This window comes from Sus scrofa, chromosome 11, assembly GCF_054392235.1.
Source record: "Sus scrofa isolate SSC_HxYL_T2T_F1_AM1 chromosome 11, Sscrofa_HxYL_maternal_Yorkshire_Landrace_v2.0, whole genome shotgun sequence".
NCBI lineage: Eukaryota > Metazoa > Chordata > Mammalia > Artiodactyla > Suidae > Sus > Sus scrofa.
Window position 1 is genome coordinate 22,877,357 of NC_139393.1, and position 72,089 is coordinate 22,949,445.

General features: G+C 43.9%; 1 long non-coding RNA gene across 1 annotated transcript; it reads right to left on the bottom strand.

The window, feature by feature from the left end:
• Nucleotides 1-5,057: 5,057 nt before the first annotated feature.
• Nucleotides 5,058-47,555, bottom strand: LOC106505296 (uncharacterized). The gene is made up of 4 exons (XR_001299574.3): nt 47,286-47,555; nt 24,179-24,329; nt 10,424-10,827; nt 5,058-7,098 (listed from the first exon to the last, which is right to left on the bottom strand). It is a non-coding gene; the product is annotated as an uncharacterized LOC106505296 (long non-coding RNA).
• Nucleotides 47,556-72,089: the final 24,534 nt, after the last annotated feature.

The following is a 72,089-nucleotide window of genomic DNA, read 5'->3' on the forward strand; positions in this document are numbered from 1 at the left end:
TAGAGAAGAGTTCCCATCGTGGCTCATCGGAAACAAATCCGACTAGTATCCATGAGGACGCAAGTTCAACCCCTGGCCTCGCTCAGTGGGTTAAGGATCTGGCATCTCCATGAGCTGTCCTGTAGGTCAAAGACATGGCTCAGATCTTGCTGTGGCTGTGGCATAGGCTGGCAGCTATGGCTCCAATTTGACCCCTAGCCTGGGAACTTCTATATGCCACAGGGGTGGCCCTAAAAAGACAAAAAAAAAAAAAATACATATATATATATATATATATATGTGTGTATATATATGTGTGTGTGTGTGTGTATATATATATGTGTGTGTGTATACATATATGTGTGTATATATATATATATATATATATATATGGCCTTATACACATAGGAGATGAATTCTTAAAATGCCACATTTATTTATTTACATATTTTTGTCTTTTTAGGGCCGCACCCGCGGCCTATGGAGGTTCCTAGACTAGGGATTGAATCTGAGCTGTAGCCGCCAGCCTACGCCACACACACAGCAATGGCCAGATCCGAGCCACGTCTGCAACAGACAGCACAGCTCATGGCAATGCCAGATCCTTAACCCACTGAGCAAGGCCAGGGATCAAACGGTGTCCTCATGGATACCAGTCAGATTTGTTTCCACTGAGCCACTATGGGAGCTCCAATCGCCGCATTTAAATTCAGTTTTTGCAAATAATTCCTCCTTGAAATTTAGCAAGGCAACATCTCTTAATGTATCTATGTGTTTTCTTTAATTAAATAATGGAACAGATGCAGCCCAACTTCTTTTTTTTCCTCTTCTATGTTATCGTCAGGAAGCTCAAAGCTAATCTTCATGCTTAATTTCATTACTTCCTTAGCTTAAATCTCCTACTATAACTGTTTTCTTTTTTCAACCCATTTTATTACTTGACTTCTGTGTATAGGCCCGTGATGTAATAATTTTATGGATATTTATCGAATGCAATTTTTGATGATTTTAAAAGTGAATAATGAGTAAGAAATAGATAAATAAGTTGAATTTTCTAGACTCTGAAAAGTATGTACCAATGAAAACACAACCATGCAAAATATATGGGATAAGAAAAATGTACCAGGGATTTTTGTCAACGGATGCATCACTGAGTTCTAGAAAGTGGGGTTCTGGTGTAATGAACAATTTCCTGTGATGGAAGCCACCTGGGTAGTTTGGAGGGCAGGCGTCCCAATCTGTGGTTGAGTGTGAAGTACGCATACAACCGCGTTGGAAGGATTAACCAGAAGTCCTTGGGTCAGGAGGAGTTCCTGTCTTGGCTCAGCAGTTAATGAACCGGACTAGTATCCATGAGGATGTGGGTTCGATCACTGGCCCTGTTCAGTGGGTTAAGGATCCAGCATTACCTCGAGTTATGGTGTAGGTCACAGACGCAGCTTGGATCCTGCGTTGCTATTGCTGTGGTGTAGGCTGGCAGCTGTAACTCTGATTCACCCTCTAGCCTGGGAACCTCCATATGCCGTGGGTGCAGCCTCAAAAAGACCAAAAAAAAAAAGGAAGTCCTTGGGGCAGGAGCGAACTCCTGGGCTCCGGATAGGGAGTGCCCTCCCCCAGCCACATTTGCAGACATACCTAGGAATGTTGGCCACATCCTCCTCGGGCCGTTCGGATAATACTTTTGCAGACCGGATCTGACCCACTTGGTCAACACGGCGCCTTGACTCAAAGATAACAGGGAAGAGAAAGGCCTGCAGTGTCAGGGTGTCCATTCCTCAGGGTGGGGCAGGAGTGGGAAGCAACCCGATCTGCCCCCTCCCCCTCTGGGGAGAGGCCTGCGGTGAAACCTCCTCTTCTACCCAGAAGGAGCCCTGGGCACTGGCGGTCTCCAAAGTAACCAATTCACTGTCTCACTCTGGCATCTCCCCCTTACCTCTCTGCATCCTCACCGCCTTCTGGGGATAATTTGCTGAGGCAGGAATGTGTGTGCAGAAGGCTTCCACAAGGAGTTCGCGTCTGGCTCAGAGGAAACAAATCTGACTAGGAACCATGAGGATGCAGGTTCGATCCCTGGCCTTGCTCAGCGAGTTAAGGATCCAGTGTTGTCATGAGCTGTGGTGTAGGTTGCAGACTCAGTTCAGATCTGGCCTTGCTGTGGCTGTGGCATAGGCCGGCGGCTATAGCTCCAATTCAACCCCTAGCCTGGGGACCTCCATAGGCTGCAGGTGTGGCCCTAAATAGACAAAAAAAAAGGAGAAATTTTCTGCGCTTTCAAGAGGCCAGTGGCTAATGGGCCCCCTGCGTTGTTAGCTCTGGTGGAGGGTGCAGGCTGAAGCTATACTTGGCTCTGGGGTGGGGGTGGGCATCTGGGAGTTTCTGCTGACCTTCTGTGCTATGTATGGGGTGAGTGGGGTGGACAGTATTGCCCCCAGGACGCTGTGAAGATGAGCCACCCCCTCTAGCAGCTCTCCAGGTGGGGGCCCTTGGTGTGGCGTCCAGGTCGGTAAGACCCTCCCTGCCCTCGGGGCAGAGAAAGGATGGGCCAAGGTGTATCCTTCTGAATCAGCTCCTCCAGCCCTGAGTGTTTGTTCTCAGGACCTCATCTCATGGGTCAGAGAGGGGAGTCCTGGAGACACCCTGGATTTGTCTTAAAATAACAGTTAGAGGACCAAACGGGCAGAGGGATTCGATTTATTCTGTGTAATTTTGAGGGGCAGAGCTAGGACCTGTGAACACCAGTTAGAAGAAAGAAGATTTGGATTAAAAATAAGGAAGACTTTTATTTTTCTTTTTATGGCCACACCTGTGGCTTACGAAGGTCCCAGCTAAGGGTTGAATTGGAGCTGCAGCCACTGGCCTACGTCACAGCCATAGCAACATGGGGTCCTAGCCACATCTTTGACCTATGCCACAGCTTGCGGCAATGCTGGATCCTTAACCCACTGAGCAAGGCCAGGAATCAAACCCACATCCTCACAGATACTACTTCGGTTCTTAACCTGCTGAGCCACAACAGGGACTCCCAGGAAGGCTTTTCTATCCCTAAGAGTTGGTCAAAAGGGGGTTGGATCCACCTTCCAATGAAAGGATAAAGAGCATGTGGTATATACATAAAACGGAATAGTATTCAGCCTTAGAAAGGAAGGGGGTTCTAACACAAGCTGCAATGTGGATGAATCTTGCAATGTCATATTAAGTGAAGTGTGTGATTCCACTCATATAAGGTGTCTCAAGTAATCACATTTCATAGAGACAGAAAGTAGGATGGTGGTTTTCAGGGACTAGGGGGTTTGGGGATGGGCAGTTACTGTTTAAGGGTACAGTGAAATATCAGTTTGGGAAGCTGAAAAGGGTCCTGTGGATGGATGGTGGCAATGGTTGCACCACGAGGTCAGTATACTCAATACCCTTGGAAATGGTTAAAAGGAAAATTTAATGTTATAATTTATCACAGTACAAAAAATTAAGTAAACAGCCTTGGAGATTAAAGGGCCCTGTGACACTGAAAGAAAAGTGCCTGTTAGCCAGCTTATCACATTAGCATGAATGTGCCTCTTTGGTAGTTGCTATTGATTTAGTTTTGGTGAAACAGTGCCAGATACCACCCTCCAAGGTGGAAAGGAAGAAGCCCATTGTCAGAGTTTTAAAGATGATCAGAAAATAGAGGCAGAAGGCCAAGTTCCCAGAGGAAAGGATTCTCATTTGCTTTCCTCAATGTTGCATGTGTGGGTGGCAGGGGTCAGGGCGTTCCCTGAGTGCTGTGGGAAGGTAGCATGGTGTAGCCGGAGGCCCTATGACGTTGGAGATTCTTCCTAGACATTCTAGGTTCTAGTTTTGTGATTATTCAACCTCTTAGAGCCTTACTCTCTGTATCTGTAAAATGGGAATGATGCTTTTTTTTTTTTTTTTTTGCAGAAACAGAGAAGTAGTCTCTGAAAATATGTAACACATAGTGATTTGCCAAAAAAAAAAAAAAATGTTATCGGTCTCCCTCCTGCAATATTCATTTTTTTTTAAAGTTTTACATTTTAAATGGTTTATCATGGCATTCCCATTGTGGCTCAGTGGGTTAAGAACTAGTATCCATGAGGATATAGTTTCGATCCCTGGCCTTGCTCAGTGGGTTAAGTTCCATTGTGGCTGCAAGCTTCGGCATAGGTCGAAGATGTAGCTCAGATCCCATGTTGCTGTGGCTGTGGCACAGGCCAAAATGGTAACTCTGATTTGATCCCTAGCCCAGGAACTTCCATATGCTGCAGGTACAGCCATTAAAAAAAAAAAAAGAAAAGAAAAAAAATTATTGTGATTTTTTTTCCATCAGTGATGTGATTCTTGCCAAATTCATCAGCCAGGAAATAAAGTGGAGACTGCAATATGTATTATCCTTAGTTCCCACTGTGGTGCAGTGTAAATGAAACTAACTAGTATCCATGAGGATGTGGGTTCCATCCCCGGCCCACTCAGTGGGTCAGGGGTCCAGCATTGCCATGAGCTGTGGTGTAGGTCACAGATGCTGCTCTGATCCCATGCTGCTGTTGCTGTGGCATAGGCCAGCTGTAGCTCTGATTCAGCTCCTAGCCTGGGAACTTCCATATGCTGCAGGTGCTGCCCTAAAAAGTATTTATGTTTATAATCCTTATGCTGTATTGACATGTCACTGTCACCACACATTATTTTGTACACACCCTGGTGTGTTTTACAAAAGGAAGAGTGATTTCTTCTTATTTTAGTTTCTTGGAGACTCCTCTCAGGGGTCCATCAGCAGCAGTGCTGAGATGTGGTTTCTTGACCCAAAAGATCCTTGGCACCACTGCACGTCCTTTGGCTTTCACCTAATTGCCTTAATTAGAGACTTTTCCAGCAGGGGTCCAAGGGATACTTCATCAGCCTTCAGCATCTCTACCAAAGGACAAGTGGGAAAGGGAGGCCAAAACCAACCAGGGGAAATGAAGGGGCAATGATTTTCCTAATTTACCCATCAGCCCCTTGATGCTATGGGGTGTTTCCCCCTCCTAATCAATTCCTGTACATACTTGCCTGTAGTTACCCAGGGCTTGAACTGATATCTGAAGAGATAATGAATAAAAATGTTTTAATTTTGATGAAAACTCTAAGTTGACAAGATCAAGGAGTTAAACGAATACCAAGGAGAATAAACATTAAGAAAACCTGCTAAGACACATCATAATGAAATTGTGGAAAATCAATGGCAGCCAGAGGAAGAGGGAAACATTACATACCAAGGAATTAAAATGACAATGATAGCAGATTTCATGTCGGAAACTATGTAATCCAGAAGAAAATGGAGCACCATCTTTAAAATGAAGAAAGAAAAACTGTCAATCTTGAATTTAGTACCCAGTGAATATGTTTCAAAATTAAAGTGAAACAAAACTTTTCAAACAAAAGTGAAACAATTTATCACTAGAAGATCTTCACTACAAAAAATATTAATGGAAGTTTTTCAGGAAGGATACCATACAGGAAAAGGATCTACATAAATGATCAAAGAGTCCAAAAATGGTAAATATATGTGCAGTTTCTTTTGAAGATATTTGGATATTTAGAGAAAAAAATAATCACAGTGCATTAAGGCATTCATAGCAGAGGTTGAAGCAAAATGTATGCAAATAGCAAAAAGACAAGAAAGAAGAAATAGAAACATACTGTTGTAAGATTCTTATGCTATACTTAAAGTGGAATGGTATTATTTGAAGTTATACAATTAGAAGTTAAAAAGTATAATAGATACCCTGTAGGAAACCAGACTATATTACACATGTCAAGTCCTGTTAAAATAAAATCCAGCATGCTATTTCAGGGATTTTCAAATTTCTCAAATTTGTGTCTTTCATTTGGCCTTAATTCCTTATAATAACTTCTGTGATTTCAAAATTTAACCTGTCTCAGTAGTTCAACATCTGCTCCTCTTTTATTAAACATTGCCAAGTAACAGCAGAGGAAGTATTTTCAGCATCGTGCTGGTCTCACCAAGCTAAATTTGGTGCTGTGGAATTTGTTGGTGATGATAAACTATGTGAGAATTCCGATGCTGGAAGTAATCCTGGCTTTGGGCCATTTCTATTTTAATGATGGACTTGGAAAAAAATGTATTTTCAAACAGATTCTGCCATTTACAAACTGAACTACCTTCTGTTGGGGAAAATACGTAAGTTCTCTGGGATGTGGAGGTCCTATGTACCACACACAGCAAAGAAAAGAACATACACTCTGCCGGTGCCCTGCCTTATTCATTGTGAAATGAGTAAGACTTTGGGAACCCACAATGGAAAACTTGCTTACTTAATAAGTAACCATTCTTGTCAGATGCATAGAAATTAATACTGACCTCATTGATTTTTCCACCAATCTGACTCCTTATTCTAAACTACAGGTGGCTCCCATTTGGAACAATGAGCTTTCAACAAGGTCTATGACTTAGTGTCTGAATGATTTGATACTAGTATACCATGTTAAGTGGTAGTGAATAGCTTAGAGAAGTAAGGCAAATAGTTAGTAAATACATCTAGATAGAGGCCCAAACAGACTGGCTTGGAGTCAAGAACAAATAAGGGATTCAGGTGATTCAAAGACTGTCTTATTTCTGCCATTTGTTAGACCTAAAGCATGTAAACTTCCTGGATCTTGATTTTGTTTTTGTTTTTGCTTTTTTGGGGGCCGCACCCGAGGCCTATGGAAGTTCCCAGGCTAGGGGTCAAATTGTCGCTGCAGCCTCTAGCCTGCACTGTAGCCATGGCAATGTGGGATCTGAGCTGCGTCTGCGACCTACACCACAGCTCACGGTAACGACAGATCCTTTAACCGCTGATCGAGGCCAGGGATCGAACCTGTGGATTGAACCCCCATCCTCATGGATACTGGCCAGGTTCATTACCCTGAAACACAGTGGGAACTCCTGGACCTTAGTTTCTACTTAAGACCAGAGTAGTGTCTCCACAGGTGGAGTAGATACCAGACTGTTTTTTCTCATTAATAGAGTTTCTAAAACAGATTTCCGGAGTTCCCGTCGTGGCTCAGTGGTTAACAAATCTGACTAGAATCCATGAGGGTGCAGGTTCAATTCCTGGCCTCACTCAGTGGGTTGAAGATCCGGCATTGCTGTGAGCTGTGATGTGGTCAAAGATGTGGCTCGGATCTGGCATTGGTGTGGCTGTGGTGTAGGCTGGCGGCTACAGCTCTGATTAGACCCCTAGCCTGGGAACCTCCATATGCCATGGGTGCAGCCCTAGAAAAGGCAAAAAATTAAAAAAATAAATAAATGAAACAGATTTCCTAAAATATATACATATATATTAATTTAGAAAATCTAACATTAGTCAATCATAATTTTATGAATATTATTAAGTAGGGTGAGTTAAAATACAAAAATCAAGTCGGTATAAAGAAAAATGCTATGTAAACAATAGTTCAAACAATTTTCATAAGGAAATAACTGAAAACATTTTTTAGCTTAAAAGTTTGTGTTTAGAAGGATTTAGGGTTTTTTAAAATTTATTTTATTGAAGTATAGTTGATTTAGAATATTGTGTTAGTTTTTGCTGTATAGCAAAGTGATTCAGTTATTATATATATACATATACATATATATATATATATACACATTCTTTTTCACATTCTTTTCCATTATAATTTATCACAGGATATTGAATATAGTTCTCTGTGCTATACAGTAGTACCTTGCTGTTTATCCACTTTATATATAATCATTTGCATCTGCTAATCCCAAATTCCCAATCCATCCCTCCCCCACACTTCCCCCTTGGCAACCACAAGTCTGTTCTCATATCTGTGAGTCTGTTTCTGTTTTGTAGATAAGTTCATCTGTGTTACAGTTTAGATTCCATACATAAGTGATATCATATGGTATTAGAAGGATTTGTTTCACAGCATACACAATAGCACATAATTTAGGAGTTGCCGTTGTGGCTCAGCAGTAAGGAACCTGATTAGCATGCATGAGGACGAGGGTTCAATCCCTGGCCTCACTCTGTGGGTTAAGGATCTAGTGCTGCCGTGAGCTGCGGTGTAGGTTGCAGACTTGGCTGGGATCCAGCATTGCTGTGGCTGTGGTGTAGGCCAGCAGCCGCAGTTCCGATTCCACCCCTAGCCTGGAAACTTCCGTATGTGGTGGGTGCGGCCCTAAAAAAGGCAAAAAAAAAAAGAAAGAAAAAAATACATAATTTGCATCTAATAGTACAAATAAAATGAGAAAAAAAATATTATGGCAACAAAATCTTAGAAACCAGAGGTCAGATGGCCATGGAATAATTGATGACAGATCCAAAAAAGAAAGAAAAAAAAAGAAAGCAAGAAAGAAAGAAAGCGAAAGCAAGAAAGCAAGCAAGAAAGAAAGAATGAAAGAAAGAAAGAAAAAGGAAAGAAAGAACCCTAAGCTAGGAAGTGGGTGAAGTTAAGAGGCATCCTGATTTGCATCTCAGAACATCTGAAAGGCCTAGGGATTTGCAGCGTCAATGACCTCTGGGGGCAGAGGTTAGGAAGTAAAATGGAAAACAGAACAACTGTGGTTAAACGTCTGCTTAGGGAGTTCCCCTTGTGGCTCGGCGTAAACGACTCCGACTAGCATCCACGAGGCTGTGGATTCAATCCCTGGTCTCCCTCAGGGTGTTAAGGATCTGGCATTGCCTTGAGCCGTGGCTTAGGCCAGCAGCTGTAGCTCCGATATGACCCCTAGCCTGGGAATTTAGATGTGCTGCAGGTGCGGCCCCGGGGGAAAAAAAAAGTCTGCTTAGGAAAAAGTTGGACTCCAAACAGCCAGAAATCTGTGCCTCCTCACCCAGCTGGTCAGAAGATTCCAGAAGAGCATACGAAAAGCATGAATGCAGAGAGAAGACTGATGCCCCTAAAGGAAAGACTGGAGGTGTATTAATGAAAAGGTGTATGAAAAAGTTTTATCTGACCACAGTACTGTCACTAACTCCGCAAAAAGTTCCCCAAGGAAAACAAAAGTTGTGCCAAAAAGAAAAAAAAAAAAAAAAAAAATCACACTTTACTACATAGCTCAGAGGTCAAGAGTGTTTTCACCGTTAAAATAATGTCAACTGAATATGGATTTTATTCAAATGTTTCTGTTGAAAGAATGGGAAAGGAGGGGGAGTGGGGTGGGAGTTGGGTAAGGAATATTAAAAGGAAGCTAAGTCTGAATCGTCCATAGATGTAAATAGATAGATAATGCTAAAATAAAAAATCAAGCAAAAACATCGGGACTTGTTTTTAAAAGAATTGGAGGCAAATAGGAACATAAACATTTGGAAGCGATAGAAGTTAAAACTTCAAGGGGCGAAAGTCTTTGCTTTTTATAACATTTACAGAACTCTGACCTTTACCTGTTGGCAATCTACATTTTGCTACTATTTTCCAAATTCTGTTTCTAAAGATATGGTAGGCAAATAACGGAACTTTGGAAAATTCTAGCCAGGAAGACTTTTTTTTTTTTTTTTTCCCTAAACGATTCCCATTGATGTTTTGCAGACATGCACAAAAATTGCAAATAATGGTACAGAGAGTTCCTCTGTGCCTTCACTGAGATTCACCAATTATTTACATCTTATACCATGAAAACTTTATCATTCTTTTTTTAATTTTATTTATTTGTTTATTTTTTGTCTTTTTGCTATTTCTTGGGCTGCTCCCGAGGCATATGGAGGTTCCCAGGCTAGGCGTCGAATCGGAGCTGTAGCCACCAGCCTACGCCAGAGCCACAGCAACGCGGGAACCGAGCCGCGTCTGCAACCTACACCACAGCTCACGGCAATGCCGGATCCTTAACCCACTGAGCAAGGGCAGGGACCGAACCCGCAACCTCATGGTTCCTAGTCGGATTCGTTAACCACTGCACCACGACGGGAACTCCTCTTTTTTTTTTTAATTGGCGTATAGCCAGTAAGACTTATAAGCTCTGTCTGTGAATTGATCTAATAAAATAGGGAATTATCGCTCTCCACTGCCATTTGCTTGTTGTCATAATACTCAGTTTAAGTGATACACATTTGTTATTTAAATAACTGTGAGTTGTTCGGGGGCTAGTGGTATAGAGGATGATAGGCTGGAGACATGACAGAGTTTCATAAACCAGGGCTGGAAAATACCTGGGACACTTGGAAAATCTTACGTGCTCATTTGTAAGGATATAGTTCTATATTTTTGCCTAGTAAATAGTATTTCTCTCCATCCCCGCCCCACCTTTTCCAGTTAATGATGATTTCTGGAATGCTTGGGGCCAGGATGCATACAGCTCGGCTGCAAGTCCTAATGAGTTCCACTTTATTTCATTCATTAAATTAAAATACAAGAGAGGGGTGAGGAGTTCCCCTCGTGGCTCAGTGGTTAACGAATCCAACTAGGAAGCATGAGGTTGTGGGTTCGATCTCTGGCCTTGCTCAGTGGGTTAAGGATGCAGCATTGCTGTGACCTGTGGTGTAGGTCACACATGCAGCTTGGATTCCATGTTGCTGTGGCTCTGGCATAGACCGGCGGCTATAGCTCCGATTAGACCCCTAGCCTGGGAACCTCCGTATGCCGTGGGTGGGGCCCTAGAAAAAAAGACAAAAAAAAACAAACAAACAAAAAAAAAAAAAACAAGAGAAGGGTGAGCATCTATTATGAAATGAGATAAAGCATATAAAATAGGAGGTCCTGAATGAGCCTTTGCTATCTCCTCTCTGGCTCAGTCCCCTGGGAAGGGAGATTAACGGGCAATCACTTTCATTAAGACCGATCATTCCTTGGGCTCGTGGCTTCAGGGACCTGAGTCATGGTTGGGATGTGAGCAGCTTCTTTCATAGAGCAGAGTCTGCTGGCTGGAAGAATCTAGAATTGTAACAAAAGAAAGGAAACATGAATGAGAAATGACTAGACTTTACACCCGATGCTTTGGAACATTCCAGAGCCAAGAAAAGCCCTTCTTGTCACACATGATTTCTTAATAATTAGGGCCAGCTGTGCTTGGGCAATTCCGGTCAAGCCAGATGCCAAAACCCATTGCAGACACAGGAAGAGCCTCATCGTCAAGTCTCCAAACAAGCAGTCGAAAATCAAAAGAGAAGGTAAGTTATATTCTCTCTCCCCATTCTACCAAAATATTTTTCTCCTGAGCATCGATGAGCTTTCTGGTTTTTCCTTTGTGCTTCATAGCAGAGGAAGATGCCATTGATGTTATACTGTGCATACGTGAAATAATTTTTTACTTTTTTTTTTCTTTTTGTTTTTGTTCTTTTTTTTTTCTTTTTTCTTTTTTTTTAGGGCCACATTCCTGGCATATGGAGGTTCCCAGGTTAGGGGTCAAATTGGAACGCCAGCCACTAGCCTACACCACAGCCGCAGCCTCGCAGGATCCAAGCTGCGTCTGTGACCTACACCAGAGCTCATGGCAACGCTAGATCCTTAACCCACTGAGTGAGAGCAGGGATTGAACCTGCATCCTCATGGATACTAGTTGGGTTCATTACCACTGAGCCATGATGGGAACACCTGTTTTTGTTTTTAAATTTTTGTTTATAACTTTTCCTTTCTACTGAGATTTATTCTTGGGTTCCTGCCTGTACCCATAAGCCAGACCCATAAGTCACAAATTTGTTGGCCAATAAAGATAAACTGTCCCAGCATCTCTCTAAATTGGAGAGGAACTGAGTGGCTGGGAGGATGGGTTGTCAGGAGGGAGATTTTCTTATGCTCTGTTGTAAGTTTTAGTTTTGAATTTAAATGAGAAGATGTACCTGGAGGAGGCGTAGAGCGGGAGTTTGGGGTTGGGAGATGCAAACTAGTATATAGAGGATGGACAAACAACAAGGCCCTACTGTCTATCGCAGGGAACTATATCCATATCCTGGGATAAACCATCATGGAAAAGAATATATTAAAAAGAATGTATAGGGAGTTCGCATACAGGCTCAGCAGAAAAGAATCTGACCAGCATCCGTGAGGACACAGGTTCAATTCCTGGCCTCGCTCAGGGTTAAGGATCTGGCATTGCCCTGAGCTGTGGTGTAGGTCACAGATGCCGCTCAGATCCCATGTTGCTGTGGCTGTGGCATAGACTGGCAGCTGCAGCTCTGATTCGACCCCTAGCCTGGGAACTTCCCTATGCCACCAGTGCGGCCCTAAAATAAAAAATAAATTAATTAATTAAAAAAGTCAAAAATTAAAAAAAAAAGAATGTATATATATGTATGACTGAATCCCTTTGCTATACAGCAGAAATTAACACAGCATTGTCAATCAAGTATACATCAATAAAAAAAAACACATAAAAAAAATGAAGAGAGTCCCCTGGTAGCTTGGTGGGTTAAGGATCTGGTGTTGTCACTGCTGTGGCTCTGGTGGTTGCTATGGCACAGCTGTAACCCCTGGCCTGGAAACTTGTGCATGCCGCCAGTAACAGCCAAGAAAGAAAGAAAGAAAGAAAGAAAGAAAGAAAGAAAGAAAGAGAGAGAGAGAGAGAGATAGAGAGAGAAAGAAAGAAAGAGAGAGAAAGAGAGAGAGAAAGAAAGAAAAGAAAGAAAGGGAATTTCCCATTCCAAATAGAAAGTACTATTTAAAAACTTTTTGTCTTTTGGTGGAATATATGTATTTGTTTGCTGACTGACTCTCGCCTTAGCTATAGAAGTTCTGGCGGACATGAACTCTGCTTTCCAGACTGGAAACTTCTTTTCCTCCAGGTCATTCAAATTATATTCTCTCCGTTGACTTGTGGATTTCTTGGAGTATTTCAAATTGCAGGTCCTTTCATCATAGGTTTCTTTTACATCTTCTACTGCAAGACTATTTTTTTTTACCTTTTTAAAGATACAGCCGAGAGAGAATTCTATGAAGCCAAAAAGCATTTCGTTTTAGCAGAACAGAAGTGGGTTAGGCCTTAAGGCGGAGTTGGGGTTTGCCTGGCCCCAGGGCTCCCCACTTAACTCAAGCTGGCCGGCTCCTTCTCTAGATCCCTGTTCCCTCTGGTCAGTTTATTGCCACCGAAAAGGAAGCCGAACTAAAGCCAGGGCTCTACTGCTGTTCGATGCGATGACTAACTTGGGGCTAATTCACTGCATTCCTGAAGTTGACTCACTCCCATCCAAAACCCTTGGGCTGGGGCTGGAACTCAGCTCAGGCTCTCCAAGGAGCTGCTTCTGTGAGCCCGCCTTAGATGACCTCATCTGGACCAGCCTGGGGTTGGTCTTTACCTCGGGAACCTGAGTATAGCTTGTTCTAGAGCAAGTTGATGTTTAAAAAGGCTTAGACTGGAGTTTCCATTGTGGCTCAGTGGGTTAAGGACCCAATGTTGTCTCTTTGAGGATGTGGGTCCAATCCCTGGCCTCACTCAGTGGGTCAAGGATCTGGCATTGCCTCAAACGGCTTCACAGATCACAGATGTGGCTCAGATCTGGTGTCGCCATGGCTGTGGCATAGGCTGCAGATGCAGCTCTGATTCAACCTCCAGGCTGGAAACCTCCACATGCCACAGGTGTGTCTGTGAAAAAAAAAAAAAGAAGAATGTGTTCCCGTCACGGCTCAGTGGTTAACGAATCCGACTAGGAACCATGAGGTTGAGGGTTTGATCCCTGGCCTTGCTCAGTGGGTTGAGGATCCGGCGTTGCCGTGAGCTGTGATATAGGTCGCAGATGAGGGTCAGATCCTGAGTTGCTGTGTCTCTGGCGTAGGCCGGTGGCTACAGCTCGGATTCGACCCCTAGCCTGGGAACCTCCATATGCTGTGGGAGCGGCCCTCAAAAGGCAAAAAGACAGGGGAAAAAAAAAAAGAAGAAGAAGAAGAAGCTTAGATATTCTGAGACTGGAAATAGAATTCTGAAAAGAAGATTCTGGGTTACTTGATCAGGACAAGCTTCAAAAAGGAGCCTCCTCCATCTGTCTTAGGCCTGCCCAGAGTGTCAAAGGCACAGCAGGGAATAGGCTATCTTCAGAAGTGCAGTTTTGGGAGTTCCCGTTGTGGCACAGTGGAAACAAATGCGACTAATAACCATGAGTTTCTGGGTTCGATCCCTGGCCTTGCTCAGTGGGTTAAGGATCTGGCATTGCTGTGAGCTCCGGTGTAGGTTGCAGATGCAGCTTGGATATGGTGTGGCTGTGGCTGATGGCTGTAGCTCTCATTTGACCCCTAGCCTGGGAATTTCCATATACCACTGGTGTGGCCCCTAAAAATCAAACAAAACAAAACAAAAACAAAAACAAAAAAACCCCTGCAGTTTGGGTTACCATCAGTCACCCTCCTAAGACTTCCTAAATTCCTGCAGTAACATTAGTTTAGAGATGTGATAATATTTTTCTTAAAGACCTTTTAGGCTTCTATTGAATAATTCAACAATCTAATGGAACTCATACCATTGAATCCTAGATTTCCTCTATTTAGAGGAAACACAGACTCATTGATAGATGAGTGGTCTCTAAAGTGAAGTATTTGTACCTGGTGGACATACAAGACAACCTTTTGGAGAAGAGTAAGAAAATATTTCAATTAAGATTTATTTATATATTTAGCCACCTCTGCGGCTTGTGGAAGTTCCCCGGGCCAGGAATCAAACCTGTGCCATAGTAGCAACTAGAGCCACAGCAATAACAATGTCAGATCCTTAACCGGCTGAACCACCAGGGAACTCCTGACATTTATTTATTTATTTATTTATTATCACTGCACCCACAGCATATGGAAGTTCCCAGCAGGCTAGGTGTTGACTCGGAGCTGCAGCTGCAGGCCTACACCACAGCCACAGCAACACCAATCCTGCTGCTTGCAGTAGCATGGAACCCTTAACCCAGAAATAAGTTTTGTTTTCAAGTTCCAATCACAGCAGGCTCCCGCCTCTCAGGGTCTCTGTGATTCTCTAAACTGCCAACTTCTTACAATATTATTTCTAATTTGGAGTTCCCTTCATGGCTCAAAGGGAGCGAATCTGACCAGTAACCCTGAGGATACAGGTTCGATACCTGGCCTCGCTCAGTGGATTAAGGATCTGGCATTGCCAAGTGAACTGTGGTGTAGGTTGCAGATGAAGCTCAGAACCCGCATTGCTGTGGCTGTGGTGTAGGCTGGCAGCTGTGGCTCTGATTTGACCCCTAGCCTGGGAACCTCCATATGCTGCAAGTGCAGCCCTAAAAAGACAAAAAAAAAAAAAAAAAAAAAAAAAGAAGACTCATAAAAAATTTTGCAGGTGACCCTTAAGTTATTCTTTGGTGTTCTGTTTTTTAGGTAAAGTTGTCTCAGTTCATCTTTCCTCCTAATACGTGATCTATTGACTCTCCAATTGTTTCTGCTCAAAGCAAGATCTCATTGGTTGTTTTTGTGCAAAGTTGATGCAGTAGATAGAGCCCTAGAGGCAGACTATGCCCGCAGCCTTCTGGACAACCTTGAACAGGACTCTTTTCTTCTCTGGGCTTTGGTGTCCTCATCTGTTAAATGAAAGAGTTATGCTAGGTGATCTCCAGAGTCTCTGAAAGCACAAACTTTTTTTTTTTTTTTTAAGTGCTACACCCACGGCATATGGATGTTCCTAGGCTAGGGGTCTAATCACAGCAATGCCAGATCCGAGCCACATTTACCACGTACACCACAGCTCACGGCAACGCCGGATCCTCAACCCACTGAGCAAGGCCAGGGATCGAACCCACAACCTCATGGTTCCTAGTTGGATACGTTAACCACTGCGCCACAACGGGAACTCCCAACTTTAATTTTTTAAATTAAAATAGAGTTGATTTACGCCATGTTTCATAAACTTCAGCCAACTTTAATTGTTTAAATTAAAATATAATTGATTTACAATGCTGTGTTTCAAGTGTACAACAAAGTATATTCTTTTCCAGATTCTTTTCCATTATAGATTATTATAAGATATTGAATACAATTCCCTGTGCTATGCAGTAAGTAAACCTTGGGTGTTTATCTATCTGAGATACAGTGGTGTGTATATGCTAGTCTCATACTCTCAATATATATATACATGTAATACCTGGTAGCACAGCCAGGGGTTGGAAAAAAAACTTGACCGACGACCACTAGCCCACATCTGTGGTTCACCTTTCCCCGTTTCCATTTCCCATGGGCAAAAAGAGGCTATTGCAGCCCCTTGGTCTCTGTGTTTTCACTTCTGATTGTGCTGTGAAAGGCAGCATTTGGAGTTACTTGGTATGATTTAGGAGCCATTTTAGGTCAATTAGAAAGGGAGCATGTAAATCTTGAGAAATACCAGTACCGGGGTGCCCAGGAGACTCATTATATCACCTCTCTTCCTGGAGAGATTAGGAAGTTGTGGTTGAAAACCAAAATGCCCTAAGTTGCAATCCTGAACTCATCGGTTTCCAAAAAAAAAAAAAAAAAAAAAAAGCTAAGTAGGTATTTTGGTTAAGAAGAGAATAAGCAGCATGTTTTGAAATGAAAGAAAACGTAAATGAAAAAATGTTTATTAAACTTAAAAAATGTTCAGTCCCCTGATTGTTCCAGAACACAAAAGCCCTGTCTGTTTTTGTGACTAAGTGGCCTGTGATTTAAAGCTGCTGACAACACCAGCCTCTCACAATGCCCTGGTCCCCCGTTTTTCTCCGGGCGGTCCTAGCAGACACTCATTTGTATGTATGGTTTCAGCCTGTCTGCGGTGTCTGGCCAAAGGGACAGATACTAATGGCATATGTTAATTACTATCCAACAACTTCCTTTCATTAGAGTTTATTAACATTCTCACTTCTGCCCATTGAACCAGCTGGCACGAGGCTACGCTGGCAGCCTGGGGTCCACAGCCTGGTTTCACTCGGGGCTCATAAGGTAGAAGAGCTTTTCCCTTGTAGACAATGAAACATTTTCTGTTTCTTTCTCAGCTGAGAGCTTTCTGAGATGACACCAAAATAGCAGCTTGGGAAAAAAATGTCTTACTGTTGGGGCCCATCTTCAGAGTTATTCTAGATCTATTGTGCTGCTATGACTTGATAGGTATCCATTCATCCATTTAGACATTGCTTCTTTTTTAAAAATTTTTTTTATTAAAGTATAGTTGATTTACAGTATTGTGCCAATGTCTGCTGTACAGCAAAGTGACCCAGTCATATATAGAAATATATATGTGTAGCCATTGAATGATATACATATGACTGGCCATTGAGCCATATATATAGATACTCTCATGCCTCTTCTTATATTATCTTCCATCATGTTCTATCCCAAGAGATTGGACATAGTTCCCTGTGCTGTACAGTAGGACCTCACTGTCTATCCATTTGAAATGGAATAGTTTGCATCTACTAACCCCAAACTCCCCGTCCATCCCACTCCCTCCCCACCCCTTGGCAACCTCAGGTCTGTTCTCTATAGCCCATCTATAGACATTTCTTTATCATTACTAAGCATCGAATACCCCTCATTCGAACCATGTACTCAGAAGCTATGAAATAACTGGTGTAATGGTGAGAGTATAAATTACTTTAGGAGGAATACTAAACTTTTCTATATGTCTCTAGACTAGATTTCACTAAAATGTGAAATGGGCTTGGGGGCAAAGTAAGATAGCTACGGAAGGGATCTGAAAACCAAAATGGTGGCCAGCTTGATGAACTAGGAATGGATGTATTTTTGTATTTAATGAGAACACAATTAACTGTAAAGAATTATCTTTCTATTTCATCGGTTGCCCATGTCCCTTTAAGATGCCCTAAGGTGGGGAATGGACAAGTCACCACCAGAATAACAAAGCAGGAATGACGTGGTGAACAAGCATTTTCCAGCCTTCTCACCCAGTGACATCCCCCAGCAATTGCTGGTGGCAGAACAGCAAATGTAGGAAAACAGAGTTAGAGCCGAATGCTCAAGAGGCGGTTCTTAGTCGCTTTGTCGAGAAATCATAGTAGATCTTGCTTTCGAGGGGATCAGAAGTTCTGTTCACATCTGATCAGGTCACAGATATTAGATGAATAGGTTTGTTGCTTTTGCATTAGAGAGAGCTTTTGAATACCCTGCAAGGAACAGCAATTTTGCCCAGGGAATTTTACGGCTGCCAAAGACACAGGGTGTCTGTATCTTCTTTTTCTTTTTCTTTTTCTTCTTATTATTTCGTTTTTTAGACTCGAACCTGTGACATATGGAGGTTCCCGGGCTAGGGATCTAATCAGAGCTACAGTTGCTGGCCTACGTCACAGCCAAAGCAATGCCAGATCCGAGCCGCCTCTGTGACCTGCACCACAGCTCACGGCAACGCTGGATCCTTAACCCACTAATCAGGCCAGGGATCGAACCCACAACCTCATGGTTCCTAGTTGGATTCTTTTCTGCTGCTCCACGACAGGAACTCCTGTATCTTCTTTTTAAACTGAGAACAAATCTGTGCTTTGTGCTGTGAATCCTTTGAAAAGGCCACACTCCCTCCTCTTCTGACCCCTCAGGTCCCAGCCACCCAACACAACCAGCTCCTGAGGTGATGTGACCGAAGGCTTAGACCAACCATCCTTTGTCACAGAGGTCAAGGAACTCTGGGAGGAACTTTGGCATTTGCTGGGGGCAGGCAGAAAATGGAGTACCAGCAGCCATGAGAGGGACGCTTTAGTGAGTTTCATCAGCAAACATTTGTTATCTACAAACAAAGCTGATGTTTAGCTGTTTTGCACCAGTATGAATGTATCTATCAGTTTTCAAAACATCGAAATACTTCCATCCTGACTGGTAAAATGTTACTACCCTGAGCCTTCCCAGTATCTCCCTCTGCCCCAGACATACCAAGCCCCCTGTACCTCTTGAATTCCCTAAGACCAAGTACCCCGGAATTCTGTAAGACCATGTACCCTACAAGATTCCCACCTGGCCCCATGGGGGTCTCCAGGACTCTGTTCCAGCACGAAGGCTCACACTGTGTGGAACAGGCAGTGCCACTGACACAGGTGTAAATATTTAGACTATCGCCCTTGTCTACAATGTCCCAGCACTGAACTGGGTATCAGGGACACACAGAAGACTAAAACACTGACCCCAACCCCAGCATCTCCAGAACCTCCCAACCTAGTGGAGCTCTACCATGACAATGGCATTGCACTAAGCCCTAGAAATTTTGGGATGGCACCACTTTGGTGAAATTGATTTGCGGACCCAGCCATGCACGAGAATGGATCAGGTTCTCAGGGACAGATTCACACCAGTCAAGCTCTCGAGAGACGGCTAGATAAACCCAAATCCCGATTCATTCATTTGCAATGAGAAAGAAGAACTTCTAAGCAGAACAAACACCTGTGTCACCTCGAACCCATAGGAAACTAAACAGGAAGGCGAATGGTCATGAGGACGCAGCTTGAGTAGGCAGTCTGAGCAGAGGATATGAGAGGGATGTTTTTCATGTCAAAGGATGTCAAGTTTTCTTGAGCTCATGCTTTCATCCTCCTCTTTTGGAGGTGCACCTGCCACACCGATAGAACTGGATGTCCTAGTCAGCTCACCGGTGCCCTCTCTCCTTGGCGAGTCCTTCCCCTCTGACTCCCACTTTCTCTCTGCATGCAAACAGCCCCCTTTGGTTGATACATTCTATCTTTAGATTTGTTAATACCACCAAGAAAGCTCCAGCCAAACTGCTGGTTTCCTGTTTCTGGCTTGGAAGACGTTCTACCTTTCTGGTGGCCCCCATAGGTCCTTGGTGTTTGAGTTGCATCGTCATCATTTCACTCATTGGTTCTCAGATTTGCTGACACTTTGGAAGCATCTAGGAAATCTGAAAAAATACTGATGCCTGGTTGTCACTCTCAGAAATTCTGATTGAATGGATACGGGGTGCAATCTGGACACTGGGCTTTGATAAACCTCCCTAAAATATACAAGCGGAATCTGGGTTCCTGAAGAGTTGAAATTCAAGGAAGAGAGCTTTGCGTTTGAACAAAGTTTGAGAATTACTGGTTTCACTCAGAGCTGGAAGATACTTGACCGGTACCAGATTTGAAAGCATGCCAGTGCTCGGCTTCTGGCCCGAGATGATGATGTATTCGGTCTGGAATGGGAGTGAGGCATGAGCGCTTTTACAAAACTCCCCAGATGACTCCATTGCGCAGCCAGAGTTGAGATGCAATGGTCCAAACATTCAAAGTTTTCAGTGTCACATTCTCCTTGGACATGACCTTGTATAGAGAGGAGCATGGAAGATACATTGAGGGAAAGGTCTGCGGACATTTTCCAAAGGAACAATAGGGGCCTGTGCCTGCGAGTAAGCCTGTGGGCAGGATGGATGGAGATATGCAGTCTGAGGGTCATCTCCCCTATCTTAGAGTAACTTTAGCAGAAGCCAATGAAGTCCATGGATGTGCTTGAAGAAAGTTCAGTCTGCTACATACTTTTTTTTTTCTTTTAGGGTCACACCCACAGCGTAGGGAAGTTCCCAGACTAGGGCTTGAATTGGAGCTGCAGCTGCCAGCCTACACCACAGCCACAGCAACACAGGATCCGAGCCACACCTGCGACCTACACCACAAGGTGGAGCAACGCTGGATCCTTAACCCACTGAGTGAGGCCAGGGATGGAACCCACATCCTCATGGATACTAGTCGGGTTCTTAACCCACTGAGTCACAATGGGAACTCCAGCTCCACACTTTTCTAGGAGGAGTCTGACTCCTTGTCTTCTTGGAATGCTCTTTTGGCCCGCTCCTCCGCCCCCTTCCACCTGAGCTCCCTGCTTTCTGAAGGCTGCCATCCTGAAAGAAGCTGAGCTATATTCTGGTCCATATTCTCTTAAACAGCAACTATGTTTAACAAAGAAATAGGAGACCATAGAATCCCAGCCTGTCATCTGCCTCTTATTGCTAAGGATTTTCCATTTTCCTCACAATTCCTTAATTCTCTGTTATCATTTCTAACCTTTCGATGTGCATTAAAATTCACCCAGGAGTTCCCATTGTGGCTCATCAGGTTAAGGACCCAATATTGTCTCTGTGAGAATGTGGGTTCAATCCCTGGCCTTGCCCAGCAGGTTAAGGATCCAATGTTGCCACAAGCTGCTGAGTAGGTCGAAGATGTGGCTCGGATCCGGTGTTGCCATGCTGTGGTGTAGGCCGGCAGCTGCGGCTCCGATTCACCCCCTAGCCTGGGAACAGCTGGGAAAAAAAATCATTTGAAGGAGTTCCTTTGTGGTGCAGTGGTAAAGGATCTGGCACTGGCACTGCTGTGTTTGGATCACTGCTGTGGCCCAGGTTCAATCTCTGGCCTAGGAATTTCACACGCTGCGGGCACAGCCAAAGAAATAAAAAGAGGAATACAAAATTCATGTGCGCTTTCTGAGTGTTTGCAGCCTTGTGTGATTGCAAGGCATCTGGGAAAGGCATCAATTCTACTTTGTTAGCAACTGAAAAAAAAAATGCATTCCTAGGAGAGGAAAAGGCAGTGGGAAGGGCAGAGGTCCTCCGCCCTTCCTTCTCCTGGGACTGCTAGACAAGGGTTTGGAACTAAATGATCCTGGGTAGGAGGAGGGAGATGGAGCAGGGCCACCGTGTATCGTTGGGCAGGTGACCCGCAGCGCAATTCCAGGCAAGCCCCTGACACTCATTCTTTGGTCATGGTGACTACAGCCACCTTCTCCCATCGCCCCATCCAGCATCCCTGGCAGAAGCAGGGCTGTTCCTTGAATTTCAGCTCCTTGGCAGCACCCCCCCCCCCCCCCCGATTCCAGTTGCTTTTGTGCTTCTGAAACATGCAGCACCAGAGAAGTCCCTTGTTTTCTCTGGGCTTCATTTTGTTCACCTAGAAATTGATAGATGCTTTCCAGGTCTCAGCATAGTCCCCCAAAGTCACTTTCTCCAGGCATGTGGGAGCCAGCTATTTGCACACCTGAAACAATCTGTATGTAATCTCGCTGATAGAATAAAGACATGAGTTTGAAGACTTCCATAGCCAGATCTGAGGCTGAATCCTTCCCTCTGGCCTTCTGTTTTACCTTCTTCAGATGCCATGGTCCCCTGGAGCCATTTCCCAGCCTATTCAAATGAAGATCCAGGGAGTTTCCATTTTGGCTCATCAGAAACAAATCTGAAGCATCCATGAGGATGCAGGCTTGATCCCCTGCTCAGTAGATTAAGGATTCAGCATTGCCATGAGCTGTGGTATAGGTTGCAGATGTGGCTCTGATCTGGCATTGCTGTGGCTGTGGCTGTGGCTGTGGCTGTGGCTGTGGCCAGCAGTCACAGCTCTGATTAGACCCCTAGCCTGGGAACCTCCATGTGCCATGGGCGTGATCCTAAAAAGGTAAAAAAAAAAAAAAAAAAATCCAGTATCTTTCAAAAAGCAGCTGTGGAAAAGCATCCCATTATAAGGCATCCCTACATCTTTCAAAGAGCAGCCACGCTCAGCTTTTATGATTGTATAACTATCCATAGTCAAATATAATCAAATATTTAAAATATCCCTTTCTCTCACCAGATCTCATAAACTACAAATCAGGATTGCCTTTGTCTTCAGAATCAGTGATGTCTGTACTCACGGGTTAGTTCTACTCCATTTTCAGGGGCATCTCTGTATCATTGCCCCCGAAATGTAGAACTCATCTTTGACCACAGTGAGATGCTTCCCCAAACTTCCAGATGCTGCAATGAATGGTAAGGCCAGATGAAAGAGAATCAGATTTGTATTCTGTTGATAGATACCCAGTGCAGGGCATGGGGTGGGGGCCAGGCCTGTGAAAAAGAATTCAGCTTCCTCATTTCGTGGCATTTATTTGCTCATTATTGAAACTAACGAAACTGCCCAGGAGCCTTTTGGTTTTGCCTTTCTTTAGTGTGCCTTCTTTTCTAAAAACTGTCTCTTATAATCGCTTCATGTTACGCTGGAAGGTCCATACCGATTTTCGCTGAGAATCACAGAAATTTTCTTTTCATATTAAAAAAAATTAAATGAAAGGTTTATACTTTTATAGTTCTTTATACTTTTCAAAAGCTTCACACACATGATTTCATATACTCTCCTGTATGATTTCATATACCCCCATATTGCCCTCCCCCCCACCCCGACCCCCTGCTGGTAACCTCTAGTTTGTTCTTTGTGAGTCTGTTTCTTTTTTGTTTTAGTCACCAGTTTCTTGTATTTTTGAGATTCCACATAGAAGTGATATCATACAGAATTTATCTCTCTCTGTCTGACTTATTTCACTTAGCACAGGGTAGAACCATAGGCTTTTACAGTTAGCAGACACCTGCCTGGAGTTTCTGGAAGTTTCCATGTACACCTGGGCAGACTTATTCGGCTGGCTCTAGGTGCTGCGGTCTCAGGCCACAGCCATGGGAAGTGGAAGTGGTCTCCAGATGTTAAGGTCCCCCTGGCCTGGCTCACCTCCCCTCCCTTAGAGAGGGCGTCCTTCACTCTCCAGTGATACGGAGGCCTTAGGGAAGCTGCTTCCTCAGGGTTCAGATCGTCTCTGGAAAGGACTCACACCTGAGTCTTGTGTTGCTCATGAGTCAAAAGCCAGTGACCAACACTCTGCTATACTCAGCACTTTAATGACAAGGACTAACTATGGAGTCAGGTGGCCCCTCTGAGGCACCTGCTCCCCTTAGAATGAGTTCTTTCCCAAGAGGTTCCTTTGTTCTTCAAGCAAATCCACATCCTCTAGGCCGCCTTCCCACAACCCCCCGCTGCCCCCACCCCGTGTACGATTTATGTCTATAATTGAATCCAAGATGCACCCCAGATCTGTACTCTTTGCCATGTAGAAATATCATCAATTTGGAGTTCCTGTTGTGGCACAGCGAAAACGAATCTGACTAGGAACCATGAGGTTTCAGGTTCCATCCCTGGCCTCAATCACTAGTGGGTTAAGGATCCAGCATTGCCATGAGCTGTGGTGTAGGTTGCAGACATGACTCGGATCCTGCGTTGTGTGGCTGTTGTGTAGGCTGGCAGTTGTAGCTCCAATTTGACCCCTAGCCCGGGAAACTAAAAGGCAACCTGTGGCCCTAAAAACCAAAAAAGAAAAAAAAAAAAAAAAAAAAAGAAGAAAAAAAAGAAATATCATCAATTTATTTGCTGTTGATTATTAATCAAAACCCTTGCACAAATGCAATTAAATAATTTTCCTTGTTCTATGTTTCACTACCTCATGTTCGTTTAATATGTATGTCAGATCCAGGGTGGATCCCTAGTATACTAGGAATTTTCTTAAGTACAGAATAATAGTGGAGCCTTAAAGGATCCCCTTGGCTTGAAGGGAGGGTGTGTGAGCTCACCTTTGTGATGAATGTGGTCTGAAATAAGACTCTTGTTCTCTGTCCCTCGATTTTTCCCATCCATAGTAGCTTTCCCCCATCTGCTCTGCTGGTAGACAGGGGCGGATCCATGCTTTGTGGGGCCTAAAGCTAGTATAATCTTTAGCATCACCTTCAATAAAAAGAACACAAGATACAAACAGTGAATTAAGCATACAAAAAGGAACAGTTGTTTAGAATGAGAAAAGAAATTACAACAAATTTTAAAGTTTAAAAATCTGATGGGGGATGGGTGGGGGGGTGGGATGGATTGGGAGTTTGGGGTTGGTGCATGCAGACTGGTGCATTTGGAGTGGATGGACGGTGAGATCCTGCTGTGTAGCACGGGGAACTGTGTCCCATTACTTGTGATGGAACGTGGTGGGAGATGGTGTGAGAAAGAATATATACATATGTGTGAGACTGGGTCACTTTGCTGTACAGTAGGAATCAACTGTAAGGAACACTAAGTCAACTACAGTGTAAAAAATTAAAATCATAAAACAAAAAAATTATTTATTTAGTTAGTTAGTTTTTTTAGGGCTGCACCTGTGGCATATGGAGGTTCCCAGGCTAGGGGTCTGAGTGAAGCTATAGCTGCCGGCCTACACCACAGCCACAGCCACAGCCACACCAGATCTGAGTCACGCCTGTGACCTACACCACAGCTCACGGCAAGGCGGATCCTTAACCCACTGATGGAGGCCAGGGATCGAACCCTCAACCTCATGGTTCCTAGTGAGATTTGTTTCTGCTGCTCCATGACGGGAACTCCAAAAAAATTTATTTTAATTAAAAAAATCCGACCAATAACAAAATACTACAAAACCTAGAAAAATATCAGAATATTTTTATCCCCTAACTTCCCAGTACAACTCTCTGATGTCTTTTTCATGACCCCCCCCCTGCTTTTTTGACTCATGCCTATTGTTTCTTTATATGACCATGATTTTTTAGCATCGTTTTCCAACTTTCCTTTAGTATGATTGATGGAAAACTGTTTTTGATTATTGATAGTTAGAAAAGTTTATTTTGGCTTCACAGCATGTTATTGGTCACGTCCTGTAATCTTTTAGGATTGAGCAAAGCTCTCAAATTTCTTTCACGTGTGAACTGTAATGTTTCAGGACCAGTTTAAGTTTGCACAGTGATCTCCAATTTCTTTGCCCTTTGGCTTGGTGACACTCCTTAGGTGGGGTCATGGGAGGGTTCCATTCAAGGAAAGGGTTGTGATGCTTAAGGCTCCTTTCCCTCCTACCCTGGCTACTCTGGAAAATACCCAACAAATCCTTCTCTCCGCCCCACCTTCTCTCCCCGCTGTGTTCTTGGATCCTGCAACCACAGCTCAGATAAGTGGCGCTTAAGAGGGTGTGCGTGTATGGCAGTTGGGCAGAGATTTAAAAAACTGGCATCGCAGTCCCAAACTGACTTTTTTGGGGATACTTAGAGCATTTCCAGTTAAGAAGTGGATACGTTTCTGTTGGATGGGGTCACTAAGCAAACGTTAGGGATGAATGAAAGTGCTTGTGACGTCATGCTCTCCACGTCTCTCTCTTTGAATGGAGCCATTTGCAAACCCTGCTGCACAGACCCCCTTGGTTTCTACAAAGTTCCTTGGGGGCTGCCTAGAGGGAGGGCGGGGGAGGTGGCAGAGTGCCCAAGGTGGGTGGGGAGGCCGCCCGGACCAGATTCCATCTGATTCAGCTGCTTTATATCTTGAGGCTCTGTGAAAGATATCCATTCAATAAAAGCGTTTTGCTCAGAAGTTTGGAAAAAAATTCCAATCAGTTTATTTTCATCAGGAACAAGTATTATGCACCCCAGATTTTTACTCTTTGCTATTTAGAAATAGCAGTTTATTGGCCAATGATAACTAGTCAAAACTCTCGCATAAATGCAATTAAATTGTTTTTCCTGCCTGTCTTTCACTAGTACATGTTCATATATGTGTCAGTTTTTTAAGGATTGCATTATTTTTGCTTTCCTTAACTTTCAATTTTCTGTTCAAAATGCAATTGCTTGAATAAAAAAACATTTTGTTTCTATTACTTAAGGATTGCATTATTTTTGCTTTCCTTAACTTTCAATTTTCTGTTCAAAATGCAATTGCTTGAATAAAAAAAACATTTTGTTTCTATTACTTAACACAGATACTCTGGGAACACCAGCAATTTCTTGGTACAGCAGTAACACATCCACTGGCTGGCATTTAATAAGTTTTTTTTTTTTTTTTAAACTTGCCTTTTTAGCTCTCACAGTTATTCCTGTATTCACTTGAGGTTTGCCCTAGTATTTTCCTCTGGATTTCTTTATCAAGCTCTACATTTTGCCAACTCTTCCATTTAGGTGTTTGCTTTTGTAAGATAATTTGCCAAGGAGAAAGGATTAGCATTTTTCAGATCTTGTTTGTTACTTTTGTGCCTATCTTATTCTCTTCTCTCTCCCGCTCTCTCTTTTTTATAAGGGTCATAGGACGTGTATTATCATTCCCTCTTTCTTCCTTATCTTCAAGTGGTGGTCAGGAATTACAGACCTTAGGCAATTAGTAAGTCAGTTTATTCTTGCATGAGTAGAGGCTTGAACAGCTTGGTTTTTCTGATTCCAAGTTTTCCTTCCCATATTTGTCCTCTTCCATGGACTCCTTGGGAGCTAATCTGGGTTCCTTCTCTTATGCTACTCTTTCTGCCTGGGAAATCCCACCCTCAACCTTTTTTTTTTTTTTTTTTTGCCCCCAGCATCACAGGTGCAAGAATGACAGCCACTGATGTCTGAAGCTGTGGCTATTTTCTTGAGTTCAAGACCCAACTTTTTAATGGTTAGTGATTATCACTAGGGAGTCCTCCTGTGCTTCAAACATGTGTCAATATTAAACCCCTTTTTGTGATAAAGGATTCATTTGCCTCCCCCTAATGTGAGAAACCATTGTGTTTGCCCTGTACTGTTACTTTCCTTGGGGTGAAGCATCATACCAGTTCGATGAAATTCCCTTTTCAAGGTCAGCCAAATTCAACATGGTAAGAGCAAGCTTAAAAGAAAATAGCTATTATTAGAAGCAATCGTTATACTCGAATTGATATAGTTAAACCAAGTAATTCCTCACTGTGATAAAGTGAGTAATTTGCCAACCTTCTGGTAGTCTAACAGTCAATGCTTTAGTTAGGGAGCCAGGCACATGCCCAAGCTGGGTCTTGAACCATATTTATAGGACTATAAAGTATGGAAAATCATTTTCTCTGTTAGAAATCTGATTTTTGGAGTTCCCGTCGTGGCTCAGCAGTAATGAACCTGACTAGTATCCATGAGGACTTGAGTTCAATCCCTGGCCTCGCTCAGTGGGTTAAGGATCTATGAGCTATGGTATAGGTCACAGTCGTGGGTCAGAGCTGGCGTTGCTGTGGCTGTGGTGAAGGCCGGCAGCGGCCACTCTGATTTGACCCCTAGCCTGGAAACCTCCATATGCTGCAAATGCAACCCTAAAAAGACAAAAAAAAAAAAAAAAAAAAAAAAAAAAAAAAAAAAGGAAAAAATTAGAAATGTGTCCTTTTTGATTGGAATTTAGAACAAAACTTCTCTTCCTGCGAGACATACTTTTATGTGTCTAAACGTCTAGATCGCGTTCATCCCTTTATAGCCATTTACTCATCCCACAGATATTTGCTAAGTGTACTCTGGTACCAGGCCCCATTCTAGATGCTAGAGACCTTGCGGAACAAACCACATATAACCTTCAGGAAGCCAGTGAACAAGCGAACAAACACACCAGCAACAGGACCTCAAAGAGGGGTAGGTAACATGAGGCGGTGCAGCAAAAGAATGGGAAGGAGTATGACAGGTGGATTGGAGGTGCCTTTCCTAGTGGGGTGAGGGCGGGACGCTGAGAAAGCCACCTTTGGACAGAAGCTTGGGTGGGGTAAGTGTGAGCTATACAGAGATCTGGGGGATGAGCATTTCAGGTGAAGGAATGAATAGCAAGAGTCCCAGAGGCAGGAAGGAGCTGGGGGTATCAAGCAGGTGTTCTTCCATGGGGTGGGGGGAGGGACATGGATTGAGCCGGGGTCCCTAAGTTCGAATGGGGGAAAAAAATTACATCTGTCTTTTTGCTAACTTCTCACTGAAACGTAGCATTTCCTCCATGAATGAATCCAAGCAAACAACTGCAATAGAATTAGCAGTATCTGTCTGTCACCAACGGAGATCGCAGACGCTTTGATATCCTATTACAGTGGAAACAGATATCTGCAGACATCATTCGTGTCCATTGCGACTTCAAAATGATGATAGTTATCAGAGCTGCTGCTCGATCGGGTTATTTACCATGTCCAGGAAGAAGTACAGATTTGATCTTTAATATTCTGCATCCCAAATCTCATCTTTAATATTCTGATAACTGTATTTCCATGACATAGTTTCTTTCATGCCTTGAAAAACTTTCTTCTGAGAGGTGACCTGTAGGCTTTGCCAGATTGCCTAAGGAATCCATGGCTTGGGCAAGGTTAAGACCCTAAGTAAAAGGAAAGCAGGGAGGCTCTTTGACCTTGACTGTTGCCATTTAGTAGTGAAGCCAGACAGGGTGGGTGGGGACTGGGTCCCAAGGGCTGGATGGGCCACCGTAGAGAGCTCAGGTTTTATGTTAAGGGCAATGGGACGTCATCAGAGGCTTCTGGAAAGAGAGGCTACTGGATCCGATTTAAGTCTTGGGCCACTCTGGCTGCTGAGGGGGGGACAAGATTTGTTGAGGTGCAGAGTGGTGTCCCAGAGACCGTGAAAGGCCAGCTCAGTTGGATGGTGGTGGTAGGGATGAAGGTGGGGAAACGGGTCATGATTACGAATGTGGGTGAAAGGTGTAGAAGCAATAGGATTTGGCAGGATGTGGGTGTGTGAAGAGAAAGACTTTTAGGTCTAGAGCCAATGTGTGAGTAGCGGCGACACTTTTCAGAATGGAAAAGGTTAAGAGGAGTAGGTTTGGGAATGGGGAGCAAAGTGGCTGTGAAGCCAAGTTCTCTTTGAACATGTTGCCCTTGGAATGCCTACCAGCCATCCTCATGGGGCTGCTGAATGGAGAGCTGCCTATGAGCATGGGACTTGCAAAGGGTAAGGAGTGGAGAACTCACTATTGGATCCATAAAGTTGTGGATCCAAGGAGAAGATTGATCCAGTGTTCTGGGGGCTGGGACGGGGGGGGGGCAACGTTACCTTGCATGCCCTGAAGGATTTTGTCTTCCCTTGTTCCAAAGGGTTTACTTCAGTGTTGACTGTATATAAACATGGAGGCCCATGGAAGTGTATTTATGACATCAGGTAGTTCACCCTTTAGTAGTCCCTCAACCCATCTTTTCCACGTAATATCCATGGACAGTCCTGGAGGTGAGGACCAGTTATCTAAATGCAAGGGATTGGGGCATAGGGCAGTGAAAACCATCTAATCAAGTTGCATTATGCGTCAGGCCCATCTCATTCCAGAGGGGATCATTTGATGGAAAAGTGAAAGACTGCAGTTAACTGATTGGGAACCCCCTCCCCTTGCTCCACTGGCCTAAGTATGGCCACCCAAGCTTCCTCTCTCACGGACAAGGATGGAGTCAAGATAATAGGAAATTAGGGAGTTCCCACTGTGGCTCAGAGGGTTACGAATCCAAGTAATATCCGTAAGGATGTGGGTTCAACCCCTGGCCTCACTGAGTGGGTTAAGGACCCAACATTGCCATGAGCTGTGGTATAGGTGACAGACACGGCTCAGATCTGGCATTGCTGTGGCTGTGGTGTAGGCTGGCAGCTGTAGCTCTAATTTGACCCCTAGCCTGGGACCTTCCATATGCCGTGAGTGCAGCCTTAAAAAGAAGAAGAAAAAAAAAAGACAATAAGAAAGTCACCACCAGACATCACACCTGGGTTCTAGCTCCCAGAGGTTGGAAAGGATCCTTGCGTCTCTGCTAAGTCCAGAGCGATTATCCTAGCTCTTCAGAGACCACCTGCCTATGTATCACAATGGTGAAAAGTAAACCTATCAAAAGCAAGGACTTGTAAGTTCCACCATTACCCTTCCCCCTGCATCTCTGGAATCATCTTGGCTCAGGTTGACTCTTGGGGACTTTTTAAGGCTGGATTGTGGGGTGCCATTTCCAGACATGCAAATGGTGTAGAGAGGAGCCCCACTGAGGACAATGGGGAGGAAAACGGCACCCCCCTCCCGCTCTTCAAGGCCTGGGAGAGGACTAGCCGATGCAGTTGCAGAGCACCAAGCAGTGCCCTTGGGGAGAAACAAGACATCCACCATCTGACTGGCTTTGGACTTTGTGGGCAGAGTCCAAGATCAGACAAAGGGTGCCTGAGAAATAAGCTAGAACACTTGACTCTTCAATCCTCCAAAATGTCTACAGTTTAATTAAAAGAGAGGTTGAGCTTGGCGCTCTTTAGGAGCTCTTTTTAATTAAACTTTGCATTTCTTCTCTCTGCTCTGCAGAGGCATTCCAGGGCAGCTCTTGGCTTTGAATGCGCAGTCGTTTTGGCCACACGCAGATGGTCTGGAAGAGCCCCGCTGCTGAGTTCATGGAATTCTTAAATGGGAATATCATTGACTTTTCCTTTTCACCCATATTTGGAAACTGGCATGAGTGTTAATGAAACTTGTATGTTCTGAGATCTTTGGTGGGCTGTTTGCAAAATATCGGACTCCATGTAGGACTCAGATGTTGACAGAGTTTCAGGTCAAATTTCAGTCCTTTCATCTCTAAAATGGTGTCACAGTTCTCCCTCTTAACACAAAAGTATTTCACACTTTGGGTGAGGACAAAAAAAGTTCATGACAATGTGTGTGTCGTGACATCTAAAGCATGGTAGGTAGCCAGAATGCATGAGAGCTGGGACACTAGTCGCCCTGCCACCCTGCATGAAGGTGAGGACGCCACCACTGCAGACATTGTTTGAGTCTAAAAGGATCCATTTTGGGTTTTTTTTTTTTTTTTTAATTTTAGTTGATTTACAATGTTGTGCCAATTTCTGCTGTACAGTAAAGTATCGAGTTTAAAGATCAGAGTGGAGAGAATCCCATCTGGAGTAAAAAAGGACATCAAATTATGATGGAGACATTATTCTCATAAATTGCTCATGGTCTAACTGGGGGAGGGATTTGTACACCTTGCAGAAAACTGATTGACAGGTAAGAAAGAGCAAACAGATTGACGGGTAAGAAAAGAGGATGAGATTAGGAAAGATGGGTGAATGGAGCTGGATGGTGTGGTAATTGCCTTCCTATAATACTGGCAGTACTAATTTGAAACTGTGGGACCATTTTCTGCTCTGTAGAAACGTACTTCACAACCCACCCCCACCCCCTGAACGGTTCAGCTGAATTCTCTGCATGTGTATCCATAATCCAGATGTCTCTATCTAAACTCTTAGGGGAGACAAATGAGTCAGAACAACATAGATTTCAGATTGGAAACAAAATACATGTAATTCAGATTGTTAAAATCCACGATCAGCCACGATGGGGCTAAAAATATTACCATGATCTTCCCAACAAATTTTGTTATAGAATGTTCTTTTAGAGAGTGGCAAAACAAACTCCTAAAATTGATACTAGAATTTTTAAAAAATCATTTGCAGAAGTTCTCTTGTGGCGCAGTGGGTTAAGGATCTGGCATTGTCACTGCAGTGACTTGGGTTACTTCTGTGGCACGGGTTCAATCACTGGCCCTAGGACTTCCGCATGCCCCAAGTATAGACCAAAAAAAAAAAAAAAAAAAAAAAAATTGCAACACGGCAAGTCTGGCAAAATTCTTTTTTGCTCACCTATAAGCAGCAATATGTTGTGTTTTGAGAAACTTTTTTTTTACAGCAAATGCTAAGTCAGAAGTAATTTGCATTATAATGTGTATTTAAGAAAGAGGAAATTTTAAGTTGGGAAGGAATCAAGAGGGTTTTCAAAGCTTGAACTTTTCTTCTGTTTGAATATATATATATATATATATACATATATATATACATATATATATGTATATATATATATACATTTGTCATTTTTCTTCTCCTTATGAAAGCAGAGTCATCCTGGTTGCTCTGTGTTGCTGTCTTTGAGGGTTTGCTTCTAATAAGTAGTCATACGCAATTAAAAAAAATTTTTTTTATTCCTATGGGAAAACAATGTCCTCTCTAGGGCATGCTTTGCTTCAAAACTAATGTCCAGATCATCTATATTGCTAATGAACACAAGTGGTTTGAAATGTTATGCAGGGAAATCTGTTCCCCTTAAGAGCTGGATCAGGAACACAGCAACGGAGCCGATAAACCCATTCCTAATAACAAATGAACAACCAGGGGAGAAAAGAACTGAGATCTCGTGCTAGCCCCAAACAAGGAACTAAACTCTTAAAAGAACTATTATTAGGAGTTCCCATCATGGCGCAGTGGTTAACGAATCCGACTAGGAACCATGAGGTTGCGGGTTCGATCCCTGGCCTTGCTCAGCGGGTTAAGGATCCCGCGTTGCCGTGAGCTGTGGTATAGGTTGCAGATGCGGCTCGGATCCTGCATTGCTGTGGTTGTGGTGTAGGCTGGTGGCTATGGCTCTGATTAGACCCCTAGCCTGGGAATCTCCATGTGCCGCAGAAGCAGTCCTAGAAAAGGCAAAAAGACCAAAAAAAAAAAAAAAAAAAAGAACTATTATTAGCCCTATACTCCAAAATATAAACTAGACCCCAAGCTTCACGTTCACTGTAATTTTCTAAACTTTTGGAAAATGGACTTTCTGAGCCGCGCATGCAGAATGCACAGACTTAACGGACTTTACTAGGTAGATGTGATGAGTGTTGGGCTTACCCACCAACATCTTCAATAAGCGGAGCATTTCCGTAGCCTTAGTGTACAGAGGTCAAAGCCCATTAAAAATAAACTTCAAGGTCAAATGACAAAATATATGCGTAAATATTTTGAACATTAAAAGTGCAATGCCAGTGTAATAAAGTATTATACTGTATCAAATATAGGGAGAACACATGGCAGGGTCTTGGGGACTCATTTTTATTATTTGTTTATTTATTTATTTATTCATCTTTTTTAGGGCCACACCCACTGCATGTGCAAGTTCCCAGGCTAGGGATCCAATCAGAGCTGCAGCTGCTGGCCTGTAGGTCGCAGTTGCGGCTCAGATCTGGCGTTGCTGTGGCTGTGATATAGGCTGGCAGCCACAGCTCCAATTGACCCCTAGCCTGGGAACCTCCATGTGCTGCAGATGCGGCCCTAAAAGGACAAAAGACAAAAAAAACAAAAACAAACCCAAAAAAACCCTAAAAACAATTCCAGAAAGTATCAAAAAGCAACTTAAATTTGCCCCTATTCTGTCAACTATTTACACAGCATTTACATTGTATTAGGTATTATAAGTAATCTAGAAATAATTGAAAGCATACAGGAGGACAAGCGGAGGTTACACACAAATCTCCACCATCATATAAAAGGGGCTTGAGCATCCACAGCCATGGGGCTCCTGGAACCAGACCCATGGGATACAGATGGAGGACTGAGCCCCTGTAATTTTCTTTTGTTTTCCTTTTTTCATCTATTTTACTTTTTTTTTTTTTTTTTTGCTTTTTAGGGAGGCACCTGAGGCATATGGAGGTTCCCAGGCTAGGGGTCCAACCTGAGCTGTAGCCACTGGCCTACCCCACAGCCACAGCAATGCAGGATCTGAGCCGTGTCTGCGACCTACACCACAGCTCACGGCAACGCTGGATCCTTAACCCACTGAGCGAGGCCAGGGATCGAACCCACAACCTCATGGTTGCTAGTTGGGTTCGCTAACCATTGAGCCATGGTGGGAACTCCTATTTTACTTTTCTTTTGTCTTGCAATGTTTCACTTCTATTTGAAAACTACCTAAATCCTTTTGGGAAGAAGACAGAATACCAATGAACAAACAGTTCTTATTTTACAGTGTGAGTTCAGCTACATGAGCCAATGCATTTTGTTCTCTTGATAAAATGCCCCATGAAAGAGCCCTTTGAAGGAAGCTTGCAGGTGGAGACATTCACTGGGTAGACCCCACCTGACCTCTCCATCTAGATTCCAGATCCCAGAGTGGGCAAAATCAGAGAAGCAGCCAGGGGTGGTTCTCAAATTTAAATAATAGGTACTTCTCTTTCAAAAGAAAATCATTATCATAAGACTTCATTATTGACATTTTTATTTTATTTTATTATTTTTTTATGGTGCGACCGAGGCACATGGAAGGTCCTGGGCCAGGAACTGAATCCTGGCGGCAGCTGGACCTACACTGCAGCTGTGGCAACGCTGGCCTTTTAACCCACTGCATCAGGCTGGGGATTGAACCCAAGCCTCTGCAGCAACCTAAGCCACTGCAGTCAGCTTCTTTACCCACTGCGCCACAGTAGGAACTCCCTTGTTATTGACATTTTCATTATAATATTACCTAAATATGTAAAGTCATAACATAAAATAAAAGCTCCTTACATAGATAGTTATAACTGTTAAGCCAAAATAAATTTATTAATTAAATAAAAGCAAAGCTACAAAACTAAAATGTGGAGTTCCCATCGTGGTGCAGCGGAAATGAATCCAACTAGGAACCATGAGGTGGTGGGTTCAATCCCTGACCTCGCTTAGTGGGTTAAGGATCTGGCGTTACCGTGAGCTGTGGTGTAGGTTGCAGATGCAGCTCAGATCTGGCGCTGCTGTGGCTCTGGTGCAGGCTAGTGGCTATAGCTCTGATTAGACCCTGGGAACCTCCATATGCCACAGGTGTGGCCCTAAAAAGACGAAAGAGAAAACAAACAAAAAACCCCCTAAAATGTTAACATTTTAATGTAATCAAGAATGCCATTTTGCAGAAATTAAATTTCAAATGCGGCTTTCTAACTTATATATTTTTTGGCTTCCTTTTGGTGATTCCTAAAGTCTTATTGCAACTCCAATAATACTACTACTAACAGCTATTCACCTAAGCGTACTTTTCAAGACAGCATGAACATTCAAGACTTTTACTCCAATAACCTTTTACCTCATACATAAGCAAAACTGGCAGTGAGAACTCGAGAACTCTACGGATGTCACATTTCAAAGGAGCTCCGTAAAACCGTTCTGACCTCTTGAAGATAAAAGTCACAGTGTAGTTGGAATGTGTGTTAAATGGGTAGTCAAAGCCATTCCTGCTTGAACAAGGAGCAGGAAAATGCTTCCCTGTATATTCAGCATTACGCTTGCGGCTAATGAATTTTTGCAAGTCGGTACCTATAATGACGGGATCTGCTTACAAGAGGAATACATACTGATGGCAGTAGAGCGGATTCTTTTGAATGTAAAACTTTGACTATGGGGATTAATGAACCAACCCTCTCAGCACTTTCCTCTTTTCAAACTCCTGCAAAATTTTTGTCCACATAGCATCCTCATTGGAATTTGACGTACTGTATGGAGATACTCAGAGTTCCGCATGATCCCGATAATCGTAATTCTTTTTAAGATGGTCATTGAAAGGAAGATGTAATATTACCAAAAAAAAAAAAAAAAAAAAAAAAAAAAGACCACAGTGACAAGCAGCCCACAGCTTGAGAAATACTGCCTCGCAGGATCAGGCTTCCGTATCAGGCTGACCCTGGGGCGGTAGAACCGCAGCATCGCAAGGTTGGGACCGAAAGTCCACCCTAAGCCCCAGGTCCAGGCTTCCTCTCTTCTTTTCCTCTTCACCACTTGTCACCATTTGTCCCCATGTGTGGAAGGACCAAGCCATACTCCATCAGCTCCTGCCCTGGGGTGCAGAAGAGACATTCTCCACCTTAATCAGATGGTCCAACAGAAAGGGAGCTGAGGAACCCTGGGGTGGTGCTTCTCCTGCTTCAATGTGCACACAAGTCCCTGTGGATCTTACTCAAATGCAGATTCTGACTCTATAGGTCTGCGGAGGGGCCCAGAATTGCCTTTCGAACAAGCTCCCTGGATCCAACCAGCGCCACTGGCCTGTGGTCCACACTTTGAGAAGCATGGGTCCAAGGCCTGCTGGCCTGATTCTGGAAGGGCTCTGAGAGGAAGCAAAATTGTCATCTTCTGCTCCAGTTACTGGAAAGGTGCCTTAGCCTTGTGTTTTGCTAGCAAAGGATGATGGCATTTTGGTGTCTATGAAATGGAGCAGAGATTGATTAGTCAGATTAAATGGATTACAACTGTCTCATTTCAAACTGAAAGAAAGCAAAGTTTCACCAGACCCAAAGGATCTTTATACATTTTTCCTCTTTCTTTCTTTCCTTCTTTTTTTCCTTCCTTCCTTCTCTTTCTTCCTTCCTTCTCTTTCTTTCTTTTTCTTTCTTTGCTTCCTTCATTCTTTCTTTCTTTGCTTCCTTCCTTCCTTCTTTCTTTTTTTCTGTACTTATAGCATGCAGAAGCTCCTGGGCTAGGGATCAAACTTCTGCCACAGCAGTGACCCAAGCCACAGCAATGACAACACCAACTCCTTTAACCCACTGCACCACAGGGGAACTCCTATGAATTTATCGTACCACTTGTTAGTATGAAGTTTTTATAAGATTAACAGCCAACAACTCAATGTAGATAACACTAGAAACTCTGACTTAATTTTAAGTCTACGTGGTGGTAAATCAACACATGAAATAACTTAGACGTGAACTGAGTGAGCTTATTTTCCTTTTCTGTTGGATTGCAGTGACTGCTGGGTAGCTTTAATGTACCATTTTATCAGCCTGCTCCTAGACTGATAGTCATGGTTAGGAAATATTTTTATTTTTAATTAAATCCTATATATTATTAGAAGAAATTCACTCCAAAGTTATCTTCCTTCTGTGAAGCCTATGAAAATCTCCTTGCCTTGGTTATAAGTACAGTTGGCTGTGAGTGACAGAAATCCAGCCCATTGTGCTTTCAGTAAACAGTGGGTAACTGCCTTCACACAACAAGAGGCCTGGGTGTTGGTGGCCTAGTGTCAGTTCAGTGGGTCATTGATGACACACGGTGACCATTGAGGCAATTCTCCTGATCTTTTCCTTTTCCTCACAAGATGGCTCTGTTTTAGATGTCCAATCTGCACTCAAAGCAGGAAGAAGGGGGATATAGACAGCATCAGCCTTATCCATTGCTTTAACCAGGAAAGCCAAAATTTCCCAGAAGCCCCTGCTGACTTTAGTTGATCCATCATTGGCCAAAAACTATGCTGCCTGACCACTCCGAACGCAATTCCCAAGAATGGGGCAAGGGGGAAGTTTGGAAATAGATAGGGAATTAGTCACCCATTTTTTTTTTTTTTAAGTCTCAAACTTCTCTTCTGCTTCAATGAAAAGCAGAATATTCTTCATCTCTTTTTTTTTAATTTTTTTATTACTCAATGCATGTGTTACATTTATAGTTGTTCAGTTCTTTATCTCTTTTTTATGCTACCTCGCATAAAAAAGAAACTGTAGTGGTTTAAAAAGTATGATAGCTACATGAAATTCCTGAATGGAACTTTGGAATCCAAAGATTTCTGATTAATATGAAAAGTGGAATAGAAAAGAATTCTGTTACCTGGCACTCTTTCTAAGAGGATGTGGTCCTAAGGTGAAAGGTCATAGAATCATCAACAAAGTCATTGGAGTTCCCATCGTGGCTCAGCAGTAACAAACCCAACTAATATCCATGAGGACACGGGTTCAATCCCTGGCCTCGCTCGTAGGGTTAAAGATCCGGCGTTGCCAAGAACTGTGGTGTAGATCACAGATGCGGCTTGGATTCTGCATTGCTGTGGCTATGGTGTAGGCCGGCAGCTGCAGCTCCGATTCAACCCCTAGCCTGGGAACCTCCATATGCTGCAGGTGCAACCCTAAAAAGCCAAAAAAAAAAAAAGGAAAAGAAAAATTATGAATTAAAAATCAGATTTTTCCATGTCAACTACATTTCAATTAAAAAGGAGAAAATTGCACACACAAAAAATCAGATTTTATCTCAACAGTAATGCCAGATCTGCACCACATCTGCAACCTATGCCACAGCCCGTGGCAATGCCGGGTCCTTAACCCACTGAGTGAGGCCAGGGATCAAACTCACATCCTTATGGATATTAGTCAGGTTCTCAACCCTCTGAGCCACAGTGGGAACTCCCTCAGGACCCCTCTTGACCTTAAAAAAACTAAAAAAATCTTCATGGATCTCCGTGTGATAGGAGCTGTAGTTTTAATATCTGTTCTTTGACAAAGTGCAACATGCCAAAAGACTTTTATATAAGCAGTGACATTCATAATTAGTTTGTACTCTATTCATCATAAGAGCATCTGCAAAATTTACAAAAGAATACTATATATACTTGACACACATATTTTCTATTCTGTCTAAAGCAGCACTTGTGCCTACAGATGCACAGACTTATAATAACTCCACTGCTCACCACCCCATCCCTGGAGGTCTTTCATTCACAAATTGGGAAACCCTGCTCCAAGCAAATTGCCCTTTGGATCTTCTAATACAGTCTTGCCAAGTTATTGTCCAGCCTGTACTTGATACTTTTCAGTGATGGGGAACTCACTGCTTGAAAAGGCGTCTCATCCTATCTTTGAATCAAGGCTGTTGTTAGATATCTAGTCTTCATTATATTTTTATTGTTGTTGGTTTTGGGGGTTTTTTTGCTTTGTATTGCCACATCTGCAGCATATGGAGGTTCCCAGGCTCGGGGTCAAATCAGAGCTGCAGCTGCCAGCCACAGCCACAGCCATGCCAGATCTGAGCTGCGTCTGTGACCTACACCACAGCTCATGGCAACACCAGATCCATATATAACCCACTGAGCGAGGCCAGGAATGGGATCTACGTCCTCATAGATATCAGTCAGGTTCGTAAACCACTGAGCCACATCGGGAACTCCCCTAGTCTTTATTACCTTGAACTCAAGTTCTTATTATATTACTTGCTCTGTTTCCTTCGATCATGTGGAAAAATCTAGCCCCTCTTCCGCACAGACTTTCAAAAACCGTGGACCGTCCTGCTATCTTCTTAGAACTGTCTCTTCTCCAAGCCAAGTGTACCTGGTTCCATGGTGTATCTCCGAGTTTGTGTTTTCTTGAACTTGTTCAATTTTAACATTTGAAATTGATATTGTGATGATATTAACTCTGAATCAAGCCCTTGTCCTTTTTTATCATCTTTAATTTCACCCTGTTGTAAGGGCCCATTTGTTTTCCAGGCTATCAGGTACCACGCCAGAAAGCAAACTGTTCAAGGGCTGCCATGTGAAGGCAGAAAATAGTTATGATTTTGTTCTTCTGTGACTCTGGACAAAAATTAAAAGGGAGAAGAGGAGTTCCCCTTGTGGCTCAGTGGTAACAAACCCGACCAGTATCCATGAGGAGGCGGGTTCAATCCCTGGCCCACCTCAGTGGGTTAAGGATCCAGCATTGCTGTGGCAGCAGCTCCTATTGACCCCTAGCCTGGGAACTTCCGTCTGCCCATGTGGCTCTAAAAAAAGGGGGGGAGAAGGGGTTTTGTTTGTTTGGGATTTTTTTGTTTTCATTGTTTTGGTTTTTTTTTTTTTTTTTTTTTAGGGCCGTACCCATGGCATATGGAGGTTCCCAGGCTAGGGTGCCTAATCAGAGCTGTAGCTGCTGGCCTATACCAGAGCCGCAACAACACGGGATCTGAGCCACATCTGTGACCTACACCACAGCTCGCAGAGGTTCCCGGGCTAGGGATCCAATTGGAGCTGTTGCCGCCGGCCTACACCACAGCCACAGCGTCAGATATGAGCTGCATGTGTGACCTACACCACAGCTCAAGGCAGTGCCAGATCCTTAACCCACTGAGCAAGGCCGGGGATCGAACCTGCAACCTCATGGCTCCTAGTTGGATTCATTTCCACTGTGCCATGACAGAAACACCTGATTTCCCTCAAACTATTTTCTCTCTCTCTTTTCTCACGCCCACTATCCTGATTGCTGTCTTTTTATACTACTTTCTGGCTTGAGCAGTCTCATGTACTTGAGTAGCTTTGCCATCGTCTCTGAGTTGAAAACTCCTGAACCACTTTAACACACATGCACATCCTCCCTAACTCAAACTATACACGACCAGCAGTACCTTGTCCCCTGCCTTCCTCCTGGGCTCCCAGTTCTGTGATTGGAACCCCTGCCCACCCATGGACATGCGCCGCAGAAAACTCAGCACAGACCCTGCTTTTACCCATTGCCCCAACTCCCCTTCCGTCTTCCACATGCGATCCATTTTACTTCTTTCCCATCTTTTCACTGTGCTTACTTCAAGCTCTCACTGTGTTTCCTCCAGTTTCTGGAACCTCCAAACTGGTCTCCTGGTGGCCACTTTTCCTCTTGGGCCAGAGATTTTTTTTTTTTTTTTAAATAGAGCATTCACACTGTCATCTTGCTTAAGTCTTTGACAAATGTCCTTTGCCAAAAGCATCAGTGACGCCTTCCATATCCTTCACAATCTGTCTTCTGATACTCCAGTTTGTCCTCTGATACTCACCCCTTGCCAGACGTCCCCAGGACCCAGGCTAAGTGCTATGTGGCTTCTTTTTAATGTGCAATTCAGTTCATCAACCCAAATGGCTGGCCTCTCTCTTTTAAAAAATATTTCTAATGTCTTAAGTCACAGTGTATTTTTGTTTTTTGGTTTTTTTGTTTGTTTGTTTTTCTTTCCTTTTAGGGCCACACCTATGACATATGGAAGTTCCCAGGCTAGGGGTCAAATTGGAGCTGCAGCTGTCAGCCTATGCCACAGCCACAAAAACATCAGATCGGAGCTGCATCTGTGACCTATGCCACAGCTTGCGGCAACCCCAGATCCTTAACCCACTGAGCAAGGCCAGGGATTGAACCCACATCCTCATGGATTCTAGTCAGGTTCTCAACCCACTGAGCCACAACAGGAATTCCCAAATGGCCTCTCTTCTGCCAAACAGACCAGCTCTGCTTGAATTGTTTAGCATGTGCAGGCAATTCAATCCCAGAAAATTTCTTTCAGTAGCTATTTGTAGTCATCAAATGACATAAATACTCTACACATTAATCATAGAGTTTATAAAATTTTAGAGCAAACATGTAACTATCTGATGGCATCTCAGAAATGTTTGAAATAATCATGGTATAATGATATTAGCAGAGCGAGTCTCAAAACTTTTTCCAGTTAACACCGAACTCTTATTTTTCCAAGCTAAGGGAAGGAATTAGCACAAATAACTTACAGCATTAAGTACAGGAATGCATCGTGTTGTGTAATATATTTTTTTCCATCTTGCAGAGTAATTTTTCTAAAGAAGCTTTTGTTAGGTTGATAAAAAAATTAATTCCTACTCCTAGAGATCAAGCAGGTAATGCTAACTTGGGGAGTGAATCAAAAGTATGGGAAGTTTATGGAGTTTTCTTGTGGCACAGTGCATTAAGGATCGGAATTGTCACTGCAGTCGCTCAGGTCTCTGCCGTGGCATGGGTTTGATCCCTGGCCCGGGAATGTCCCCATGCCATGCTCTCAGACAAAGGGAAAAAAAAAAGTGTGGGACTTTCAGGCATCAAGCTAACTGGGAGATTGATCTGTTGCAGATAACGTAAGTTTGCAACTATACTCTCAGTTTGGACAGAGAATGTATTTTTCTATCCTTACCTGGCTGTCAGTTTGCTTATGTTTTATATAGTCATGTCTTAAAGGTTGGTATTAAGGCTAAAGAATGTCGCTAAGGCTATACCAGCAACCTGCTTCCTGACAGATACAGATACAGATACAGATACAGATATGGATACAGATGCAGCCAGGAGTGTAGAAGGTTGGTGATTTCTGGTTACTTTGTCATTGTGTCTGGGTCAGATGTAAGGCACATTCAGACATCAGAGTCTACAAAAGATAGAATCATGGTGGAAATGAGAGGTCATTCTATTTTTACTCACTTTCACTTTAATTGCAAATTGTTAGTGCAGGAATTTCCACAAAAGGGTTATGCAAGCATGCCCAAATTGCTTGAAATATTTTCCACTTCTCTGACTTCCCATGGGAAAAGCCACTAGGTTGCGTTTGTGGCATCTCCATTGGTTCAAGCAGCCTAATTGGGATTTAGAAGCTTTAAACTGTACGGGTTGACAAAAAGGACACCCAGGATTGGAACTCCTGTCTCTGTTCCCTCCCTGGAATCCTGACATGTGAAAATGACCCATGTGCAATACAAGCTGAATGATAGCGGCTAACATCCAGCTTTCTTTGTTCATGATCCCATTTTTCCAAGTATTCCTGGAGATGATTTTTTAAAATGAGGTGAACCATTTGCCAGGAATTTCATCGGGAAGCGAGGCACACTGGTGTTCTTTCAAACAAAGGGTTCACATCTCATATGGGAAAAATATACTCTTGGGCACAGGTAACTTGTCTCTCAGGCAGAAACTCCTAATCATTCTGTCCCATCTGTCAGAGCCACCTAATTGCAAACACAGGCCCTCTCGTAGTGGAGCGAACTGATGCAAAACAATTAATTAAAGCTCAGAGGAAAATAGTTGTTTAAAGGCACAGACTCCACGCAAGAAGCAAAACTCATACTGTGCTTTGATTCTCACTTGTGCTTTTTGGTAGAGCCCCAGCCATGCACCTATGCAAATTTCCCTTGTCCTTTTGCATCTCTGCTGTCTAATATTCAGTGTAATTGAAACCAGTCGGGGAAAAGAGCCAAAGTAAGCAGTTCATTGTTTGCCTCTCAAACTTCAGCGTGCATCTAAATCACCAGGGGGATCTTGTTAGAGTACAGAGTCTGATTCAGTGGATCAGAGGAGGTTCCTGGGAAGCTGCATTTCCAGGAAGCTCCCAGGGGTTCTGATGCTGTTGGTCCCAGACCCACCATTTGAGTAAGAAGGGCCTGGGCGATCAGATACTCTTCCTGATGTGAACTTCGACTTCAACTTTTTCAGGACTGCTCTGCAAACACATCTCCACCTTGCCTGCTCAATATAGTGGGCACAGCCTAGATTTCTCCTGCCTGATTCGCCTCTGCTTAAAGCCATATTTCGCCCTGACCTATTTCCTCTGGAATCCTTAAGGAAGCCCTTCAGTGTCTAAGACTCTGATAGATCCTTTAAGGGGTTTATTCACAATGTAGTCCCTCCTGACAGCTTCAGAAACAAAAAGACACATTTTTATTTTATTTCATTTCATTTTATTTTATTTTGCTTTTTAGGGCTGCACTTGCGGCATGTGGAGGTTCCCAGGCTAGGGGTCCAATCAGAGCTACAGCTGCCAGCTTACACCACAGCCACAGCCACATCAGATCCAAGTCGAGTCTACAACCTACACTGCAGCTCACGGCAACACCAGCTCCTTAACCCACTGACCAAGGCCAGGGATCGAAGCCGCAACCTCGTGTTTCCTAGTCGGATTTGTTTCCACTGCGCCATGCGAACACTCCAAAGACACAATTTTTTCTTTCCATTTATAACTGAGCTGTCATGCAGCAGTGCACTGTTTGGAAAAATGCACTGGGCAGGCAGGAATCTGTCAAAAATTCCCCTTGGGTCTTAAGATCGTGTGTCTCAGTTTTCTTCTCAGTGAAAAATGACAAGACTGAATTTGATGATCTCGAAAGCGCCTATCTGCTGTAATCCTTTATGATTCTGAGAGTTGGTCCTTTAATCATCTGGAGGTATTCTTACTGGCTTAAACCAATGGAAGCTCCTTGAATAAGGTAGTTTTATTCATAACAAACCCTGTTGAGTTCATCAGGCTCCACTCCCACTTTTGTGTTCCCAAGAGCATATAACTTGACCCATAGGAATGGTGTGATGACAATGCATCTTCATTATTTTACACCTGCCTGTCTCTATGGCTGGACTCTGAGTGTCTGGGTCTGGGCTCCTTGTAGGGAAGGGAGGCAGTCATGAGGTTTGTGTGAAGTTTCCAAGACAACAGGGCTGACTGGATGAGCTAAGAATTTACCTGAAGTAGATGAAATCAGCCTAACCCCAAACAGGAAGTAGGACGTGAATCTAAGAAGCTCAGCCAGAGAAGAAGGCTGGAGTACCACCCGGGAAGTGAGGTGGAACCACAGTCAAGAAATCGAGATGAGATCAGAAATTGGGGGGTTGGTGGTCTGGGGAGCTCCCATCATGGCTCAGTGGTTAACGAATCCGACTGGGAACCATGAGGTTGCGGGTTTGATCCCTGGCCTTGCTCAGTGGGTTAAGGATCCGGTGTTGCCGTGAGCTGTGGTATAGGTTGCAGACGCGGCTTGGGTCCTGTGTTGCTGTGACTCTGGTGTAGGCCGGAGGCTACAGCTCTGATTCGACCCCTAGCCTGGGAACCTCCATATGCCGCGGGAGCAGCCCTAGAAATGGCAAAAAGACAAAAAAAAAAAAAAAAAAAAAAAAAAAAAAAAAAAAAAATTGGGAGGTCTGGGAACAGGCTAGGAAACAGAATTTGAAAGGCTGTAGGGTGAATGGTTCTGGATGGAAGCTGTGATCATTCTTAGGGTTGAGACCAATTTTTGAGTTGCTAGATTAAAGGAGCTAATCAGGGCTGGTCAGAGAGTTTTGCAAGGGCAGAAACTCTACGCTACGTATTTTTTGCTGAGTATCTCTAACCAGTGATAAATTGAGATGAATTAAAATTAAACTTAAAATGAAAAGAGATGAATTTAAATTAATTGAAATTAGAGGTGAATTAAAGATGAACGAATGAATGAATGGATGAGAGAACAAATCTACTTTTATTATTTTTATTTTTTTATTAGTGGCCAGTGTTTATTGAAGGCTTTTTTTAAAAAAAAAAATAAATGTTCATTGTAGTTGATTTACAATGTTTCGTCCATTTCTGCTGTACGGCAAAGAGCAAACCTATTTTTAGATCACATAATTTATCCATTTTCTCCATTTTCTTTGCCATCTTACAAGTTCATATCCTCATTATTTCTTAAGCAAAGCCAAAGATCTCCCCAGTTCTCCAATCTCTCCCAATTTCAATTCATCCTATAGATTGCAGTAGGATTAGTCCTCTTGTTTGTGCCTTAGTTATTTGCATATTCTGTTCCATCAAAGAAAGTCCCTTGAGATGGCCAAAGATGGTGTCCTAACAACTTTCTATGTCCAATAGAGCTATTACTCAAATATTTGTTCAAGTGAATCATCTATGTTTATATGTTCACTCATTATAAGAGTTCAATATCCTAGGCATTTATTTATTATTATTATTTTTTAAGGTCACAACCCTGCCATATGGAATTTTCCTGGCCAGGAAATGAATCTGAGCTGCAGCTGCAACCTAGCAGCTGGATCCTTTAACCCACTGCCATGGGCCAGGGATGGAGCCATGCCTCCACAGAAACCCAAGCTGCTGCAGTCAGATTTTTTTTTTTTTTTTTGTCTTTTTAGGGCCACACTCATGACATATGGAGGTTCCCAAGCTAGGGGGTGAATCGGAGCTACATCTGCCGGCCTGTGCCACAGCCACAGCAACGCCAGATCCGAGCCGTGCCTGTGACCTATACCACAGCTCAGAGCAACACTGGATCCTTAACCTGCTGAGCGAGGCCAGGGATCAAACCTGAGTCCTCATGGATACTAGTTGGGTTCATTAACCACTGAGCCACGACGGGAACTCCTGCCGTCAGGTACTTAACCCACTGCTCCACAGCGGGAACTCCAATATCCTGAACATTTAAAGCAATATCTTTGATTCCATATTATTCTTTAACAATCAGATAACTGAGAGTTACACTTGACTAAAATATTCTAATCAAAACTACCTTATTCAACCTTTCAATTCATTATTACTTTAGAGTTATAACTTTAGGGTTAAATTCATATTTTTTAAGTTAAAAAACTTTATGAAGCAGTGATTCCTCAGTTTTTATATTTATTTTATTTAATTTATTTATTTGTTTATTTTTGCTTTTTAGGGCCACATTCACAGCACATGGAGGTTCCCAGGCTAGGGGGTTGAATAGGAGCTACATCTGCCAGCCTACACCACAGCCACAGCAACACACAGGATCTGAGCTACATCTGCCACCTACACCACAGGTCACAGAAACACTGGATCCTTAACCCACTGAGCAAGGCCGGGGGATCAAACCTGAGTCCGCATGGATACTAGTCAGATTCGTTTCTGCTGCACCACAATGGGAACTCCCTGATTTTTTTTTTTTTTTTTTTTTTTTTTAGTGGCAGCCTCTCTGAGAGTTATGGGACCTCTTTCCCACAAATGCACCTAAGCACACATATGTGCAATCTCACATATGATTCCGAGACTTTCAGGAGTTCCCCCAAACCAGGTGCACACCCCTAATGTTGGTGGAGGTCAAGCCTGGAATTTCTGCTGGAGAAGATTAAAGATTTTTCTGCAGCTAAAAGACACTTTCTTATTTCCCCCCTTGCTCTCCTGTCCCCAACCCTGCCACCTGGCATTTAGGAATGCAGAGGACCAGTCCATCAATACCCATTTTGAGACTGAAAACAGAAAACACGTGGGAAGCAAGGCAAAGTATATTTTGGGCACCACCACCCCCTTATTTTTTTCTTTTTAGGGCCGTACCAGCGGCATGCGGAGGTTCCCAGGTGAGGGGTTGAATCAGAGCTGTAACTGCCAGCCTACACCACAGCCACAGCCACAGCCACACCAGATCCAAGCCGCATCTGCAGGCTACACCACAGCTCATGACAAAGCTGGATCCTTAACCCACTGAGCGAGGCCAGGGATCAAACTCGAGTCCTCATGGATACTAGTCAGGTTCGTTAACCGCTGAGCCACTATGGGAACTCCTTTGGGCCCTTGTTAACAACAGTCTTTACCATGGGATTACGGAAAACAAGATTGGATTGGCTGGTATGACCACTCTTAAAGCCTGGAAAAATAGGCAGGTGCTTTTGAAATTGCCAGCTGATGAAAGAAAGCACACAGGATTACCACTGCCCCGTCCTGTGGGCCCTGAGGGCTTCTGACTGTCCTTGGAGGAGATGCTGATGGTAAGGCTGAGCTGAGCCTGAGGAGCCCCATTTTCCACTTTCTTTAAAGATTCCTTTCCCCATCCTTTCAGCTTCAAACTCGCGGGTGGCTCCAACACATAGGAAAGGTTGCTAGGAGAAGGGGGATTAGGACCTCAAAAATAAAAAATGAAACTAACCTGTCAAATGTTGATTCTAGTTTAATTTCCTGGCAGCTTTATCCCAGATATAAGGGCGTCCAAGTTTCTGTTTCGAGAGAGTTCAATATCCTTTGCCATTTCGAAATGAGAGATTTCTCATGACATGATGGAAGAGAACAGAAAAATCTGTTGAGATCTCAGAATTCACTCACCCTTTCGTGGCTTTTTTTTTTTTTTTCTCTGTTCACTCTTTTCATGGGTAATCCGTCATTTTAAAGTGAGAGTTTCACCGAGATTCATCCAGCATTTGAAACAGGATCCTCAAACGAAAGGGTAAACGGAAACTTTCCTTGGGCCCCACCTGTTCAGCTCATGATGGATTTCTCAGCATGGTGAGAGAGGAATGGTTGGAACAAGTGGTATGTTGCTGCATAAAAAGCACAATCCGTGATGACCAATTATAGAAGAAAATTGTGGTTTAATGGACATCAATTTTTTTTTTTTTTGGACCGCACCCTCAGCATGCAAAAGTTTGTGGACCAGGGATTGAACCCAAGCCACAGCAGTGACAAGGCTGAATCCTTAACTGCTAGGCCCCCAGGGAACTCCAGACATCCTCAGTTTTGACTGAAAATCATCAGAATAAGTATCATGATGGAGCAGGAATAACATGTATTGTGCCTGATAAACCTGGGAAGAAAAGCATTCTGCTGCAGGATTCCCACTCAGTCATTTCAAAATGAGAAGGAAGCAAATTGCGATCAGAATTGCAGGTATCAAGAGGTGCACATATGGGAGGTTCCCGTTGTGGCTCAGTAGGTTACAAACCTGACCAGTATCCATGAGGATGTGGGTTCCATCCCTGGCCTCATTCAGAGGGTTAAGCGTTGCCATGAGCTGTGGTGTAGGTCACAGACATGGCTCGGATCCTGTGCGGCTGTGGCTGTGGCTGTGGCTGTAGTATAGGCCAGCAGCTGTAGTTCTGATTTGACCTCTAGCCTGGGAACCTCCATATGCCACAGGTGTGGCCCTAAAAAGAAAAAAAGAGAGATGCATATAAGGTGAGGATCCCGAGGAATATGAGTTTAAAATGAATCCAAGCATCATCTGATAACAGCATCCAGAAAATACCTGTGCATACAAAGCAGGGGTGTTCTAGGAACCTCTTCCTATAAATTCTGCTCATTGATTAGTACTCGGCATTATAAGCTCAAATACAAATCAATGATGTGGTTCATACTTTTTTTCTTTCTTTCTTTCTTTTTTTTGTCTTTTTGCCATTTCTTGGGCTGCTCCTGTGGCATATGGAGGTTCCCAGGCAATTGGAGGTCCAATTGGAGCTGTAGCCACCGGCCTATGCCAGAGCCACAGCAGCACGAGATCCGAGCCGCGTCTGCAACCTACACCACAGCTCATGGCAATGCTGGATCCTTCACCCACTGAGCAAGGCCAGGGACCGAACCCGCAACCTCATGGTTCCTAGTCGGATTTGTTAACCACTGAGCCACAATGGGAACTCTGGTTCATAGCCTTTTTAAGCAAAGACATTTAATTTTGTGCAAAAAAAGGATGGGTGGTTTGCTTTGAGGTATGACTTAGTTACCTATGGGTGGAAAAAACCCAGAGAGGTTCCCCTTCTCAAATTCAAAGCCTCCAGCTATAGAATAGCAGTAAGGCAAAAAACCACACACACACACACACACACACAAAATGCCATTACATTAATGCCACCGCCCTGATTGCTCTCTTTGGCCAAGACAGGCAAGACGTCATATACACAGGCATTGAAGCAAATCTATTTGGAGTTTGTGGGGGGGGGGGGGTGAGCTCGCTGCTCCTTAACTATGTGGGTTTAGACAAGCACTTTACATGTGTGGTCGTAAAAGGGGGGTGTTAAGGTTGCGGGACCTACAATCACAATTGTAGGACTTCGTGTCGAGCACTCTGCCTGTCATTGTAATGTGTTCTCTCTCATTCCTTAAGCATCTTTCCTCCACAGATATGATTATTTCTCGGACATGGAAATTAACTCGCCCAAAGCGACACAGTAATGAGGGATGGATCTGTCATTGGAACCCTACTCTGTGGGGCTCCAAGATGGGATTCTGGTCCCTGTGACACTTGCGCTCATTTGTTTAAGGCTGCCATAGCAAAGTGCCACAGACTGACATGCTTAAGCACAGAAATTGATTGTCTCGCAGTTCTGAAAGCCAGAAATCTGAGATCGATCAAGGTGCTGGCAGGGTTGGTTTCTTCGGAGGCTGTGAGGGAGATGGTTCCACGCCTTTCTCTCTTGGCTTCCGGCGGTCTCTGTCAATCTTTGGCATTCCTTGGCTTAAGGCAGGATAACTCCAGTCTCCGTATGGCATTCTCCCTGCATCCCCCGCTTCTTAGAAGGATACCAGTCGTATTGGGTTAGGGTCCCACGCTAACTCCAGTATGACCTCATCTTAACTAATATCATCTTTGACAACTCAATTTCCAAATAAGGTCACACTCAGAGGTCCTGGGGATCAGGACTTCAACAGATGAACTTGGTGGGAGATGCAATTCAACCCCCAACAGCTTAGAAACTTGTTAAGGCTCCAGGAAAGAAGCACACAAAGATTATTATTAATTAGCCTTTGGACAGGAGCAAAGTTTCAGATGACACCAGATGTCAGAGTGCCTGATTGTTTTCTTTGGTGGATAATTAGTGCGAGCCATTCAGGAGCCTAAGAAAATCCCCTTTGGCCGGGATGACCAGGGAATGTTACTGGGATTTCAAATGACTGTGAAAAAAATGGTGCATCCCCGCGGGGGTGGGGGTGGGGAGGGGTCCCAGTGTTCGTAGGGATATTCACCCTGTTTTCAAGGAACTTAAATCTAGCTGCAGAGACAGAAATGAAACTTGATTGAGTTCCCGTTGTGGCTCAGCAGCAACAAACAGGACTAGTATCCATGAGGATGCAGAGTTGATCCCTGTTCTCTCTCAGTGGGTCAGGGATCTGGGGTTGCCATGAACTGTGGTGTAGGTCGCAGAAGTGGCTTGGATCCCGAGAGTTGCTGTGGCTGTGGTGTAGACTGGCACCTACAGCTCTGATTGGATCCCTAGCCTGGGAGCTCCCATATGCTGTGGGTGTGACCCTAAAGAGACCAAAAAAAAAAAAAAAAAAAAAAAAAGGAAACTTGAGAAAGTTAACTGTCCAGGCAAAAGTTTAAAATATGACCTCTACCAACACAGATGTGGGGAGGTGACCAATACTGCAAGCTGCAGTGGTCACACAAGTGACAAAGTGAGCTCCAACATACTGGGGAATCTTCATGGGTCAGTGATGATGTGGGTCAAGGATCCAGCATTGCTGCAGCTGTTGTGCAAGTCACAACTGGGTTCGATCCCTGGCCCAGGTGGGAACTTTCATATGTCTTGGGTGCAGCCAAAAAAAAAAAAAAAAAAAAAGTCTCGGGGGAGTGCTTAGAGAACCAGCAAGTGGACAATCCTGGGAAAATGAGTAATTACTTCATTATTGATTTATTCTGTAAACGTGTATCTTATTTCACTTAACGCAGGATGGGAGTGAACAGCTGTCTTTTTTCATTTATTTCGCAAAAGCAGAGGCTAGTTGAGTTTTTTCCCCCAGGGTGGCCAGTTGCTGCTCAGGAGATTCCAGTGGCCCTGGCTTGTTTCTTGCTGCCCCCTGTAACCAAGGTGTCTTTGCATTTTGAGGAAAGCATCTTCAGCTTCCTTGTCTTTCTCCCCTTCCCGCACTACATAGCGACTGAACAACCTCCCCACGCTAATTTGAGAGGAGCTGAGCACATTCGAGTGGGACTTTTTTTATGCGTGATTCATTTCCGTTAGCCTTACAGAGATGATGGATAGCACCAAAAAACACATCCAATTTTTGAGGCTTGATATTTGCTAACTATACAGCCAGGCCCCTTTGGCTCTCCCTGAAGGGGAAACTGAAGCTATTAACTGAGATTAAGTGACTCATTTTGAGGTCAAACAGTAAATCAGGGAGACAATGAGAATTAGAACCACAGCACCAAAGAGCTCCAAAAACAAAGACTTGGGAGTTCCTGTCGTGGCGCAGTGGTAAACGAATCCAACTAGGAACCATGAGGTTGAGGGTTCCATCCCTGGCCTTGCTCAGTGGGTGAAGGATCTGGCGTTGCCGTGAGCTGTGGTGCAGGTTGCAGACGCCACTCGGATCCCGAGTTGCTGTGGCTCTGGCGTAGGCTGGTGGCTACAGCTCCGATTTGACCCCTAGCCCGGGAACCTCCATATGCCGAGGGAGCGGCCCAAGAAAAGGCAAAAAGACAAAAAACAAACAAAAAAACACAAAGACTTGAAGGAGGGGAGGAAGGATCCAATTTAGGAGGATGACTCCTTTCTCCTCTGGCTACGATACCAGACAACACTGGCCATGGATTATTCTCAGGGATTTAGCATTCATTTGGAACCTCAGGAATGAATTCAAATGTTCACGTATCCAGCATCGTCGTGTGACAGTTCTGTGCTCTGTGCTAGAAGAAAATGGAAACAGATTTAAGGGGTTCACCGATCTCCGCCCACTCTGCTGTCGGCGTTGTGTTGATGTAATTGGGTTTATCTCAGCAAGCATCGATGTAGCATACACTGTGTGCCAAGCATCGTGTTAATCCTCTAAAACGAATATTGGAGTATTTAACCCGGACCCAATCATTTCCCATAGGAGCTTGAAGTCTGGGGATCAAGTCTAGTATTACCTGAAATGATTGTTTGTACGTTTCCTCTCAGACTCGTATAATTACAAGAACACAAAGTAGACTTTGACTGAGACGGATCAAGAAGACACAGTGTTCTTGAAGACACAATTGGTTGTTTTTTTCGTGCAGCCAGATGAAGTGGCAAATGCCAACGCAGTGACATGGGCGGCTGCCCTCCGGTTGTGTACTTGGAAAGCCTATCCAAAATCATTTCCAGTGAAATGTTTTGGCAGGCATTTTCATCCAGATATTATTAACAGCAAAACTAAAACAATCTGCACATCAATTCTGGCTCTCAGGGAGGTCCCTGATGGAAATGTTAGCAACTGCAGTTTCAAGTGGTCTTGCCCAAACAAATCTCACTTCCCCATCAGTCATAATCTTTTAAGTAGCTTTTCTGTTTGGGGGTAAATACAGCATAGGCATGTTTTGGTCCAGCCACTTTTTGCATTTTTTATTACTGCGACCATGTTGGAGGTTGTGACTGCTCCATGGCTCAACTGCAGAAGGCTCCTCTCGATAGCAAAAAGGCTGCTGGTAAAAACAGGGCACAAGGATACAACCCACCGGAGACTGGAAAGCACGTGGCCTGGGTGGTCCATTCATTCAACAAATGTTTACTGAGTACTCTGCTAGACCTTGCACATCTTAGACCAAGGACTCCATCTCTCTGAGCCTCAGCTTTTCTCATCTGTGAAATGGGAATAATGATATCTACTTCACAGGACGGTGGTAGCAATTCAGGACAGTAGTTCTGTGAAAGTTCCCAGGCCAGGACTCACCCGGGAGGGTACTCAGTCAATGTGGATTTCCTTTACTGCTAGGGACCGGGGGAAAATGTACTTTTTTCGCCACCTTCTCCAAGTTGCCTTCTTCACCTCTGCCCTCTTCATCTTTAACAGCTGCAACGTTGGAGACGTCCTTAAAGAGAAAACAGGCAGAAGTCCTTGCTTGGGAATGCCTTCACATTCCCATTTTCTGACCTCTTCCCAGTCTGTCCTCATCTGGATTTACACGGTGTCAGAGCATCACCAACCTTCTTGCCAATTAACTCAGCCTTCTGCACTCGAGCCCAGTCCTTCCCAGTTCCTAAGGACCACCTGTGATCCAAAGCTTTCCTCTTCCTGTCCTTGGTACTTTACTTTCTGCATATAAACAAGCTCGACTCTCCTATTGGGCTCTTGAGCCCCTTCTGTCCACAGCTCTCTCTGTCTTTCTCTCACGCCATCCATGGCTCCTTGACTTCAAAGCCACGATTCTAGAAGGATGGTAAATGGCTCCCTCCCTCGACTTTCTCACTCCCCACTCACTCTTCAAGCCCCCATCCTCTGACTTCTGTCTTCATCACACCACTGAGACCGCTCTTGCCAAAAGCATTGTTCATGGCCAAGCCTATTGAATATTTTCTCATCTTATTCTTCAAGGCTCCTTAGGACTTTTTTTAAAAATTAAATTATAGTTGATTTACAATATTGTGCTAATTTCTGCTCTACAGCAAAATGATTTCTTTACACACATACATGCACTCTTTTTAAAAAATGTTTCTTTCCACTATGATTTAACCCAGGAGACTGGATATAGTTCCCTGTGCTAGACTGTAGGACCTTGTTGTCTATCCATTCTAAATGTAATAGTGTGCATCTCCTAACTCCAAACTCCCAGTCATATCACCCCTCCCCTCTCCCCCTTGGCAACCACAAGTCTGTTTTCTATGTCTGTGAGTCTGTTTCTGTTTTGCAGACATTTGTGCCTCATTTTAGATTCCACATATAAGTGATGCCATAGGGTATTTGTCTTTCTGACTGACTTCACTTGGTGTGAGACTCTTTAGGTGCACTTCTGTTGCTGCAACTGGCATTATTTCCTTCTTTTGTATGGCTGAGTAGTACTCCACTGTGTATGTGTACTATATCTGCTTAATCCTCTTTTTTTTTTTTTTTTTTTTTTTTGCTTTTTAGGGCTGCACTTGTGGCATTTGGATGTTCCAAGGCTAGGGGTCAAATCGGAGCTACAGCTGCCAGCCTGTAGCACAGCCACAGCCCCGCAAGATCTGAGCCGCGTCTGTGACCTACACCACAGCTCACGGCAACACTGGATCCTTAATCCACTGAGCAAGGCCAGGGATCAAACCCACAACCTCATGGTTTCTAGTCGGATTCGTTTCCGCTGCGCCATGATGGGAACTCCCCAAGGTGGAATTCCTTAGGGCCTCCTCCCTTCATATTCTCTACCTGCCTGGCCTCAGTGTGTGGCTCAACCATCCACTCATCACCCAAGTCACTCCCTGCCTTTCCCTCGTGTCTGCAACCAGTAACCAAGGATTTGGGTGGATTCTAGGTCCTAAATTTCTGTCTGATTGGGTGGGCATTTCCTCTCCATATCTGCCACTGCTGCCTCCGTTCGGACCCTCCCCACTTCTCTGTGATAAGAGCTTTTTATTTATCTGGCCTCCTCATCTCCGTGGTCTCCCCACTGCGCTGCCAACAGTGTGATCTTTCCCCCTGAGAACTGACCTCAGGACCTGATCATCTCCAAAGGATGCAGCCAAGCTTTGAGGTGAGCGCTAAGTGTCGCAAGGGCTGAGAGAGAGGGAGGTGCAGCCTCTGTTGGAAACAAGAGGAAGTCTTCCCAGATGCATGCACCTAAAACATCACAAAGCAGACAACCAGCCCCCATTTAAATAGGTAATTATTCACTCAGCCACAGCTGCTCTCGGCCAAGAAACATTTCATCATAAGAAAGTTTCAGACCCACGCACCTATAGTCAACTAATCTATGACAAAGGAGGCAAGAATATACAATGGAGAAAGGACAGCTTGTTCAATAAGTGGTGCTGAGAAAACTGGACAGCCACATGGAAAAGAATGAAATTAGAACACTCCCTAGCACCACACACAGAAATAAACTCAAAATGGATTAAAGATCTAGATATAAGACCAGACACTATCAAACTCCTAGAGGAAAACACAGGTCAAACACTCTCTGACATAAACGACAGCAACATCTTCTCAGATCCACCTCTTAGAGTAATGACAGTAAAAACAAAAATAAACAAATGGGACCTGATCAAACTTCAAAGTTTCTGCACAGCAAAGGAAACCCTAAACAACACAAAAAGACAACCCACAGAATGGGAGAAAATCTTTGCAAGTGAATCGACTGACAAGGGATTAATTTCCAAAATCTATAAACAATTTCTGCAGCTCCATACCCAAAAAACAAACAACCCCATCAAAAAATGGGCAGAGTATCTAAACAGACAGTTCTCCAAAGAAGACATACAGATGGCCGAGAAACACATGAAAAGATGTTCAACATCACTCATTATTAGAGAGATGCAAATCAAAACCACTCTGAGGTACCACCTTACACCAGCCAGAATGGCCATCATCAAAAAGTCTGCACACAATAAGTGCTGCATAGGGTGTGGAGAAAAAGGAACACTAGTACACTGTTGGTGGGACTGTAAATTGGTGCAACCACTGTGGAAAGCAGTATGGAGATGCCTCAGAAAACTAAACATAGAACCACCATTTGATCCAGCAATCCCACTCCTGGGCATCTATCCAGAGAAAACCACGACTCACAAAGACACATGTACTCCAATGTTCATTGCAGCACCATTTACAATAGCCAAGACATGGAAACAACCTAAATGTCCATCGACAGAGGAGTGGACCAAGAAGATGTGGTACATATACACAATGGAATATTACTCAGCCATTAAAAAGAATGAAATACCGGCATTTTTTGCAACATGGATGGATCTAGAAACTATCATGCTAAGTGAAGTCAGCCATACAATGAGACACCAACATCAAGTGCTTTCACTGACATGTGGAATCTGAAAAAGGGACAGACTGAACTTCTTTGCAGAATAGATGCTGACTCACAGACATTGAAAAACTTGTGGTTTCTGGAGGAGACAGTTTGGGGGGTGGGGGGATGTGCTTGGGCTGTGGGATGGAAATCCTGTGAAATCAGATTGTTATGATCATTATACAACTACAGATGTGATAAATTCATTTGAGTAATAAAAAATTAAAAATAAATAAATAAAAGTCAGGCAATTTGATAGCTAAAAAAAAAAAAAAGAAAGTTTCAGGCTGGAGTTCCCGTCGTGGTGCAGCGGAAATGAATCTGACTAGGAACCATGAGGTTGCGGGTTTGATCCCTGGCCCCGCTCAGTGGGTTAAAGATCTGGTGTTGCCGTGAGCTGTTGTGTCGTTTGCAGACAAGCCTCGGATCTGGTGTGGCTGTGGCTGTGGTGTAGGCCCTAAACACACACACACACACACACACACACACACACACACACACACACACACACGACAGAAAGTTTCAGGCTGCTAGGAAAACAGTGATTGGCTAAAGTTGGCTAAAGGCAAATAAGGAAGGCACTTATTTCATTTTCCCTGAAACGTGAGGAACTTGAGGCTGAGGATTTCTGTCTTTTAAGCACAGTCGAAACTGACACACATCCGCTGGATGGGTTTCAAGTTCAGCCCTAGCCTTTGCCGTCTTGCTCCCTGACCTCGCCTCACACCTCCCATCCCCTTTTAACTTGAGAGGCGAAACTCCTTCTCACTTCTCTTCAGGGAGGGATTGTTTCTTGCCTCTTCAAAGAGAAACTTGAGAAGGTCAACAGTGTGGGGCTCTCCTGCAGGTACAATGACGGTTTGATGCGCCTGAGAAACGATGGAGTCTATTTCGGTTTTCGGGGATATCAAAGAACTTTGGGAAATCACCCAAGGTTTGAGTGTTTTGAGTTGATTTTCCAAATAAGCCAAAAGAGCTATGACTCTAATGTGCTCTGGAGAACACTAGATATTCTGCTCAGTGAACTGGCTTGTGAAAGTTTAATCAGCTCGTTTATCCTTTCCCCACCTCAACCCATCCCGGATCGGGAAGTGAACACTTAACTTCTTTCAGAAGAAATGTATTCCATATGCTCTCTGGGACGAAGTAACAGAGACTACTGTAGATCAGATAAACTGGTACACCTGAAGAGGCTATCAACTATAACTAGTACCAAATATTAATGTTCTCATTTTGATACTGGTACATATTTCCCTAGAGGATGTCATTTTAATAACAAATCATTATAAACTTGTTATGTAGTCCTATTTGTTTTCTAAAGGAAATGATCCCATTATCATCCTTTTTTGCCTGGGGGGGGGCAGAGGGGGAGGCGACAGGAGAAAGATGACTAAAGGAAAAGGTCACGGCATCGATTCGATTGTTCAGGCAGATGATTAACTGCCTCTGCAGAGGCACCCTCAAGGACCACAAAAGCCATTGCTCAACTTAAGACTTTCCCAAGTTTCCCTCTCGATTATTGAAACCTGATCTTTGTTGGTTTCATAAGCAGACATCAGTAGCTTGATTTTGTTGATGGTAATTTTTCCTCCATATTCAAGACTAGCGAAGCAGGTAATAGCTCTCCGTGGGGGAGGGCCTTCCTGCCGGGGTTTGTCTGCACAAGGTAAGGTGGAAAGAGACAAGAGCTACCCAGAGAGCCTGGACCATGGAAAGGGACAGGAGAGGCTAGCTGTCACTTTTGGTGGCCCTCCATTCTATTTTGGAGCACTGGATGAACCCCAGCACAGACGTGCACATTCCTGGTTAAACCAAACTATTGGTTTTCTATAATCTAGGTAGCTGAGACGTCCCTGGAGTGTCAGGATCAGTTGTGAAAAATGCGTGTCACCCACACAGCACTAATAATAAAGTTGTAGATCTGGCGTTGCTGTGGCTGTGGCTTAGGTGGGCAGCTGTAGCTCTAATTCGCCCCCTAGCCTGGGAACTTTCATATGCCTCTGGTGCGGCCCTACAAAGGAAAAAAAAAAAAAAAAAAAAAAAAAAAGGATGGATCTGAGTGAGAGAGACAGTTTTAAAGGATAACCCTTAATGCAGTCACATTTACTGAGTCATAATAATGATGGCTGCTAATAAAAGCGGTATGGCTGTTTTTTCTTTTTCATGTAATCCGCCTTCAAACCTCACCTCTGCCAGTGAACCACTTGTGAGCTTGGACGTGCTCTGAAGCTTTCCAAGGCTCAGTTTTCTCATATGGAACGTGGAACTACAGTAGGGTTGTTGTAAGGGTTAAGTGAGATGATGCTGTTGGGAGGGGAAAAAAAAACTTCCTCCACTGAGTTCAGCTTCTCAGGAGGAAAGACAACTTTCAGCCACATTCACTGGAGCCTTTAGATGAAGCGGTGGCTCTCGGAGCAACGAGAGATGGGGGTTTATATACCAACTAATTAGGGGAGAGGGAGGGGCGCAAAGAGCTTCTGTGGAAACGCAAAAGGAAGGTCTGCCTGTTTCAGATAAAGTTTGTTAAGCAGTTACTCGGCCCAGTGGTCACGGGGAGTCTTCTTTCTGGCTGTAAAAATGGATAGGGGGGTGTAATGAGGGATGTATTTTTTGGGAGTTCCAGCTTAAGTCCCCCAAAGAAGTTTCGATAAGATTTCTTTCTGTGGCTGCTGTTTGCTCAGATGATTTTTATTTTATTTTATTTTATTTATTTTTTTGCTTTTTGGTCTTTTTAGGGCCGCACCCAAGGCATATGGAGGTTTCCAGGCTAGGGGTCCTATTGGAGCTACAGCTGCTGGTCTACACCGCAGCCACAGCAACATCAGATTCAAGCTGCGTCTGTGGCCTACACCACAGTTCACAGCAACACCAGATCCTTAACCCACTGATCAAGGCCAGGGATCGAACCCAAAACCTCATGGTTCCTAGTCGGATTTGTTTCCACTGCGCCACAATGGAAACTCCTATGTTTATTAATTTTTTTAGTTATTATTATATTTAAAGTATAGTTGATTTACAATGCTTCTTCAAGTTCTGTTGTACAGCAAAGTGACTCACTCACACACAGTTCCCTGTGCTGTACCGTAGGGTCCCATTGCCCATCCATTCCAAATATAAGTTTGTATCCAAAACCCTCCCCCCAAATGCCCATCCAATCTCACTCCCTACCCTTTCACCCCTGAGAACCCCAAGTCTGCTGTCCTTGGCCATGGTCTGTTTCTGTTTTTTAAGATAGGAACAGTCTCTTCTTTGACCTCCAGCACAGAAAAAAATCAAGCTGAGTTAAAATGATTTTCCTTCTGAAATTTTTACTCCAAGGGTCTGGAGAGATGGTCAAAATGTGGCCAGGCATGTGGCAGAAGGACGCTGGAGTTGAGGCAGGAATTACAATCACCTAGGTGGGTGAATATCCACATTGACGCATGTGCATTTTTAAGTCCTAGGACACAGACTGTGTCAAAGTCAATTGCTTTATATAAAGGTGTGATTTGGTTTCAAGGTATTTTAAGCTCTGATGAGAAAACTCTTTTAAAATGATAGGTAAATCTCTACTTTGCTTATTAAAGAATAAGCTATTTAGAATAAGCTATTTAGCTTATTATTAGAATAAGCTATTTAGCTATTAGAGAATAGTGAAATAGTTTATATTGCATAGATTTTCTTTTTCTTTTTTTTCTTTTTTGGCCATACCTGCAGCATATGGATATTCCCAGGACAGAGATGGAATCCGAGCCAGAGCTGTGACCTATACCACAGCTACAGCAATGTCAGATCATTAACCCACTGAGCCACAGCAGGAACTCCTGATTGACATGTTTTAGTTCCATTATTTTTCAGGAAACCTACTTCCCTCCTATTTGTGGATACTGTGTATACCTTGAAGTGAAGATGCATCAGAAAAAATCATGTAATATGTAATTGCACTATCATACCAAAACAGACTGACTCCCAAGGAGAAACCTGCTTTAATTGTACTATTTGTATTATTAAGTATTTATTTATTTATTTATTTATTTATTGTCTTTTTAGGGCCGCACCCTCAGCATATGGAGGCTCCCAGGCTAGGGGTTGAATCGGAGTTGTAGCTGCCGGCCTACACCACAGCCACGGCAATGTCAGATCCGAGCCACGTCTGCAACCTATACCACAGCTCACAGCAATGCCAGATCCTTAGCCCAATGAGCGAGGCCAGGGATTGAACCCGAGTCCTCACGGATGCTAGTCAAATTCCTTTCTGTTGAGCCATGATGGAAACTCCCTGTTGAGGATTTATCAATTGCATGTAGTGCAGAGGGCATTGCACCAAGCCTAAAAATGTTATTCTTATATAATAATTACTCAAATGATACAAAGTATGCAAACGGCATGCCAATAATTCAAATGGTTAATCTGAAATTTTAATTGGGTATATATGACAAATATTTTCTTTGGTATGGTAGCCTCCCACCCCCCCCACCTGCAAAAGGCCAACTGGTAATTAAGTAAGAAATAAGGAGACCAAGGTACATGGTAATTAGAAAATAGTGTTTGTTTGTTTTAATATAAACACATCACCCAACAATTTTCTGAGTGACTTAATTACTAATGCCAAAGATTATCAATCAGACCAGCTGGAGATGCTAAGAACATGGAGTATATATTAATAAATAGGCATTTCTGGAATCATTCGAGGAGAGGTGATATTTTCTTATTCCAAGAGGTACCCTATTTCTTCTCCATGGGCACTTGTTTATGACCAGTAAATAACAGAACTGCCTCCCTGGTCTATTCACTTAAAAAATATATTATTCTCTGCATGTTGCCAACATTTTAATCTGCATTATTAATTCCTTTAGACTGGAAATCCCAAAGCAGTAGCTTTCAGCTCTGGTGTCATAAGCCATTGGTGTGTCCTCATCTGTGCAAGAGGAAAAAAAAAATCGCCTCTCACAGGATGGGATGTGGGTGGGATTGAGGATAACTCACAGCCCGCCCTACAGGTGCCTGAAGTTGTAAAGCATCTTGGTTGCCCGTGGGATCGGGTCCTTCATGCGAATGTCCTCTGTCAAGTGTGTCTGTTCAGAACAAAGGTTGAGGCTCAGAGACTGTATGGCTCAAGGTCATGTTGATCCACATGATTCTTCCCAGCTGGACTTGTGACCCTACAGATGGGCATCTCATAAAGGCCCCCTGATGATGATAACGACAGTGATAATGACCATGAAGATGGGGGTGGTGAAGATAATGTGCCTTTGTTCTCAAGTGGTTCCCAGTGTCCCCTATTTCATCTCTTCTTTGCCCAGACCAGCAAAGTTGGAAAGCCAAGGGCTCCTTCCTCCCAGGAAGAGCAATGAAAAGTAAGGTAAGATGTGCCAGCTCTTCTCCCCTGCCTGATACACCTGTGTGCCTGGATGAAGGTAAGAGATGCTCTCCCAGGTATGAAGCCCCCCCTGGAACCCCATCAGTATAAGGTCCAAGTTCAGCACAGCTAGAAAAGAATAACAGGTCTTGCTCGTGTGACGGACACTGTGCATCCCCTCCAATAGCCGGTCTTGCCCCCACCTCTTCTCATACTTGCTCTGCATCCACGTGCTCAGGGAAGGTAGCTCCCCCCATCTCTGGGGGGTGGAACATATGGGTCAAAATTAATCACAGTGGTCTCCTCTTTGACCGTGATTAGCTTAAGCATTAGCATCTTGACCCAGACCTTACCTGAGTGTTAGCCTGGGAAAGCTTTTCTTTGTTAATTAAAAATAAAAAGAGGAATTCCCGTCGTGGCGCAGTGGTTAATGAATCCGACTAAGAACCATGAGGTTTGTGGGTTCGATCCCTGGCCTTGCTCAGTGGGTTAAGGAACCGGCGTTTCTGTGAGCTGTGTGTACGTCGCCGCAGATGCACTCGGATCCTGCGTTGCTGTGACTGTGGCTGTGGTGTAGGCTGGCGGCTGTAGCTCCAATTAGATCCCTAGCCTGGGAACCTCCATATGCTGCAGGAGCGGCCCTAGAAAAGGCAAAAAGACAAAAAATAAATAATAAAAAGCTGCCCAGGTGCGGCCACCTCTCTCCGTTGCTGGACACCTTTATACCTGCAGGGGATACCTGGAACTGCTCTAACCCTGGGGACTGGGAGAAGAGATGGCGCCACTCAATAGGGATCTTGCGCTGCCGAATCTCAAAAGAAAGCACGTGGGTCCTTGATGCCCTCACAGACCACTGTTCTCAGCAGATCTGGAACTGCCATCTCTCTGGAGCTCTGGTCATGTGAGAGAGTAGACTTCTTATTTCAACCACTTTAAGGAAGGGGGGGGGTCTTCTACTGCACCTGGGCAGAGGGGTTCTACTAGACACACCCTTTAGAAGGTCATCCTGCTTTGTGATTGGCCAATCAGGCATTCAGGCAAGTTGGTAAAGGAACCACAGGATCAGGCCCATAAGTTCTCCCAGCACCTCGATCCACTTGCTAGTTTTTTAAAAAATCATTGAAAACTATAATTTTTTCCACATCCATTCATTCACTCACTTAATGACCATACAGTTAGCTCTTCCTATGTCCTTGCTGTGAAGGACAAAAAGAGTAGCTAGCATAGTAGTGGCAGTAACCTAGCATTCACAGAGAACTTCACACACACTATTTGATGCTTAAGAGAACTTGGTAAAAATCAGTATTATCATTCCCGTTTTACCAATGACAAATCTGAGGTTTAAAAAAGATTGTCCGGGAGTTCCCATCGAGGCTCAGCCGTAATAAACTTGACTAGTATCCATGAGGACGTGGGCTCAATCCATGGCCTCTCTCAGTGGGTTAAAGATCCTGCATTGCATGAGCTGCGGTGTAGGTTGCAGAGGCAGCTCAGATCCTGCATTGCTGTGGCTGTGGCGTAGGCTGGCAGCTGCAGCTCCAATTGACCCCTAGCCTAGGAACCTCCATATGCTGAGAGTGTGGCCCTAAAAAAAATAAAATAAAATAAAATAAAGATTGTTCAGATTTCCACAACCTGACTCCAAGTCTAAGGTTCTTTCCACCAGAGCCTGAATTGTATCTTGCCCTTCCACCTTGGTCTTTAGACCTAAACGCCAGGAGATGAGTCTCTATACATTTAAAATGAAAAAATACACAAGCCCGAGGTGGCAAACAGCTATTTGGGGAATATCACAGGGAGGTAAGTGGTTAAATGCCTCATACATAGGGCAAAAAAGCACAGGAGGAACTTGTCATTCTTGATAGAGAAGCAGAATGTATGTTTATTGCAAATGGAAAACAATCTTTCCCACACAGGGACCAAGAGCCTGTATTTAGAAGCTGATTTAATCATGTGAAAACGGTTGTTGCCTTCAAACAAGCAAAAAGTGCATACACCAAGTCCCAGTTTCTTATCAGATCTGCAGTACCTACATTCGGCATCTGTAAATAATTAATTCTCACCTTGAAAAGTTTGGATAAAACAGCTTCATTTGAAAAGCAATAATGTGTAGATGTTGAAACTATTCGAGGCAAAAAATTTAAGGTAACCTCCATTTGCCTCAATTGCAACCCAAGTGAAGGAAGTGGATTAGCGACAGATTCTTATCTTTACTGATTCAGAGAATTCATAGCAGGTACTCAAGCCCTTTAAAACTGTGCTGTCTAATGGAGAGCAGACTTGTGTTTGCCGGGGTCCTACTGTACAGCACGGGGAACTCTGTCCAATCTCTTTGGTTAGAACATGGTGGAAGATAGTATGAAAAAAAAGTGAATGAATATATATATTTACAATGTTCCTTCAGTTTCTGCTGTAAGCAAGATTGACTGGGTAAGTCAACTGACTGGGTACGTTTGTTACAGCGGAAATTGAAGGAACATTATAAATCAACTATGCTTTAGTGAAGACATATTTAAAAGAACTGTGCGGTCTGATGCAGTAAGCTGTAGCCACCAGATGTGACTATTTCACTTGTGTTTCATTTGAAATTAAATACAAGTTGAAAACTCAATTTCTCAGGTGCACGAGTTACATCCGATGTGCTCAAGAGCCATATACGGTGATTGGCTCTCATACTGGACAGTGAAAACATGGAACATGATCATTGCAGAAACAGTCTGGGGGTCACTGCTGCTCTAGACACTGGCAAATGACAGATGGAGATGAGAATGTAAAATTATCTTTTAAAAGAAAAAGGGGAGAATATGGAGTTCCTATTATAATACCTTTGCCTTATTTTCTATAGTGATAGCTTCAGAGTTGCTTTGTTCATTCATTATAAAACAAGTATCTGCCTTCTGCCAGGCACTGTGCTAGTGCATAGTTTCAGTTCTGCTGGGGACTGGCAGTTGTTTCTTCCAGAACCTAGCACCTAGGGCTGTGCAGGAAAATAATCCTACTTAGGGAGTTCCTGTCATGGCTCAGTGGTTAACGAATCTGACTAGGAACCATGAGGTTACAGGTTCGATCCCTGGCCTTGCTCAGTGGGTTAAGGATCCGGTGTTGCTGTGAGATGTGGTGTAGGTTGCAGATGCAGCTTGGATCCCGCGTTGCTGTGGCTCTGGCGTAGGCCAGCGGCTACAGCTCCGATTAGACCCCTAGCCTGGGAACCTCCATATGCCACGAGAGCGGCCCTAGAAAAGGCAGAAAGACAAAATAAATAATAAAAATCCTACTCAATAATCCTTCACTGATGGAATAAGGCAGACCTTCAGACTTCTTCCTCTGCCCTTGTACAGGTCAGGAATGAGACTAGCAAGTCCCTTGCTGAGAATAAGGCACATTCTTAGTTGCCTACCTGAGATCTTTTCCTTTCTTCTTCCTTGTGGAGAGAATTCCACTTTTATTCAGAATAATCATGTCCCCAGCCAGGGCATTCAAACCACTGGTTTATCATCCTCTCTCTGTTTCCTGTAAAATAAATAAAACGTTTGTTTTATTAGGCCACTAACTTTCAGGATTGTTTGTTCTTCAGTGAAAGATAACTGGAATATATTTTGGGATCTCTCACACCTGTAAAACCAAGCCATTTAAACACTGACTTCTCAGAATTTTATTTTAGTTCTTTGAACGACATCATTATATTGAGCTAATTCATCACAGTCCTATCATCCTCCTGCCAAACTTCCTGTCCTGCTCACTGAATCTAGGACCATCTGGTACAGTTGTGGAAGTTGTGCACTGCCCAAAGCTGTCACGCCAAGGAGTTAGGTGGTGGTTGGAAAAGGAGTCTTAATGTGTTGTATAACCTAATGGCTGTCCTGATTGGGACAGTCAGTCCCTTAAAAATGTTCAGACCATCGATTCTCTTTGCTGATATTTTATTGCCAATTTATTATTTTTTTTAAGGATTGCACCCAAGGCATATGGAGGTTTCCAGGCTAGGGGTTGAATCCGAGCTGTAGCTGCCAGCCTATGCCACAGCCACAGCAATGCTGGATCTGAGCGGCATCTGCAACCTACACCATAGCTTATGACAACGCTGGATCCTTAAGCCCCTGAGCGAGGCCAGACATCAAAACCACGTCCTCACGAATACTTGTCCTATTCGTTAACCCACTAAGCCATGACGGGAGCTCTTATTTCCATTCTGAAGGTAGCACAATGCTATGTTTACCCCATTTTCAATTTTTTTTTTTTTTTTTTGTATCTTTGTTGTCTGAAAGTACTCTATGTGCCTATCCCAGGTTTTGGGTAACTTTTCCCTCTTTAAACTCCTTTTCCCCTCTCTCGCAACAAGAATAACTTATTTTCCTAATGATATACAATATTTGCCTATTTGAAAAAATTAATCAGTACGTAAAGTATAATGAAGAAAGCAAGAAAAAACCCTGAAATCCCATCGCTGAGACAACTGTCATAAACACTTTGATGACTTTTTCACGTGTTTGTATACACATGGGCATTTCTGGATCGTTGGGTCTGCTTCCTCTAGTCCTTTTCCCAGATGATAAATGAAGAACCGTCTCTTTAGAGCCCATTACAAATTCAGTTGTCAGACTTTGCCCAGATGCTTACACTGCTTGGCAGTGTTCAAAAATCTGTCTCATTTCCTTTTGACCACCTTTGGTTAATTGACGTCTTCAGTTCACCTCAAGTTCTATCCACTTTGCTGAAAAGGGAGTTCCCATTGTGGCTCAGCAGTAGCAAACCCAACTAGTATCCATGAGGATGTGGGTTCAATCCCTGGCCTCGTTCACTGGGTTAATGATCCAGTGCTGCCACGAGCTGTGATGTAGGTCACAGACTCAGCTTGGATCCTGCATTGCTGTGGCTGTGGTGTAGGCTGGCAGCTACAGCTCGGATTCAACCCCTAGGCTGGGAAACTCCATATGCCATCAGTGTGCACCCCCCCAAAAAAAAAACACTTTGCTGAAAAGAGTGAGTCCCTCACCTTGGGAGGGACAGTTGGCAAGCTTAGGAGACAAAAGCTGGGAAAGTGAAGCCTAGTAGACCAGGATGGCAGATTCACTGAGCAAGGCCAAGTCCAAATGCAAGCGCCAAAGAGTAACATTGCGATGGAAACAAAAGAAGGGCCTTATAGAAAGTCTGCTACACACCTGGGTATGGTCCCTGTTAACGGGGCTTTATTACAACCCACTCTGGGTGCTGAAGTACCTAAAGATGTAAGAGTGACCCTTGGCAGCCTGGAATTCTGGTTCTTTTTTTTTTTTTTTTTTTTTGTCTTTTTGCCTTTTCTAGGGCTGCTCCCATGGCATATGGAGGTTCCCAGGCTAGGGGTCGAATCAGAGCTGTAGCCACTGGCCTACACCACAGCCGTAGTAACAAGGGATCTGAGCCTCGTCTGCAACCTACACCACAGCTCACGGCAACGCCGGATCCTTCACCCACTGAGCAAGGCCAGCGATTAAACCCGCAACCTCATGGTTCCTAGTCAGATTGGTTCACCACTGCGCCATGACGGGAACTCATGGAGTTCTGGTTCTTGAGGACGAAACCCCATATGCATCCTTGGCCCCGCCTGCCTGCCTGTGAGCCTTGGAACCAGCCTGTGCCTGCAGGAAGGCTAAGCTTGTACAATTCTTTGTACTATAACTGGCCAATGCCCAGCTCTGCCCTGGTGAGTTGGTCCCTCAAAGTTTTCTTCCTGACATTCCTAAAACCCTTGCCAAGCTCTGACTAAAGAGAATACTTTTATTACCACAAGCCATGTTCTAAGGTGGGAAAGCATCCTACATTTTGATGCTGCTGTGTAGAAAAGAGAGGGAAAAGGTGCTTCAGCATCCTGGTAAGGCCTAATCAGCCGCTAGGATGAAGAAAAGAGGAGAGCTGTCTGCTCCGTGCAGGAGTGGAGGGGACCTGAGCTGCTAGTGGCTTCTTAGTAGACTTTCAAGCCATCGACTCTCTTTTTTTTTTTTGTCTTTTCTAGGGCCGCACCGTGGGATGTGGAGGTTCCCAGGCTAGGGGTCTAATCAGAGCTATAGCCGCTGGCCTACACCACAGCCACAGCCACGCCAGATCCGAGCTGCATCTGCGACCTACACCACAGCTCACAGCAATGCCGGATCCTCAACCCACTGATCGAAGCCAGGGATCGAACCCACCCCCTCATGGTTCCTAGTCAGATTTGTTAACCACTGAGCCAGGATGGGAATTCCAATCAACTCATTTTTAGCTGCATGTTCATCGTCAATGTCCAAGGTGCCTGTGATTCCAATTCCTAAGCATTTCAGAGATTGTATGGCATAAATCAGGTCCCTTCTAGACATCCCTCGTTGCTGGTTTTGGATTCAGTTTTCACAAGTCTCCTGAGTCAGCTGAGGCTCATCCACCTGCTTTACGGTTTTCAAAATGTTGATGATGTTTATCTTCATGGGCATCTCTTTTCAATTTATTTATTTTTAACCTTTTGCTGTCATTTGGGAGGGTGGAGAGAGAAACTGAAGTGAATGTGCGCTCAATCCATCATCTTAAACCAGAAGTGAATATGAGAGCATTTGCCAAGGAGAGCAATCTGGTGAAAACATTATTTTAGGAATCTCCGAGCATCTGTAAAAAGCAGGATAAATGAGACGGACAGAGATTTAAGTCGTGGAGTCAGGAAGGCACACAAAAATGCCAAAGGGAGAAAGTTAAAGGTCCAAAAGATGCTTGTGGCAAAGAGAATGAATAAAAAGAACAAGGCCTTTGAAAAAGGGGAAAGAAAGGAATTTGTTGAGTGACTGATTAAAAGGAAGAAATAGGAGTCCATGTGCCAGGGACAGAATGACTGAACGAATCCTAGGAGGAGTGGCTCAGTGGAAATGAATCTGACTAGGAACCAGGAGGTTGCAGGTTCAATCCCTGGCCTCACCCAGCAGGTTAAGGATCTGGCATTGCTGTGAGCTGTGGTGTAGGTCACAGACATGGCTTGGATCTGATGTGGCTGTGGCTGTGCTGTAGGCTGGCAGCTGTAGCTCTGACTGGACCCCTAGCCTGGGAACCTCCATATGCTGTGGGAGGGGCCCAAGAAATGCCAAAAAGCCAAAAAAAAAAAAAAAAAAAAAAGAATCCTAGGAATTTATGAGAATAAAGAAGAAGGAAGGATGAGATTTTGGGGGGAAGTTCATCGAGAGTGTTGACTTTTTTTTTTTTTTTTAATCTTTCTTGGGCCATACCGGCAGCATACAGAGGTTCCCAGGCTAGGGGTCTAATCAGAGCTGCAGCCACTGGCTTATACCACAGCCACAGCAACGCCAGATCCAAGCCATGTCTGGCTTATACCACAGCTCACGGCAACGCTGGATCCATAACCCACTGAGCGAGGCCAGGGATTGAACCTGCAACCTCATGGTTCCTAGTCAGATCTGTTTTCGCTGCACCATGACAGACACTCCTATAATGGTGAATGTTGAGAATGAAGGGAAAGTGTGCTGTTTTCTTAGGGCAACCAAAACAGAACAGACGTTCTGCCCAAACTCATCAAACTTTTAAATGAATTTGCAGGGAGTAGATTTTTTGAAAAAGATATTTGGAAGAGAGAGTTAAGAACTTCTAAGTGTACTCTTGGAAGTGAACAGACTCAGAGGGTTAGGAGGTAATCGCCTCTCTCCATGTGAAGGTCACAACTTTTCAGGAAAAGGGTTTTTATTTTCTGCAGAGGGTTTCTGATTTGGGAGTTACCAGGCACAGTTTAAGCTTGGGGTGGGGGGGACCACAGTGAAATCAAGGGATTAAGAAAAATCCTGCAGCCTTCTTAGCCCACTGCTAGCTGCGCTACCTTTTAGGCAAGAGACCCTGAGGGCCTTTTATTATTATTTAATTTATATATTTATCTTTTTATTTTATGGCCGTACCGGCAGCATATGGAAATGCCCCAGCCAGAGACTGAATACAAGCTGCAGCTGTGACCTGTGGTTCAGTTGTGGCAGTGCTAAATCCTCTAACCCACTGTGCCGGGCCGGGGATGGAACCCACACTTCTGCAGGGACCAGAACTGCTGTGGTCAGATTCTTAACACACTGCGCCACAGTGGGAACTCCATGAGAGCCTTTTTAAAGAAATCTGACTAGCCAAAAGGAAAGGCTTCAATATACAGATAACGGAGTGCATCAAGGATCTCCATAGAAACACAGAATCAGTACATATATATATACATATGCACACACATATATATTTACATCCAGAGATTTATTTTAAGGAATTGGCTCATGCAATTATGGGAGCCAGAAAGCCCAAAATCTATAGGGCAGGCCAACAAGCTGGAAAGGGAGGCAGGGTTTCTTTGTTACAGTCTTAAGGAAGAATCACTTTTCTCTGGGAAACCTCAATTCTTTGCTCTTAAGGCCTTCAACTGATAGGATGAGGCCCATGCACATTATTCAGAGTACCTTTTATTTTTTTGTCTCCTTTTTTTTAGGGCTGCACCTGTGGCACATGGAAGCTCCCAGGCTAGGGGTTGAATCAGAGCTGAATCAGAGCTGTAGCTGCCGGCTTTCGTCCCAGCCACAGCAATGCCAGATCTGAGCCACATCTGTGACCTACACCATAGTTCTCGGCAACACCGGATCCTTTAATCCACTGAGCAAGGCCAGGGGTCGAACCTGCATCCTCATGGATCCTAGTCGGCTTTGTTTCCACTAAGCCACAACGGGAACTCCTCAGAGTACTCTTTAAAGTCAACTGGTTGTAGATGTCAATCACATCTACAAAACACCTTCCCATCAAGTAGTGTTTGCTCAAATAACTGGGTACCATAGCCTAGAAAGGTGACACATAAAATTCAGCCATCACACTCCCCAAAGAAACTGCTCAAGCAGACTTCCCAACACCAAAGCCCAACATCAACAAGGCCCACGTATGAGACAGTCCCCCTAGGCTCCCTTATAAATGCCCCATTTTCGAGAATGAACAGGCAACCGAGAATCAGTAGACATCTGAGGAGAGTCACTTCGCAGAAACAAAAAAAAAAAATCAGGCAGAAGAAAAAAAAAAAAGAAAATAGCTCCGAAAGACTATTATTAGTATCTTTGGGGAGATAAGAAAAGACAATTCCATCATGAAACGAGAAAGAAGCTATAGGGTGGCGGGGGGTGGGGGGAAAGAATGCAGAGAACAAAGGTAGCGCCTGGAAATTATAAAAATTATAACGTAAATGAAAAACTTAGTGGGATATAAGCTAAAGATGAGGACATCTCCAAGAAAGCAAAACAAAATGACAGATGGAAAACGGACAAGAAAGAGAGAGAGAGAGAGAGAAGTTTAGGGGAGTTGACATTTGAATGAGGTTTCTAGAAAGAGAGAACAGAGAAAATGGAGGAGGGGAAATGATCAGAGAAATAATTTTTAAAAGTTTCCAAGCATTAAAGGTCAGGAGTTTCCAGACTGAAAAGGTTTACCAAGTTCCCACTTCTATCCACACCAAGCCACCTCATCATGAAATTTAAGAAAACGGAAGAGCAACGCTCGGGTAAGGGGGAGGCACGGATTATGTAGGCCCGATCAAGAATCAGACTAATGCCAGGCTTCTCGAGAGCATCGCAGTGAGCAATGGAAGAAGGCCTTCAAAACTCTAACAGGGGAGTTCCTGTTGTAGCTCAGCGGAAATGAATCCGACCAGTATCCATGAGGATGCAGGTTCAGTCTCCGGCCTCGCTCAGTGGGTTAAACATCCCGTGTTGCTGTGAACTGTGGTGTAGGTTGCAGACGTGGCTCGGATCCCACATTGTTGTGGCTGTGGTGTAGGCCGGCAGCTGTAGCTCCAATTCGACTTCTCGCCTGGGAACTTCCACATGCCGAGGGTGCAGCCCTAAAAAGATAAAAAAATAAAAATAAAAAAAGTTAGAAGGAAAATACTCATGGTGGAGACAGGGAGGAAAGAGGATGGTTGTTTTTCATGATAAGCTTGGTCAAACTGTTGGATCCTTCTTGCCGACATAATTTTGACAAGAATAAAAAGTCGGAAAAAAGAGTCCAAATCTGAAGCATAAAACCCAAACTCCTGGCCGTCTAAGAGTCCAACTCGTGGAGTAGAGTGGCCTGGGTTCCAGTACCAGGTTGGCCACCCACCAGCCATGTAACCTTGGGCAAGTTGTCTCAGCTCTCCAAACTCTGTGAGAAGGGGCTAATGATAGTTCTCATGGTAACAGGGCATGGTGACAGAATCACAGCCCTGCTGGTGAAGAATGAATGAAATCACCCAAGTGCTAGGCTTGCTACACTTACTGTTGCGGAAACTTGCGCTGTATGCTTTTGCCATGATCAGGCGGACACTCCAAGGCTCTTTGTAATCTCTCTACTCTGCCTTTCCAACCTCGACTTCCATCACTCTTCTGGACAAACTCTGTCTGGCTAGGCAGTGTTCATCCTTTCTGAAGGGTACCACTTATGCTCCTTCCTGGCTCTCCATGGGGCTCATGCAATTATCTGTTTTCCTATTCCCCAACCTATTCTGGCAGAAATCACAATGAAAATGAAATGGGTCACCCCCTGTAGATAACAGGACAATATTTGCATTCAGAGGATCACAATCCAAGAGGTAAATATTTCTCCTAGGGGCTGAACACTGAGAGGGGGAGTTCCATTTTTGTCTGAGACATGTTCATCTTATCGTTGCCCAAGGTTGCCATGGCTCCTGTTTGATGCCTCCAGGACTTAAGCTTATGCCACTACATCTGAACAAGTGGCAATAACCCTATTTGATTGAGACAGGGTGACAGGCAGGATGAGAGTCTTGTGAGACTGGTCAATGCCAGAACTAGAAATATAAGCCGGGATTATTGTGTCTCAGTTACAAACTGCTCCTGTCTGCCCCTGCCCCTGCCTATTTCCAGCTTTGTGTTTTCCTGGGGATCAGGGAGTCATTTATTTTGTAAACCAGAGAAATGTTCTTGCCCTTTCCGGTGGCACAATTTAAA